This window comes from Corylus avellana, chromosome 11 (genome assembly GCF_965113065.1).
Source record: "Corylus avellana chromosome 11, dhCorAvel1.hap1.2, whole genome shotgun sequence".
Taxonomy (NCBI): domain Eukaryota; kingdom Viridiplantae; phylum Streptophyta; class Magnoliopsida; order Fagales; family Betulaceae; genus Corylus; species Corylus avellana.
Window position 1 is genome coordinate 5,591,742 of NC_142500.1, and position 72,089 is coordinate 5,663,830.

At 34.7% G+C, this 72,089-nt stretch overlaps 4 protein-coding genes across 4 annotated transcripts; 2 read left to right on the plus strand and 2 right to left on the minus strand.

Annotated features, from left to right (window-relative positions):
• The first annotated feature begins 18,729 nt into the window (after window positions 1-18,729).
• Window positions 18,730-19,722, plus strand: LOC148583031 (uncharacterized). Its single transcript, XM_088511744.1, has 2 exons — window positions 18,730-18,741; window positions 18,831-19,722. The coding sequence occupies exons 1-2, from the start codon at window positions 18,730-18,732 to the stop codon at window positions 19,497-19,499; spliced, it is 681 nt and encodes a 226-aa protein (XP_088367870.1). The 3' UTR covers window positions 19,500-19,722.
• Window positions 19,723-21,316: 1,594 nt separating this feature from the next.
• Window positions 21,317-24,332, minus strand: LOC148583032 (glutathione S-transferase T3-like). Its single transcript, XM_088511961.1, has 4 exons — window positions 24,134-24,332; window positions 22,089-22,505; window positions 21,587-22,000; window positions 21,317-21,460 (listed from the first exon to the last, which is right to left on the minus strand). The coding sequence occupies exons 2-4, from the start codon at window positions 22,491-22,493 to the stop codon at window positions 21,317-21,319; spliced, it is 963 nt and encodes a 320-aa protein (XP_088368087.1). The 5' UTR covers window positions 22,494-22,505; window positions 24,134-24,332.
• A 717-nt stretch (window positions 24,333-25,049) lies between these two features.
• Window positions 25,050-34,373, plus strand: LOC132165581 (Ubiquitin system component Cue protein). The gene is made up of 5 exons (XM_059576207.2): window positions 25,050-25,640; window positions 27,756-27,906; window positions 33,257-33,477; window positions 33,673-33,846; window positions 34,049-34,373. Exons 1-5 carry the CDS (start codon window positions 25,428-25,430, stop codon window positions 34,133-34,135), a joined length of 846 nt encoding a protein of 281 aa, XP_059432190.1. The 5' UTR covers window positions 25,050-25,427; the 3' UTR covers window positions 34,136-34,373.
• Window positions 34,374-36,534: 2,161 nt separating this feature from the next.
• On the minus strand, window positions 36,535-37,643 carry LOC132166228 (calmodulin-like protein 3). The gene has a single exon (XM_059577007.2). It carries the CDS (start codon window positions 37,465-37,467, stop codon window positions 36,790-36,792), a length of 678 nt encoding a protein of 225 aa, XP_059432990.2. The 5' UTR covers window positions 37,468-37,643; the 3' UTR covers window positions 36,535-36,789.
• Window positions 37,644-72,089: the final 34,446 nt, after the last annotated feature.

The following is a 72,089-nucleotide window of genomic DNA, read 5'->3' on the forward strand; positions in this document are numbered from 1 at the left end:
ACCAAGTGGAGAGGAGAGTCAAAGAATTTGGTTTCAACCCATTTGATTCTCATTTTTGCGTGCAATATATGGATATGAAACTAATGTTTTGTGTTACTTTGATAAGAATAGCACAACCATCTGCTTTGCATTTTGACATAAAGTCTCACAAAATTCTTTTAAATTTTGGTTTTGCAAAAATATACTCTAGAAAAGAGTGTCGTATTGAGTGCAAGAGAGACTATAGGATATATAGCTCTAGGAGCATTTTGAAGAAGTTTTGGGGGTCTCTCACAAGTCAAATATTTGTACCTACATAATGATGATTTTTTAAATGATTGGGGAAGGAGTATAGATCTCAAGATTAATCTCTTTTTTTTTTTTAATTTTTTTTTGTTGTTGGTAATATTGGTTCCTCAAGCAAGCGAGATTGCATGAATATACAAAAAAAAAAAAAAATGTTAACAATTTTTTGTGATGTTCTTTATGTGTTTTTTGCAATGTTGTATATGATTATATTACAATCATTTAGTTTTGCATATAAAAATTATTTTGCAATATGAATGCTGCTATTGGATTTTTAAACAATAGAAAATAAAATAAGCTAAAGGCCTTGAATTTACTATGGGAAGTTTCTATCTTTAGTCGATATGTTGTAGTAATTCTGAATTTTTGTTCACTTTTGTTGTTGAGAATAAATGGGAAATAGTAAAGCTAGAAATTCTTTATCTTGGAATTTTTTTTTTTTTTTAAAAAAAAAAAAAAAGAATAGAGAGAAATCCTTTGCGTTATTATTTTTCTTTTTTTTTATTATTATTATTTGTTAAGAAGATTTTTTTTAAAGTGTTTTCAAATTTAAAGTATAATGAAAAAATAATTGGCACTTTCTTTGCTTTGCTTCTTAGAATGAAAGCTAATGAATTTAAGCTCAATTGTATTTTATTAACTACTTATTCTTATTTCATTAAAAGAAAATCACTCATGCTTATGATATATTTTCATGTTCAACACTCCGGGCCTGTTTGAGATTGCGTCTGAGGGGCTTAAAAGTGCTTTTAACATTTAAAAAGTCCGTTTGAAGAAAAAAATACTAGTTTGGTAAAAAAAATTAAAAGCGCTTTTAAGGGTCCAAAAATAGCCAAAATGCACTTTTGGAAAAAGCTTAAAAATGAATCTTTTGTCCAAAAGCTCTTTTTGAGCTAAAAACTCTATTTTTCAAACGCAATTTCAAACAGGCTATCAGCCTATCAAACTTGATATTATTGTCGGAGAAATTTATTCTTTAAGGAGTTCTTTCAATGAGACTATAATATAACATATATAGTCTCACCAAGGTGGTAGTTGAGTTGGTAGAAGAACTCCTTTCATCCTAGTGGTCGCGTGTTCGAATTCGCTTGCGGTAGTAGATGCGTGAACCAGATGCTACTATAAAAGGGCTCTACCGGCTCACACTTTGGTGGGGTTGTGGTGACGGGCTCGCCTTCCTAGGCAGTAGCTATGGCTCAAATCGGACATTCCACAGCGGATGAGAACCCCGATGGTCACGCCCAAGGGGGGAAACTACACTGGTCGCCATTCCCATCATTTTAATTAGAAAAAAAAATAATAATAATAAAAAATAATAATAAATAATAATAATAATAATAATAATAATAATAATAATAATAATATAACATATTATGACACAACACATCCTATAAGCTAAAACTAATAGATTTAGGTTCAATTGTATTATATTAACTACTCATTTTCATCATATATCTTTAGACTAATGTTAGAAGTTGTATTTTTATCCTACAATTATCCCACAATGCCGACGTGACAATCCTAATCAACTGTTGGATCAGTCATTGTTAAAAAAAAAAAAAAAAAAAAAAAAAAAAATCTAAATGTTGGTTGAGACTACCACGTTAACATTATGAGAAGAAAATATAATTTTTAGCATTTCTCATATCTTTAATGAGTAATGGTACATACCACAGAAACATCTCATAAACCTATCGTGACAAGATTTAGTATGCACATAGTCATTGAATTTTTTTTTTAATTTTTTTTAATTTTTAAATAAGGGCTTATCTAGTGACTACTATACTTTATCATGTCAACTTTGTAAAATGCTTATATGGTACATTGTTCATCTTAAATATGAGACTTTATTTTTTTTCATTTATACTTGTATGCTCAACATTGCCTTAAATCTTTGTTAATTGGTGTTTGTTGCATGTTCTGTGTAGATTTGGTTTATTAATTTGTAGATTGTGTTTGGCATCTTTGCACCTAAGCTGAAAGATCTTCTGATACAAATGATTTTATATTTGGTTAGATTTAATCACCAAAAGCTTGGCTTTTATTGGTCAAATAAGTGAGATTAATTAAAAAAAATTAATGTTGGTTGGTCAAAACTAATAGAAAGATAGTCAAGAGCACATTTGAGTGCAATCCCATCAATCTCTCTAGACAATGAGAGTGTAGAAATATTCCTATGTGGTTGGAATTTGGTAGGTTTATATGATAGGTGGGTTCCTCTTGAAAGGCTAAATTAAAGGGGAAGGGGGGGAAGAGTAGGGAGTGGAAGGCTGGGCTTGGTGAGAGGTCATTTCATCAACCAACAAAATAAACAAAATTGTATTCCATGATGCTTCTGGTGAAGAAAAGCAATGTGGGATCCTATTCTTTTTTCTTCAATGTGGATGCAACTTGACAATCTCTTGTTGGAAAGGAGTGATACCCATTGCCCCCACTCAATGCATGGGTCCTACTCTCTCACCCACACAGAGAGAGAGAGAGAGAGAGAGAGATTTGGAAGACTAACCAGTGAAGCCCACTCAAGGTCATCATATGGGGGCAAACAAGATATCCTATTTTGGAGGGTATAAAGTTACCAAGCCATGTAATTGGTTCAGGAAAAAGGCAAAAGCTCAAGATCGAGGAATTTGATAATTTAGAGGGAGCATGCTATACACACACCAATCAGTTGTCCAGCCGGCCGTTAATTTGATCTGAAAGCTCATATTAAGACTCACTTGTTTAAATAAATTTTGAACAATCCAACCACCTACTCAGATAAGTAGGTCCCATATGAATTCTCTCACATCAATTGTCGAAATTACTATCAATTTAGACTTGCTAATTATTGTAAATCCTTATAAACCATACGAGGGTTGAATCGAATTACCAACTGCTACCCAGGGAGGGAAATAAGCACCCATATTTGTTCAACTCAATTTTCTTTGCCCTGCAAAATTTTCCTGTTCAGGTATCATCATCATGATGCTACATATGTATGATTTATGTCATGAGATGCATGCCTTTCGTGGCATTTTTTTTTTTTTTTTTGTGAGCAGATGCTTTTGGTGGCTTGGTAGATAGAATGATATTCTAAAGGAATATGTGATTGGTGGTGAAGATGCTTATTGACTAGTTTCCACCATAGCCTGAAAGCCAACAACTGGTGATTGCAGTTAACCCAATTATCAATTCAACTCAGTGGACAGTCGGCAGCATCTTTTGGATTAGTCCATAAAATGTTATTGCTTGTACTTTTGGCCTTTCAAGGAAAAAATATAAAATGAACCCTCTTAAACCTCAACCCATTTACAATTTTCTCAAACAAAAAATAAAATAAAATTCCAAACAGTTCTATGGATTCAAAGATTCGACTTCAGCTCGGTGAACTTAGCAGACTGTAAATGCATAAGTGTTACGGTGAAAAGGCGGGCAAATATTAATAACCGTCCACTAACCACTAACTGTTAACCGTGCTAATTAACATCTAACTACTTTTAAAGGTGGTTAGGAAAAACCACTAACCACTTGGGCGGTTATGATTAGCGATTTTTTCAAAACTTAAAACCGCTAACTGTTTCATATATACATATGAAACGACGTCGTTTTTGTGTTTAAATATATATATAAAAATTTAGAAATGATGTCGTATGTAGTAGGGTATTATCGTATTACCATAGAAACGACGTCGTTTTGTTTTGTTTCGTGAATTTTTTCAAAATGTTTTTTTTTTAAAAGCGGTTAGCAGTTATTAGGGTTATTAACTACTAACTACTGATTAACCTTCTAGGCGGTTAGCGGAGGGCCGGAGGCGGTTCATGGATTTTACTAACCGCCTAAGCGGTTACGGTTAGCAGTTTCAACCAATAATCACTAACTGTAACCGTCTTTTTACCTCTAATAAGTGTAACTGTTAAAGTCTCAAGTCAATCATAATATATATATATTTCAAAAAAAAAAAAAAAAAAACTATTTTGATTTCCAAGATAGTTTACACGTCTTTAAATTGATCAATCATCCTCTTATCTTATTTATTTATTTTTAATTAAAGGGGACTTATCCATAGATTTTACCGCTTCATAATATACTTATTATTGAAAGAAAATATAATGCAAAAATAATAAAATTGAAACAAAAAATTACATGATTCGGTCTATCGAATCACGTAATTTTGAAACTCAAGGAAAACTAAAGGAAATAAGAATAATACAAATATAGAGGTAGTATTAGATTTGAATCAATTATAATCAGACTTGAGTACAATCAAATATCTGAAATTGAATCTCCTAATGTATGCTAACATTCTTTCAAACTCAAGGTAAAAGATTTTGAAAGCTTGAGTTTAAATTCGGTGAACAGCGAAAACTCGCTGAAGTTTATGGTGGCCGGTGGCGATGACTACAGGTGGTCACAATTATGATTTAGATTGTCTATCATGAGTTTAGACAATCTAAATCGATATTTTCTCTAAAATTTTGTGAAAATAAAAGATTAGATTCACATGCTATAGCAATGGGTACCAAAATGTCCATATATTCTTTTCTCAAGATTTTCCATATGAAGACCTTTTTTGTTTTGTTTTAATTTTTATGAATCATTCAAGACCTTATTAGATCTAACGCATTCATTCCAATGATACCTAAAACAAACCTATATCGACAAGACTATGGATAGTAGACTGGTCAAATTCCCAACTCCTAACATAGAACTTTTCCTTGCCTTAAATGGGATCCTTTTCATTTTAAGTAAATTAAAAAATATATATTTCACAACTTAAATTTTGTTTTATTGCATCTAATGATATGTATAGGAGTAAAGCTATAAGTCTTATTAGAGTCTTCTTAGAGTCTTCCTAAAGTCATTCCAAATGTGATGTGGCTTTTAAAATCACTGTTGAATTTGAGATGTGATTTATTGACTTTTGATCTATTGGTGATTTTAAAGATTTTAAATGATGCAGTCCCTACCTTCATAGTTTATTTATTTCTTATTTTTTTAAAAAAAAAATTAAAAATTAAAAGCGCCTCTAGACCATTCGATCCAAAACTAAGTGAATCTGAATCTCAATGTTTGAGAAAGAAAATGCTACTAAGTCACATTTGATGATTGTTAGAACAGTTTCAAGACGGGATGATCTACAAGTTCTTCGAAGCGCTTTCACGATCATTGCAAAATAAAAAAGAATAGACAAAGGAGCTTGCCGGGTGTGCCAGACTGCCAGTGAGGTCTCACACTGATGCCTTAGTTTCTTGGAGAATGTGTATGCCTAAAGCACAAGATTTCAATTTGAATTTGATACCTAGTGTATGAGCCTATTTATAGGCAGAGAGGTTGAGTTAGACCTGGATTAGGTCATCTACTTCAATTTGAATTGGAGTGCAAGATGTTTAATTGGGCTCGGATTGTGTTTCCTACCGTAATTTGACTTGGAGTAGGGATCTAATCCAGATTATTTGGGATAGTAATTAATTCCAGAAAATCAGGATTGAGACCCAGTAACACTCTTCTTAGGATTTCAGGGTTAAGCTGATGGGCCGGTTGAGTGATATTATTCCCAACAGTTACCCCCCAATTCCCTTATCCGAAGCATGCTTGGATATTAGAAATTTAATCAGGGTCCCAGGATGACTCAATGCTTGGTTCTATCTAAGACTTGCATCTTCCTTGCAGTTCATCTTGAGTCGTTTTAGTATCTCAAGTTTGACAGCTAGAGTTTCTCATCATCACCGTTGTTAAGAGACGCTTTGGTTTTGAAAATTCTCATTATTGATCTGACTCTAGGTCCACATGTCACCATTCCCTTGGTGCGCTTTTCACTTTTCCTATGATCGTCTAACGCACAATCATGCTCGAGACATGTGTTGTCTTTCGTACAATGTGTCTTTTAAGGAGATGCCTCGGTTTCTACCAACTGCGCTACTTCATCTTTGCCACTATTCAATGAGCCGGGTTGATTCCTAAGAGGTATTTCTTCTTTAAATACCCCCTATAACCGGTGCTAGAACTTCATTTTAATCACTGTTGCCTTCTTTGACCGAGGGATAAATTCAACATTCCCTTCAAGACTTAGTTGAAAACCTAAGTATTTTGTTTCTTGCTTAGACCGAGAAATAAATCCAACCCTATTTTGCTTCTTGCTTATATCGAGAAATAAATCCAACCCTACCTTCAAGGCTTAGTTGAAAAACTAAGTTTTTCGCTTCTTTCTTGGACCGAGGGATAAATCCAAGTCTCCCTTAAGGACTTAGTTGAAAAACTAAGTATTCTGCTTCTTTCTTAGACTGAGAGATAAATCCGACCCTCCCTTCAGGACTTAGTTGAAAAATTAAGTCTTCTACTTCTTTGTTAGACTGAGGGATAAATACAACCCTTCCTGCAGGACTTAGGCCTCGTTTGGTTCCCGAAATAGACTCATAGAAATGAATAACTAATCCTACTATATAGTATTCCTTTGTTTGCTTACATACTATTTTAGGGAATAGTTTCTTCTCATGGGACTACTAATCACATACACACCGAATTAAGAATTATCTAAGCCACTTTAAGGAATGAAATACATTTTTCAAAGATACCCATATAATTTTTTTTTTTTTTTTTAATTTTAATATTAAAACAAAATAAAAATATGAAAGATAAAGTGGGTGGCTTGACCACCCATTGGGGTGGTCGGCCACCAATAAAAGAGGCCAGGGGTGGTCGCACCACTCCTAGACGCCTCGGGGGACCACCCCCATTGTATTTTTGGGTGGCCCCATATTTGCTTCAAGAGGTGGCCGTGGCAACCCCCCCTCCCCCTTTTTTTTAATATGAGTTTGAAAAAAAATAATATATGGTTTTTTTTTTGTTATTGAAAAATTCTAAACAGATAAATATTACAATTTTATGCGGAATTAACAGATATATATCAAAACAAACATTCACCAAAATATGAACAATCACACACAAAGATTTTGGTGACGAAGAGGAAACCTTTTAGAAAACGTTCTAAAAGTAAAACCTCTCCGGGGCAGCCAAACCCAGGAAATCACTATCAAAAGATTATCCAGAGATTACAGACACTAGGAACACTTACAACCCTTTGCAAGACCTTGACTCTGTAAGATCGACAAGCCTCCAACTTGTCTCCTCGCTCACAATCTTCTTCAACGTGATTCTCCTTTATCGGACCCTTCCGATAGACTTCAATTAAGCACACGATCAATACTAATAAAAATCCTCTAAGAGGAATCAATTTGGCTCACAACAAAATAATCACTCAAGCACAGCCTCACACGAACTCTCTGGGGGTGAAAATTCGTGCCTCTCTTCTATAATGATGTATATATACCCCCGACAAAACCCTAGACCTAACCCACTTAAAAACACGTTTTTGGGCCTAAAACTTACGGGGGGTCCGGACCCGTTAATGGGCGGTCCGGACACGGCTTTGCGGAGCAAGATTTTAGTTTCTGGAAATCAGGTCCGGACCCGGGGAATTGGGGTCCGGACCCGGCCTGTCCAGTCTTCATCAACAGCTCCGATCGATGGGCGTTTGTGGTCCGATTGAGCTGAAATTTTGCAGGGACGTTCATAACACATGAATCTAAATTATGAACGGTGGAGATTGGATTCTGAGCATTCTATATCAGTGTTTGAGCCATGAACAGTAGCATCTGCATTTTGAAACTGAATTAAGCCAACACAAGAATTAACAAACTCCCCCTTTGGCAATTCAGTGACAAAACCAAAATGTCGAGCCAATCCCATCATCTCCCCATATTTACTCCCCCTTTTTGTCACAGAATGACAAAAGGTCTTCATGTTTCCTGAAACACTTCACAAAATACATCAAGGCATATGTGGAACAAGAAGACATAAATAAAACTCATGATAAAAAAAATGACGTAGAATGCGTGATTATAAAGAAACATCAGCAAAACTCCCCCTCAATGTATGACTCAATTAACAACAGGAAACTGGAAATGCAAAGCATGTTTCTCTCCCTTAAAAGTTAAATGAACACACATGATAACACATCAATGACTCATGTATTGCACAATGAATATCCAAACATGCTCCAAATATGCAAAATATACATGAGACTAGAAATGGCTAGAAACTCATATTGCTTAACCCAAGCCAAGAAAATGTTCCATTCAACCTATGCTTGTGTGGTGTGTGGGTAAGCCATCCAAAGAGAAAAATTTTCAATTTACAAAATGAGGAGAAAGTTTCACCACCATGAGGTTTTGACAAGTATATCAAATCAAAAGTCAAACCTTATCATACTAGGGCCTAGCCACTCTCATCCTATACAATTCTCTTTGTAAAATATTTTGCACAAGTTTGACACAGTGAAATAAATTCCTTTTGGAATATGATCTTTTGATTTTATTTGTTTCACTATTTTGTTTATTTTTCTCTTTGAGAAAGTGTCCTTAAACTTTTGGTGCTTATCACAACAGAGAAAGCAGGAATTTTTAAGCCCTAGGTTCAACTAGCATATGGTCAATTTGAAAAATATGACTAGTCAAAAACCTCATATGGCTACCTAACAGACCTCACAAATAAAGTAAAACAAAACCTCAATTTAAGCTTAACTGTGCACAAGAAATAAAGCATAGGCAAAAAGTACCACATAAGCTCAGGCTTTAGGTAACCACAAAAACAAGTTCATTGACACAAATTTTCATCTCATGCATATTAAGAACATTCCAAGACGTAAGGAATTAAATTCATAAAAAGCAACATGAGAAATTAATGAACTATCTCGGTGCATAAGACAAAATAAAGAAAAGAAAGAAAAAAACAACCAAAGTAAAATATTTTTGTCTTTTTGTTATTTTTCACAAAAGAAATGCATACAAACAAAATACAATTTCAAAACAAAATAAAACAAAAATGCAATGAAAAACGAAAAACAACATGCTCTAGGATATGCAAAGATATGCATGAAAAACAATCCTAGACATGTGGGTGACTCACCTAACATAAGGTGAGATCATCACCACTCCCCCTCAAGGGGTGAATGGTATCATCCTTCCTAACCCAAACTTGAGAAATCTTAGGTCTAGACTTATGACTTTGCTTAAACTTATCTAGCCTAGATAGCACTTCTCTCATCATTATGACCAAACCCTCACTTTCTTTCCTAGAATAAGAATTTTTATTTATATGCACATGAAGTTTCAAATTAAAACAGTGAGGTCGAATGTGACCCACTTTGCCACAGTGATGACATGTAGGGACAAACCTTTGTGAAGGTAATTTCCTAGGAGGATGCATGACTCTAGGTGTAGGGCAAGATGCTTGAGGCTCAATGTAGATTTTCTTACCTTTATTACCTTGAGGAGTCGGAGCAACTACTTGCTTTTCTTCACTTGAAGATTCTTCTACTTTCACTAGTTTAACAAAAACAGTCTTTGAAGTAGAAGCACGGTTAGAAGACAAAGAAGCAGTTTTATCAAATCCTAAGCCAGATCTGTCGCTAGATTGCTTTTGAATATGCAACATTTTATCAAGCTTTTCACTAGAGAATTTACTCAAGTGATTTCTAGATGCAATCAGATCATTTTGAAGGGATTTATTTTTAGCAATTAACACATGATTTTCAGATTTGAGAGTATTGCAAACAACATGTGAATCACTCAAAGATTTCAACAAATTATTCCTTTCAAGCTCAAGATTCTTAAAATCCTTAACAATTTTCAAGTTAGTATTTCTAAGCATAGAAAACTTTTCCATTAAATTGTTAAAGGAGTTTTGAAGATCATTAACCCTATTTGATTCATTATCAGGGGCAAACTGAACATCTGATTGATTAGAATCATCAGAATCATAAGATGCACCAAAAGCCATATAATTAGGAGTCTCTTCCTCATCAGTGTCACTCAATGTAATATTGAAAGCTTTTTGACCTTTTGGCTTATTACTCTTGAGGTTAGCACAATCCTTTTGCACATGACCATAGCCAGAACACTCATAACATTTTGGACCACGTGGGTCTCTTTCATTTCTACCCTGAGTACTCTCTTTTTGTTTTCCAAATTTCTTGGAAATTCTATGTTCATTCTTAAAATACCTTCTAGCTATCAATGCAAGTTCCTCATCATCTAGTGAATCCTCATCAGATAACTCATCAGAGTTCTTCCTAAGAGTTCTAAGGGCAATATCCTTATTTTTCCTAGGTTGAGGCAAGGAAAACTCATAAGTTTGAAGAGCACCAACTAACTCTTCTATCCTCATGGTATTAAGATCAGTGCATGACTCAATAGCAGTTACCTTCATTCTGAATCTTTCAGGGAGGGATCTCATAACTTTTCTAATAAGCTTAGTGTCAGAAACTTTCTTTCCTAGATTTATCATGGAATTTCTAATTTCACTAAGTTTACCAAAAAATTCATTGAATGTCTCATCCTCTAACATTTTAATATCCTCAAACTGAGAAACTAACATTTGAAGTTTTGAAGCTTTAACAAGATTAGTTCCTTCATACGTAGTTTCTAGGATCTCCCATGCATCCTTGGCACTATCACAATTTGAAATTCTGGAGAACTCAGTTTGTGAAATTGCCAAGCATAGAGCATTCATAGCTTTGTCATTCGTCATACGAGTTTGTTTTTCAACATTAGACCATTCAGCCGTCGGCTTATCTGGAGCTTTAAATCCAGATTCAATGACATGCCAAACGTCTATAGATTTTAAGAAAAATCTCATACGGGATTTTCAATAGCCATAATTTGATCCATCAAAATTAGGCACAGTGTTAAGGGTTTGAGACATCTTAAACAAGAAACAAAGATCACACTCAGGAATTTAATCCTTCACGGAGTGAACCCGCTCTGATACCAATTGAAAAATTCTAAATAGATAAATATTACAATTTTATGCGGAATTAACAGATATATATCAAAACAAACATTCACCAAAATATGAACAATCACACACAAAGATTTTGGTGACGAAGAGGAAACCTTTTAGAAAACGTTCTAAAAGTAAAACCTCTCCGGGGCAGCCAAACCCAGGAAATCACTATCAAAAGATTATCCAGAGATTACAGACACTAGGAACACTTACAACCCTTTGCAAGACCTTGACTCTGTAAGATCGACAAGCCTCCAACTTGTCTCCTCGCTCACAATCTTCTTCAACGTGATTCTCCTTTATCGGACCCTTCCGATAGACTTCAATTAAGCATACGATCAATACTAATAAAAATCCTCTAAGAGGAATCAATTTGGCTCACAACAAAATAATCACTCAAGCACAGCCTCACACGAACTCTCTGGGGGTGAAAATTCGTGCCTCTCTCTTCTATAATGATGTATATATACCCCCGATAAAACCCTAGACCTAACCCACTTAAAAACACGTTTTTGGGCCTAAAACTTACGGGGGGTCCGGCCCCGTTAATGGGCGGTCCGGACACGGCTTTGCGGAGCAAGATTTTAGTTTCTGGAAATGAGGTCCGGACCCGGGGAATTGGGGTCCGGACCCGGCCTGTCCAGTCTTCATCAACAGCTCCGATCGATGGGCGTTTGTGGTCCGATTGAGCTGAAATTTTGCAGGGACGTTCATAACACATGAATCTAAATTATGAACGGTGGAGATTGGATTCTGAGCATTCTATATCAGTGTTTGAGCCATGAACAGTAGCATCTACATTTTGGAACTGAATTAAGCCAACACAAGAACTAACAGTTGTAATTTTGACTCAATTCCAATTTTTACATGTGTGTTATTACCAAACTAAGAAATATGAATAGTTATTCTATTTACAATAGTAGCTATTCATTTTCCAATAGACTAGACATTTTGCCAACCAAATGAGACCTTAGTTGAAAAACTAAGTATTTGCTTCTTGTTAGAGTGTGGGATAAATTTGGCCCTCCTTCTAGGAATAGTTGAAAAAATAAGTATTTGGCTTTTTTCTTAGACCGAGGGATAAATCCAACCCTACTTTCCGAACTTAGTTGAAAAACTAAGTATTTGTCTTTTTTCTTAGATTAAAGGATAAATCCGACCCTCCCTTCAGGACTTAGTTGAAAAACTAAGAATTCCGCTTCTTTTTTAGATTGAGGGATAAATCTGACCCACCATTCAGGACTTAGTTGAAAAACTAAGCATTCCGCTTCTTTCTTAGAACGAGGGATAAATCTGACCCTCCCTTCAAGACTTAGTTGAAAAACTAAGTATTCTGCTTTTTTCTTAAACCGAAGGATAATTTCATCCCTCCCTTCAGGACTTAATTGAAAAACTAAGTACTTTGCTTCTTTCTTTAATTGAGATCACTTTCTTGCATTGTTTTTCCCTAGAGTTGTCTCCCTGTTCTTTTTTTTTTTTAATAGGGTTGCCTTCCTATTTTTGTTTTTGACTAGGGTTGTCTGCCTATTTTTGCTTTTGTCCAAGGTTGTCTTCATGTCTTTAATTTTGCCTAGGGTTGTCTCCTTGTTTCTGGGGTTGGCTCCTTTCTTTCTTGTTTAAATCAAGGTTTTCTCCCTATCTCCGGCTGCTTCTTTCTTTGACCGAGATCATTTTACTACATTGTTTTTGCTTAAGATTGTCTCACTGTTTATCTTTTTTACTAAGGTTGTTTCCCTGCTATTATTATTATTATTATTATTTTACTAGGGTTGTCTCATTGTCTTTGTTTTTGCCTAGGGTTGTCTCCCTGTTTTCGGGGTTGGCTCCTTATCTTCTTGTTTTTGCCAAGAGTTTTCTTCTTGTCTTCGGGATTGGCTCCATGTCTTCTTGTTTTTGCCCAGGATTGTCCCCCTGTTTTCGGGGTTATCTCTATGCTTTCATGTTTAAATCAGGGTTTTCTCCCTATCCTTGTTTATTCAAGGTTGGCTCACTTTCCTTGTTTATTCAGGGTTGTCCCCCTTTCCTTGTTTATTCAAGATTGTCTCCCTTTCCTTGTTTTTGTCCTATTTCCGGGGACAACTCCTTGCCTTCTTGTTTAGGGGTTTTCTCTCTATCTCTGGGGTTGACTCCATGCCTTCATGTTTAAATCAAGTTTTTTTTCCTTATCCTTGTTTATTAAGGGTTGTCTCTATTTTCTTGTTTTTGCCCAGGGTTTTCTCCCTGTACTTAGGGATGACTCATTACCTTCTTATTTAAATCAGGGTTTTCTCCTTACCTTCGGGCTTCGGTTGCTTCTTTCTTTTTATTAAGAGTATTCATATTCCCAAATGCTAGTGAATGTTTAGTCTTTATTGAAATAAATATGATGAAAAAAAAAAAAAAAGAGTAAAGTCCACTTAACCCCTCAAACTACCACCCCAATGACAATCTACCCCCAAAACTATCAATTGCGACAATTTGCCCCCAAAACTACCAAAACAGTGACAATATACTCCCAATTTTTTTAAAATGACAAAATTATATTTACTAAAATAAAAAAAAAATACTAAAATTTAATTTTTTTTTTCAAAATTTTAAGGGCATTTTTGTCTTATTGAAAATTTTATAGGGATAATTTCATCATTTTGCTAGCATTGGGGGGTACTTTGTCATTGTGTTGGTAATTTGGAGGGTAAATTGTCGTAATTGATAATTTGTGGGGTAGATTGTCATTAGGGTGATAGTTTGAGGGGGTTAAGTGGACTTTATCCAAAAAAATAACATAATTGATGAAAATATAAATTAAGAAAAGAAAATACATGGAGATACTACAAATAGTATTTCTTAAGATGTTCTGCATTCCATGGCCTTGGCAATAATTTGTCATATGTTGTTTGTAGGTGATAAGTGCCTTGCATATTGCACTTGACGATTATGTAAGTTCCTTACCATGCAAGAACCACCTTTCCTTCTATGGGGTCTCGAGTAGCTAGAGTCACCTTCCTTAAAACCTAATCTGTAAGCTTAAAGTCTCAATGCCTGACCTTCTTGTTGAAATATTAAGCAACTTTCCGCTGGTAAGCTGCCATTGTGACCTGGGCTTCATCCCTCGTTTCTTGCAAGATGTCAAGATGTAGTTGAATTCCTTCATTATTGAGTCTCGGATGGTAGTTCTCCACCAAATACTATATATATAATCGAAAATTACAAAATTAATCCATGTAGTTTACTTTATTAGCAAGTAGCTTACTGTGGTATTAAAATGAACTTAAAAGTCCATGAAATATGCCAAAAAGACAATTTACTCCCTATAGTTAAACTCCGTCCATTGATTTAACAGATTTCAATTGTGTGATACGTCATAGTCAATAAAATTATGACATGTATCTTATTTAAGTCCATGTCATACTTTTTTTTGAACAAATTATCTCTTCATTGATATAACAATAAAATAGGGCAAAATGCTCCAAATAGTGCCAAAGATACAATTTGGAATCTTCACAACTCCAACATTATCTATGACATACACAATAGCCTCTCGGGCTATTATATGACAATATCTATGAAAAGTCACCGTCCCATCAGTTTCAGATCTACAGCAAATTTCGATGAATCACATCTTTATCCACTACCAGGTCGTTGATTCCCTCTTTTCTTTTTCTTTTTCTTTTTTATTTTTTATTTTATTTTATTTTTTATCTTTGCTACTAGTGCTTTATCAATTGCAATCCCCTTCGCTGCCTCTACCATAGTGACAATTCTTCTTTATGTCTGATAACTCCTCCGTCATTGGTGTATGGTTTGTTTCCAGAAAATGAACCATAAAAAAACAAAAGACCGACTAGAAACCAATTCCGTTATTCTTAAGGATTCGTGAAAACAAAATCTAAGAAAATGAATAAAACTTCACCCAATAGATCACTACTAAAAGCAGATCTAAAGAGAATACATTTTTATTTTAAAACAATGAAAATACAATAACAAAAATCCAACACACCCTCATATGTTCCACGCACCACCATTGGCCAGCCACGCGCCGCTAGAATGCACCACGAGGACTGTTGACACATTCGCCTTGGTCGATTTACGGTGGAGGCCAAAAAAATGAGGGGAGAGGAGGCGGGGAGGAGGGAGTCGTAACTCTTTGCGTTGCTCTCTTTGTAGGGTTTGACGGCTTGAACCTAACAATTCTAACAATTTAAGTCGATGTCATACTAACATAATCTGTTAAGTCAGTGAATATAATTTGACTATAATGAGTAACTTATTTTTTTTTTTTGCATACTTTAGAGATATCTGACTTCATTTTGATACCACATGAAACTAATTACAAATCAAGTAAATTAGATAAACTAATTTTATATTTTTTTCTATTAAAATATTTATATTAATTACCCGGGGGCATCACTGATTACACCACATGTCAAGCTGAGTCAACATATAAGAGCATTCCCAGCAGCTTCCCTGTCATATTCCCTAAGTTTAGGGAACCAAACTACTTTTTGCTTCCCTATCTACATACACTCCACAATAGCTTCCCTTTATCGTTCCCTATATTAATTAAATATTATTTTTTACTTTTCTTCATTTTTTTTATTCTTTATTTTTATACTTTTTTAATGATTCTCTTTTAACTAAACCAACCAACAACTATTTTGTCAATTTCATTCTATGATTGTCTTTTTGTTTTCCTTTTTTTTTTTTTACTTTTTTTTTTTTTTTTTTGTAATGAACCAACGGCCATTTTTTTTAATGAACCAACAGCTATCTTTTTTTTTTTTTTTTTTTTTTTTTTTAGCACAGCAGTGTTTCACTATTTTGTACCTGATTTTGGACCGTTGGCTGGCAGGTTTTTATAGCCAACGGTCCAAAATAGCCAGGTTTTTATAGCCAACCGTTGGCTGGCAGTGATACAAGTTGCTGTTTTTTGGCAGAATTTCACATGGCAGTGATACAAGTTGCTGTTTTTTGGCAGAATTTCACATGGCAGTGATACAAGTTGCTGTTTTTTGGCAGAATTTCGCAGGTTTCACAGGCTTTTCTTTTTGCTGGCAGTTTAATTTTTTTTTTTTTTTTTTTTTGTTGTTCAACGGCTACCTCAAATGTGTATATATATATATATCTTATTGTTGGTAGTTTAACATATAGCCATTATTTCTAGTTTTCATATATTTGAACCCAAATATCTCTTTCATTCATTCTTTCCCTTTTTTTTTTCTTTTTTTTTTTTTTTTCTATGAATCATATTTTTAAACTTGATGATCTTTTATATGACTCTTCTTCAGATGATGAGTTAGAAATAATTTCAGCAATTGCTATGGCAAAAGAACGATTTGATAGCGAAAGAGGATCAATATCACGTCGTGATTCTGGTCAACGCCGCAATACTATTTGCCGTAATTCTTTGCAAGGTCAAGAAAACCTTTTCCGCGACTATTTTGCTGCATCGCCAGTTTATCCAGCCAAAAAATTTCGGAGGAGGTTTCGTATGCGTCGTGAACTTTTTATCTACATTCATGATGCAATAGTAGATCATGAGCCATATTTTCTCCAAAAAAGAAATGCTGCTGGCAAGCTTGGGCACTCTTCCCTACAAAAGATGACTGCCGCACTTAGAATGCTCGCTTATGGAGTAACGGCAGATCTTATGGATGAATACTTACGAATTGGAGAATCTACTGCAATGGAGTGTTTTAAACTATTTGTTCAAGCGGTGAATTCAAAATTTTCCACCGAGTACTTGAGGTCGCCAACCCAAGATGATGTTGCTAGATTGCTAGCAATTGGCGCAAGTCGTGGATTTCCAGGTATGTTGGGAAGCATTGATTGCATGCATTGGAAGTGGAAGAACTGTCCAAATGCTTGGAAAGGTATGTATTCTGGTCATATCCATGAACCAACTATTATTTTGGAAGCCGTGGCATCTTATGATCTTTGGATATGGCATGCATTTTTTGGGTTACCAGGGTCTCACAATGACATCAATGTGTTAGAACGGTCTTCTGTATTTACCAATCTAGCTGAAGGGCGTGCACCTCTAGTAAACTACTCACTCAATGGTCACAACTACACAATGGGATACTATCTTGCCGATGGTATATATCCTCAATGGGCAACATTCGTAAAAACAATTCATGCTCCACAAGGAAATAAAAGAAAGAATTTTGCTGCATCTCAAGAGTCAGCAAGGAAGGATGTAGAGCGGGCATTTGGAGTACTTCAAGCGCGATTTGGTATTGTGCGTGGACCTGCACGTTTACACAAACCTGAAATGCTTAAAGAGATTATGATGGCGTGCATAATATTGCATAATATGATCGTTGAAGACGAGCGAGATTTATACCTTGGAGCAGATGACTTCGATTATGAACAAATCAATGAGATTCCACTCGAACCACCATCACATGAGCATACAGTTGAGTTTTTGGAATTCATACAAAATCATCATCGTATTAGAGATCGAGTAACTCATTCTCAACTCCAGTCGGACCTTGTCGAGCATTTATGGCAACTACATGGCCAATAAGAACTTTTGATTTTAAATTTTGTATGATTGCACTATGGGTAATTGTATTTTTTTTTTTTTAATACCTAGTCTATTAACAAATATATTAAAAACTACATGGCCTATAAGGAAGTTGGCGGTAGTGCACGTGACCAAATCCAGGCCTCCATTATAATTATGTCTATTGTCCAGTGTGTGCCATGTGAGTCATCTGCAAAAGTTTTTGTTAATGTTAAGAATCCAACCTTGTTGGATCCCACCAGACACCAAATCAGCCATGCCATTAAAAAAAAAAAAAGAATGGTAATTGAAGAGTTTCCTTAAAACATAACAATTTCTTTTAGTTTAGGAGTGTTCTGTACAGCACATATGTAAGGTAGATAAAAAGGCTACCAAGATTACAGATAAAAAGGCTACCAAGATAAATTACATAAATCTAGGCTTAATCCCTAGAGATGAAAAGACAAAGAAAAAATCTTTGAAAATCTGCAACAACTCAAAATTTTCAACCAAAAATTATGGATCCTTTCTAGTTAACTCCTAGACTTCTTTCTTGACGACTTGGATGAAGGCTTGGGTTGCTCTGCAACTGCATTTTGTGAGGCTCCTTTGGAGGTAATAATCTCACCTGCTGAACATAGGCCAACTGGACGGCTATAGGAGCCAATTCAATCTCTATTTCGTCATCAGGCAAGTTCTCGTCCAATAGTGTTTCCTGACCAATTCTGATAGCAACAAGCACATTAGCGTCCATTATATCATCACTGTTCTACAGAAGTTTTTCCCCTTTTCCAATTTCACGTATGTGCACATAGTTCAGTTAATATCAATTCATTCCACACTTCAATATTTGTTTCCTTCATATTCAGAGGAAACAAAAAGACAAAAAAAGAAAAGAAAAAAGAAAGTGCATATAAAACTATCAGCGTTGATCCCTCCATCATCACTTCCTTCACAACATTTAAGATTAAAAGTGATGATGTTACAATGCAGGATATGATTTCCAGACTCCAAACATAACTTATTCAAACTGAATGTAAACTCCTCCCGAATCAGAGTTATTTCCTTAAGAATGTCAACTTCCCAAAGTACTATTTGTAGTTACAACCAAAAGTAAAAGAGAAAATAGTTAAAACTACATGCTGCAAATGGCAAAGAAAGAACTTTTCATAAGTTAAGGAGCAACCATGATTCAAAAACAGAATACCAGGTTCTAAGAAGAAGCATTATAGAATCCTAGAATGGAGATGAGCATCATCGGTGTAAGGTGGAGCTCAAGCCATGGTATTTTTGGAGGAAACAAGGCTCCAAGCACTTTATGGTTGACGGTAAGACAGTCTATGTGGTTTGGGACCTTAAAGCTGCAAAGTTTAATGGCGAGACAGAGCCACAAACAGATTACTATGTTGCCATTGTTTGTGAAGAAGAGGTGGTTTTAGCTGTTGGTGATCTAAAGAAAGATGCCTTTCGGAAAACTGGGTGTAGGCCGGCTCTTATCTATCATGAGCTCTCAATTGAGTGCAAAAATGCTGCTATCAACAGCGACAACTCCTTAGGTGGGTTTGATCCACAAATGGAGATTAGGATAGATGGGAATCTAGCTATTCATATCAAGCATCTTCAATGGAAGTTTAGAGGCAACGAGTCCATCAGTGTAAGCAAAATCAAAGTAGAAGTCTATTGGGATGTCCATGACTGGCTCTTCAGCTCTGGTACTAGGCATGGACTATTCATATTTAGACCAATTTCATCATCTGTATCTCCATCTCCATCATCAACTCCATCATCATCATTGACATCAATGCAACATCTGTCAACTCAGGAAGCGAATCCAGCTACAAGAGAGGAAGATAAGGCATGTGGGTCGTCCAGGTTTTCCTTGTTTTTCTATGCTTGGAGGGTAGAATGATCAATTTGGCTGACTGGGTCCCGATCTGGTGATTACCATGGTGATCATCAACATCATAAAAACCATAGCCATTGCACAGGAGTTGAACAAGGAGAGATGCGTGTGCTTGATGTTCATACAGAATTTGGGTGCTAGTGTTTAGATTGAGTACAAGAGAAAGAGATTGGAAGCTAGGTGAATGGTGAGCGACACAAGGGCCCGAAGTGAGTTGGTGCTTGGCTACAGCTGGGATTGAATAATATGGACATGATTAGACAGGCCAGATTGGATCACATATATCTTGCCTAAGGAACTGCAATATACAACATCAAGTAGAAGCTTCTTTGCATTGAAGATTACAGATGGCTCCTAGTCCGAACCCTTAACTTCCTTCTACAAGCAGGAATCTCTCTCTTTCAATGTGGTCTGTCTTGCCACAAAAAATGAAAAAAGAAAAAAGAAAGGGGACTTCTATGTACTTGGGTCATATACAAGAGGAAAAGCCAAAACAATGATCCAAATAGACCAAATCGGATCTCAAAAACTCAGTTCAGGTGTGAGGTGTGGAAAACTTTAATGCACTGTCACAACACAGAGTAGCGGGTTTGCAATGCACAATATAATCACACAACAAAATAGAGAAGACCAATGAATTGAACACTTAAAGAACAAAACTGAGTTCCCTTATTAGTCAAAATAATTTTAAGAGCAAATGGTTTGCTTGACTAGATGCTGCTTAACAAAGTTTCTGTCCTTCAAATCTAAGCTCTGCATGTATATGGTCTTATAAGATTTCTCTAAAGGTACTGTTTACAACATACTAACAGTCACATTCAAGAAAGCTGCAGATATAACAACTTAAGCTTGAAAAATAATGCAGTAAAGAGAGTACTAAGCTTCAAAAAATAACACGAAAGTTATTTTTAAAATTATGATACTATTCAATAAAGTTCAAAAAAGCAAAATAGTACATTACCTTCGGGCTGACAGCAATAGTTGTTCTGCATCTGTGTACTTGTTACTTTCAATTAAAGAACAAGCAGTGTTGAATGCCAACTCAAAACTGCTAGTTGCTTTGACCCTAAGTGTATCCATCATTCTTTGCACTTCAGAAGCCCTCCCAGAGGCGACCAAACTAGCAACAGAGTTTATTTCTAATGATTCAATCTTGGATTTTTGAAGCTTGTGATAAATATCCATGCAAGCGTCCATTTTTCCCAGACGATACAGAATCTGAGACTCTAACAACATGGCTGTAGAATTCCCCTCTAGGCTTTTCAAGGACTCCAAAGCTTCATCTAGTTTGTTTTGTCTGTATAAGCAGTATGCCTATTTAGAGATAGCAAAAGCAAAATAAGAACATCATTGACGCATTATATGAATGCTCTTGGAGCATTATATACAACCAAATGTAAGCTCGAAAACCTCAGATATATTTGTGGAAAAAAATCCTTAATGAAGTAATATGTAATGATCCACATGGCCGTTTTCGTTTGATTGAGCTCAACATCGATCTAGATGAAATACGATGCATTGGTAAATAAAATGATCGATTGCTTTCACTGCCTTTGCACACAAAGAAAAGGAACTTGATACATTGATTTACAAAATTACACAAATGCTACACCTTCAGTTAGAACCTCATCAAAGAAGATCTTCATACATGTAAACAACACAAGCATTCTTAGCTTTAATCAATGTGCAACAAAGAGGTCTGTGCTATTCTTACTTTCAATAGCAAAATAGTCACTGAACAAAAAGATGACAAAATCAATGACTATTTACAAAATTACATGATTAGTTCACTTAAATACAAAATAATACCCAAAGACCGATGACTATTTACTACTACGCTTCTCAATGATTTCCATTTGGAGAGATTGAATATAGTCAAGCTGCATTTTAGACAAGTGGCTTGTATCCATCATCATAATTTCAAATTCTTCTTTCTTTTGTTCCCTTGCCTCTTTCCTAAGTTCAACCTCAAGCTTTTGTTTTTCAAATTCTGCTTTCTTTTGCTCCCTTTCCTCTTTCCTAAGTTCAACCTCAAGCTTTTGTTTCTCAAATTCTTCTTTCTTTTGCTCCCTTTCCTCTTTCCTAAGTTCAACCTCAAGCTTTTGTTTCTCAATACGAATGATCTCCTCCTTTGTCGTATCGATCTCTTTCTTTCTCTCCTCATGTAATCTCTTCTTCGCTTCCGCTAATCCACTCAAAACCTCCATCACAATCTCTTTCTCTCCACAATTGTTGCTCTTTCTTTTTCTCTCTCTCTCTTTCGCAGCCTTCTTGCCTATAGGTCTCTCCAAGGCTACATGTACATCTTGATCATTGTTATCTTCCCCTAAATGTATAACATCTAGCGGATAAGAAGTACTTGTATCAAGGCATTTCCTTTTCAAATCTGATTGAGTCAACATATATTTCTTCCATTTCGGTACTGTCTTCAACATATTCCACAAATGTTCAAATTGAAATATGGCATTGTTATTCAACTCCTGGTACATAGCCTTTGCCATATTGATCTAAAAGAAAATTCAGAAAATGAAAATGATTAAAATCTTGAATCAAATAAATGACTAATTTACACTACTAGTAAGAAATCATTTATACCTTATCTTGCTCACCAATACCACTTTGATTCCTATGTTCAACTTGTTCTAAGTACCCACAGAATTTGTTGATGACTTTTTGGATGAAAGACCATCGATTTGATAAAGAATGTGCAGTCCGTTCTACAGTGGTTTCTTTCTTGTTCTCATTATAGTTCTCCAAAATCCTATCCCAAAATTTGGTGCTTTTTTGAGAATTCCCTTGAATTGGATCAAGGCCAGTATTGAGCCAAGCCTTTACTAGTAAAACGTCTTCTTCTATTGAGAAGTTTGTTTTTTTAGTAGTAGACTTCTTTTTAGGTTGGGGTGGATTTTCATTGTTGTATTGACGCCCCTCTTGTAAGAGCATGGTGAAGCTTTGGGAAGGAGTTTCATTGAACTCTTGCAACCCCTCTTGTGAGTCCATGAGTGCAAGTAGCTGAATGAAAAAAAAGGAACTAAAAATATCATAAATTTGGTTCCATTCATGGATCCATGTAACATTAAAGATGTACACATAACATCCTAATTTGCCTTGAACCAGTCCCTTAACAATAAGGAGAATAAACTCTAAATTATATTCAAAGATGCACTTTTGGCTTGGGAAATCAAAGGGTACAAAAGCACTCAAAGACTAAGCTGTAAATTTAAATTGAAGCAACACATTATTCAATCTATGGTGCTAGCTACAATGTGGGATCTACTACCCTAATTTATTGGGTTCGATTAACAATGTAAATACACATTTAAGATGGGAGGTGTGTGGCACTTTACATATCACTGCAAATTGCAGAAAATGTAGGCTCTACAAAACTTGAGGAAGAAGAGGATATCTACCCCAACTACCCCAACAAATCCACAATGACAACAAATCTGATCTCACACCCATCTAACCTCCCCAACAATCTGACCCAAGTATATACCAATTTCCTCAAGAGACGCTTCCAATGAACACCAAGAACCAAATATAGAAAAATAATTCATGCAGCTCTAAAGTGACAATTTCTAAAACCAGTAATTGTGGGAAGTCCATCTAATTGATTCTAGTTTTACTGAAGATCTAGGTTTTACTGAAACCAGTAAGTCGAACACAGTAAGTCAAACACAGTCTAGGTTTTACTGAAGATCTCCTTATGATGCCTTTCCTCCCTTCGTTCTTTTTCCTTTTTCATGAAATCCATCTAATTGATTCTTGAAACCACAAAAAACATGTCATTCAATATTTCAAAACGGAGAAGAATAAAAAAAGCCATTGAAGCTCCCCCAGAGTCTATTAGCAATAAACAAATAACCAGTAACTTGGAGTTTAACATACATAACTTGGAGTTTAACATGCACCGATGAAATTTAACTAGAAAACCCATCATTTAATCAAGAAAATCCACAGCCCCACAAAGAAAGTGTCATACAGCAAGGACGGAAATCAATAACCCTAACTTGTAGAATAATTCAGTCTAAAATCAGGGCTTTAATCGCCACCCAGATGAATATAAGGAATTGGCTAAGCACAAAGCAATAATAGCAAAATGCCCTGTGAATATCAAAGCCAACTCCTAGCCATAAAGAACAACAAGAACACCAAAATTAGGCTGGGATTTGAAAGCGTTCTACTTCTCTTCCTCTCCAAGGTTTCTCAAACCTTCTCAATAAATATAAGAATTCTATATACAAAATAATTTCAAAACATTTGATTTTTTTTTTGATAAGTAAAAGAAAACACATGAAATTTGCCCAAATCTGCAAGAAAGATTGAGCCACTAGACTCTCTCTCTCGAAGATTCGCAGAGACGGAGCAACTATGGGCGTCAGCTCATACGCAAGCGCTCACTGCCATCTGAGCGCCGGTAATCAGTAAATGACGCCGCGTGATATTCATTCATTCAAAGGAAAAGAAGTGAAACCCTAACGCTAAAGCTATAGCTGTGTACATCGCTCACCGATGTGGCGGAGGCTTCTTACAATACATTTGATTACAGAGCAATGAACATTTAGGAGAAGACAAACCCAAATTTAGGAGAAATCGAACAAAAGGGAAGAATGAACCTTTCTTCCAATCGAAGAACGAACCTTTCTGAGCTGGACACTACGCTCGCCGGAAAAGGACTGGTTCAGCTTTGCCCAGGCGCTGCCCACTCCACGACGACGGTGGCTCAACCACCGTTCTTCAGTCTCTCTCTCTCGGCTTGAACAGAACGCTCACCATTCTCTCTCAATCTCGAATTTTCTCTCTTTTCGGTCTCCTCTCTACCTTGTGTAGAACAGATGAAACTTGAGAGGTTGAAGAAGACGGAATTTTCGCAGAGAGAGCTTGTATTGAGCGGAGAGAGCTTGTATTGAGCGAGAAGGGTGGCGTGTTGGACAGGAAAGAGAGAGCTTGCGTTGCGTTGAGGCTTGTGCTGACAGGAGAGAGAAAGATTTATTTTTCAATTTAATAAGCCTTAGGATTGCTACAGTGGAGCCCAATATATTGGGTTCCACTGTAGCATATGATGGTTTAAGGAACCATTTAGGGAATCTGCTGTGGGACGTTTTTTGTGATTTTTTGGACATATTCCCTAAACATAGGGAACAGACCCCCTTATAGGGAAGCTGCTGTGAATGCTCTAACATCATATGTGGCAAGATGATATTGGTGATGACTGGGTTGGGCCGGAGGCCCGGATACACTTCGGTTCCATCATTCCATGCCTGATCTCTGCCACATAAAAATTGCTGTTTTTCCTGCAAAAAGTTTGTTTTTTTATTTTATTTTATTTTATTTTATTAAAGGAAAAAAAGAAAAATGCTTAGCAATCTAGTAGAAGCATAGATCTCCACGAGACACTATGATCGGACGGCTATCTCGTAGAGACTCAAAGCTCTCTCTTGCCTTCCCCACGCGGCAAAGAACCCCTTCGTTCAACGACTGACCAATTCCAACACGACAAAGATAAAAAAAGAAGCTCAATGACACCCACCGAACCATTCCACTTTCCCTTAATAAATTCCCACAACCACAAAAAACCAATGGCACACGGCCACGTTTGCTAGAAACCAATAACTCTAACAAACGTCCGCTTGCATGTCTCCTCTTGATTGGTCCTTCCCCGGCCCTCGCCGTCACCCGATCACCCCTCCTTCAACGGTGCTGTGAACAAGAACAATCAATCCCTCAACGCCCTTAATTTGTTCGCTCTCTGAACCTGCCTGAGGGGTTAAATTCGATTGATAAATTTCATTTTCCGGTGGGATTTGTGATCGTTTTTCTGGAGAATCTGGGAAGGAAAACGGTGCATGAAAGAGAAGGTGTGGGGGAGAAAGAAGAGAGAGTAGAGGAGGGAGGGGTTGGAGAGAGACGCATAGAGCGGAGGAGCAGCGAAACATGTCTGCCATAGTGTGCGGGAAGAGATCGTCCATATTCGAAGACAATCTGAGCCTGGCAGCAAACCCTCCCGTGTCCAAGAGAATCCGCTGCTCCTCTTCCTCGCCCGTTCGCTTCTCTCCGCCCAGGCCCAACCACTCTTCCTTTCCCTCCCCTTCTTCCGTTCACTCGATCCAACACCTCAGGGCCTTTTTTCCTCACATGGACCAAAAGGTTCGCTCTCTTCTTCTTTTTACTATTTCTTGTTTCTTAATAATAGGGTTCTTAGATCGATATTTGATATTCGATATTTGATTTGTTATTTCTTTTCAAATTGTGATTTTGATTTTGGGGAAATGAAGAAAATGTCACATCCCAAATCCAAACGGGCCTGGTAACGACTGAAAATGCAACATTTCTCAAAACCCTGCAAATAATTTTTTTAGCAAGAAAGACCAGAGAAATTGATTTCCACAAATTTCATAAATATATAAACAAATTCAATATCATCAATATATAACCAAATTCAAATCATTATACGCCACATTTCAATATGCCAAAATAAATTTCTTTACCCATTTCTCAAATGGCCATTGCAGAATCAACACATGCATTTATAGAAGTGGCAAAATAAATACATAAATTTATAATGGCATGTTCACCAAGTAAAATAGCTTTATGACATAATGGCATGTTCACTGAGTAAGATTTTATTATGTACCATGTTATAGCTTGACTTACGCAACTTTAGCATGTATTCATAAACGTACTTTTCACACTTTGCTAAGTACATGGGGTATACTTATCAAAAAAAAAAAAAAAAAAACAATAATAATAATGAGAATATAAAGTATACAAATACACTTGCCCTCAAATCTGCTACTAAACTGCCTTCCCCTTGAGGTCATCGTACAACCAAATAGAACCTAAACAAATTTAAATAACAATCCTATCAATAAACATGTAAAAAAATCTAATGTTTTATCTATTCTAAATGATAATAAAACAACAATATCGACACAAATAAAACTAAATACGGTAACAAATGGCCGTAATTTAGTAAAAGATGTAATAATAACGGTTAAACTAACCCAATGCTATGCCCTTTGTGACCGATAATCATGGCACCTCCCAAGTTGGTTTCAAAGCTGAAAATTTTCCCAAAAGATCTTGCTTCGTGGATCTACTTCAAATCCCTTCAATTTTTAGTGAGAATGGAGAGGTGGGGGTTGAGGGCTTTTCTGAGTTTGTGCTTAGTGCAATGGGAGCCGCTCCCATTATGGGGTTGTCTTTTGGGGTCGACGAGAAAAGACTTATGGATCTTTTTTCTGACATTTAAGAGGGTTAGTATCTTGAAGATGGGGTGTCCGCTTCTAAACCTAAGGGGAAGAGGGAGCTTAAAAATTTGGAATGCTCCTTTAATTTGATGCTAGAGGCAGCGGCTCTAGTCGGCGTAAAGGTAGGATTGTTTTGCGGGTTTAGGGCTTCTTTGGGGTTTAGGGGTATGTTCTGCAGGTTTAGGGCTTCTTTGGGTTTTAGGGTTCTTTTATGGGGGTCTTATTTATTCTTATTCTTATTCTTATTTTATTCTTTTTTTTTTCCCAGCATTCTCTTGTATACTAGGGTTGCATCCCTTTGCGCTTTTGATATGTAACATTACTTATCAAAAAAAAATTTAGTACAACCTAATTTTTCAAGTTTTCTACCTCAAGAGAAACAAGTGAGCTCCATTGGCCAACCCCATGATCTTTGCTGCTCCATTGGCCATTATTATCAAGCTTTTGTTTTGAGAAGTAATGCCCTTGTTGCTCTTTCCATGATTTCTTGTAAACTTAACTTCCTGTGTCTATGGGTGGGTTTGCACTGTCTGCACATGCCTTTTTGTGCATGCGTGAGAGAGGCTTTTCAAATGTAAGGGGGAGAGAGAGAGAGAGGAGAAAGAGATGTTTTACCTTGGGGTTCCATAATACTTTTACCAAGATATCCTCTTGGGCCCTTGGATTAAAATATCACCCAATTTCAATCGAAGTATCACAACAGCCCATTCTAATTCTCTCATGGTAATTTATTGGTAAAATTAAAGTTTAATATCCTCATGATAAATTCTTGGAAATGAACACAGGGGTATTACAGAGTTTTTTTTTTTTTGGGTACAAATCTCATTGAGAGAAGAGAGTGTAATAGGAAATGACAAGCTGTAACCCTTAAAAGCAAAGGCAGCTCAATTGTCAAGCCCCATAACTTTTTTGTTTTGACAAAAGGAGATGTGAAGTTGGAGGGTGTAGATCACATCTGGTTGGGGTAGCATTAATAGTCACTAACCATTTGTGAGAGCTGTTATTGTTGTAGCTTCTCGAAAGAGCACTTGAAGAATGTGGTGGTGATTTGGATTCAGCTATCAGAAGTTTGAATGAGCTTCGTTTAGGATCCACTGATGATAACTTGGGCTCTGCTGCACCCAAACTTGACGTAACAGTGGAACCAAATGTTCAATCACAAGGTGCGTGTACATTTAATTTCTGGCTGTTACTAACTTGCATTGGATTGACGGATATACTTGTTTGTGTGGTTATTGTATTTTTGGATTTTTAAAGTTTCAATTTTTTGCACGTTAAGGTACATTCTCATTATCTACAATAGTGGAAGTTCTAATTATATTCCTTTTTTACTTGTCAAAAAAAAATTCATATTTCTTTTATGTAACTTCTATTAAGTTGGAAAAACATATATTGATATTGATACTATACTAAACTGAATCATAAAGTGTTTGGACCGTTCTTTTAAAGATACATATTTATTACCTATTAGAAAAAAAGACACATACCCTCTCTCTCAAACAACACTGCTGTTACCTAAGACTATGAGAGGTTTATCCTCTATTAGATTTTCTGATCTTTACCTGGCTTTGAGTCACTTCTATTTTGCCTTTTTCTTTTCTTTTCTACTCTTATGTGGCAATAATTTGCTTAATATCTTATTTTTTGATACTTGATTTGATGATCCCTTTAAAAAGTCTCAATGCCACCTTCATTTTTCTCATTATGAAGAAAAATGGGGTTATTGATCTTAAGGACTTTCGGCCTATTAGTCTTGTGAGTGGAGTTTATTAGATTTTGCCAAAGTTCTTGCCAATATATTGAGAAAGGTTGTGGAGAAGATTATTTCAAAGCCCTATAATGCGTTGTAATGAGGATACTCTTTTCTCTTGTATATGGCGGACTAAGGATTCGTTGAGGCGACCTTTTTTGCTTGGTTGGCAGTCCTAGGGAAGATCCTTGCTGGACAATCTTAGGAGGCGGGATGTCATTATGGTTGATAGGTGTTATATGTGCAAGAAGAATGGGGAGTTTGTAGACCATCTTCTACTCTAGTATGAGGTCGCTTGCGTCTTATGGAATGTCTTTTTTTGTCATTGTGGGCTGTCTTGGGTGATGTCTAGTAGTGCAGCTGATTTATTTGCTTGTTGGTAGCACTCGGAGTGCTGCCGTATGGAAGATGGTGTTTTCTTGCCTCTGGTGGTGTCTTTAGAAGAAAAGAAATGACAGAAATTTTGAAAACCGTGAGAGGACATTGGCGGACTTTGAGTCCTTTTTTTTTTTACCCTTTTTACTTGTACAACTGCATTTGTAGCTCCATGGGATCTTAGTTTTAATAATTCCTTTGTTCTTTTTTTCTCCTCCTAACTAGATGTTTATTCTATATAGTCCCTATGTACCTAAGTAGCGCTTTTTGTTTTTAATGATATTTCAATTATTTATAAAAAAAAAAGAAAAAAAAAAAAAGATTTGATGATCCCTTTTAGAGTTTTTATTCAATCCTTGGCTGCATGTTGTACTAGTTATATGTTCTCTTTATGTTGCCAAATATCGTACAAAACACATTGGCACATCGGCTTTTCACGGGCCTTTCATTCAATCATGTAATGACAGATAGCAACTTAAACTTGAGTATAGCTCTGATAAATCTTTTCGAGAGATTGGCAAACCTGTACCTCTGGTTGGTCTATGTAAAGACATTGTTTACCTCATTATACTGATGAGACACTTTCTTCAATCAAATTTACAAATTGTAAAGCAGTCCTTTAGGCATTAAACTACATTCAACTACTTCATATTATAATTATGATATACTATATGCCTTGGACCTTGAATGCTTTTTGGAGGAAATGGTTATCTTTGTTATTTGTTATTAAACAGAGGGCAATTGAGACATTGCAGAGATTTATCAAAAGAGTAAATGATAGTGTTAGAGATGACGAAGTGACATAGTGGAACGGATAGAAAAGAGAAAAATAACATGTTCCTCTCTTGAATCCTTCAATACCACAAGGAAGAAGAACAAAAAGGAAGCTCTCTCCTTTTATTAAAACAACTCAATAATAAATTCAAGGATTTAGTGATCAAATAAGGTTCAATACAAGCCTTTGATAATCTACAAATCCTAACCTAGAGAAAAGTTATAAAATTTTTAGAATACACTAAAAGAAATAAAACAAATTCTAATTTGAAAAATTCAAAAGTGGTAAAGTTATTAAGAAAAGCTTAAAACGAAAATAAAACAAAGAAAGCCAAAGGAAAATATACAGAGATAACCCCTAAAGTGTAGAGAAAGAAGAACAAAATTCAAAAAACTCCAAAAAACTATAAACATGCAAACTATTCCATGCTACTCTCCAAGTATAAAAGTATTGGAACATCATCTTCTTCAACATCATCTTCTTCAACTCTAACATCCCAGTCTCATGATCTTTAATGCTCCTTGCATTTTGCTCTCTCCAAATATGTGACGAGTCAGGGAAAAGCGCTAGTCACATCTGTACTATCATCCTAAAAGGATTAGTCAATTTGAAGCTTTCCAAAAATCACTTATAAAGCTTAGTTCCACATAGTAAGTAAACAATGTGGGACTTAGCACTCATGATCATCTCTTATAAACGACACACTCTATGTGGACTACTCATCTCTTCCCAATATGAGATCAGAGTGTTACAAACTCCTCCTTTTATCAGGGCCACGTCATACGGTTATGACAGTACCACATGGCATTACTAGATGGCTATGATACTATTTGTAACGATTCAAGAAAGTGCATTAGCAACATCTGTGCAATCACCTCAAAATAACTAGTCAATTTAGGGTTTCCCTAAAATCACTTATAAAGTCCAATTTTATCTAATAAGTAAGCAATGTGGGGCTTAGCACCCATAAACATCTCTTATAAACCCCCAACTCTCTTTGTGGGCTACTCATTTCCTTCCAATATGAGTTTGGGATGTTACAAAATAGACCACAATTAACACAAAGGTGCCAATGTCTACATTTGCAAAGCAGTATAGTGTCCCCAATGTCCCCTCCCAATTCTTTATAACTCGCTCGCCCTATGAGATATGACCCATGCAACACCAATCAATCTCCCATGAAGATGTTGTGTCATTGAGGAGGTTCTCTTTGCTTAGATACAATTAATAGCCTGTTACAATCAGCGATCCCCCAAAATTTTTTCCTTCATCCTCTTGATAAGCGAGTGTTGTATTGTCAATGCCTTCATCAAACTCCTCATTATTGTTATCCTTCAATAGATTTGTTGTTTCTCTTTTAGGGCATTGATTAAACGAATGTCCGGTTGTCTGCATCTGTAATACCTATCTGGACCTGGTTTGTATAAGGATTTCAAGGAGCATCTTTACTTGTGTTGTAGTTCTTGTGGTGTTCACTGACCCAATGATCTTTCTCGAGTCTTTATTGGAGGAATTCAATAATTGTGATGTTGAAGGCTAATTCATTTGCTCATCTCAGAGCATGAGGGATCAAAAGAGGGGTTTCTAGATGATTGAGCCCTCATCTTATCCAATTAGGACTCCGTTCTTGTGGCTAAATTAATAGCCTTTGTCAATGTGTACATGGTATGTATGAAAACTCTAGGATCATCAATTGCAGTCCTCCAATGAATTTAGCCACCTGTTGTGCCTTTGTTAACATGAGAACATACAACCTATAGAATTCTTTGGTATGTGCTTGAATTGCTCTACTCTACCGCATGCAATCTTACTACTGTTGAAACCAGATCTATTCATAATCTGGAGGTAAACATCTTGCTTTTAACTAGCTTCATCTTTGTCCATGATCATACTGGCTCCTTCCTCTGCATCTGTGGAATCTGCATCTGCACCAAGCGGAATCTCCTCCTTTCAAGTTGTTGGCAAAAGCTCACCTTCATTTTTTAGGAATCTCTATATATTTGAAGAATCTCTTAACCTCGTTCAGCCAACTTAAGAAATTTTCGACGTGAAGTTGGTAGATTTATCTTCATATGAAAATCTCTTGAATCTCCATCATTAGCCTAGCAAGGCTGCCTGAACATCAAACCAAGCTTGCTGCATCTCATGTTAGAGATCCTTAAATTTGGCTCTTCTAGGAGCCTCTCTCTCTTGATCGTTGTCACTAGGGACATTGCCATCGTTGTATGGGTTTAGCTGTATTAAGTTGCTTTGATACCAATTGGCATAGCAGAAGCAATAAAGGAAAGAAAATAACATTTCTCTTTTGAACCCTATAACACTACAAGGAAGAAGAAATAAGAAAAAGCTCTACCTCAAGGAAGAAGACATAAGAAAAGTTCTTATTAAAAAAAATCGATAATAAACTCTAGGATTCAATGATCAAGTGAGGTTCAATACAAGCATTTTTATAGGCTACAAATCCTAGCCTAGACTTGTTATCTTTTTTATTTTTTCTTTCTTTTTTTTTTTAATTTTTTCTTTCCTTTTTTATGTTTGGGAACCTCTCCAAGGTAAGGCCCTTCGGATTCACCCCTGCAGAGTAAACCCCGGTCTCATGCACTGCACCCTTGGAAGTTTTCCTACACAGAATTGGTTAGATCGTTGGCTTTTCACCAGGGGAGTGTGGCCCCAAAGGATTGTTTGTACCCATGAGGTGTTGAACCTTAGACCTTGAAGGGATGATACCTCAAAACCAAGGCCTCCACCACTTGGGCTAAAACCCCTTGTTATCTACTCCAATAAATGATACTATTTTTTCATCTCTAAAGCTGTGAAGCTATTTAATTTTATTATTATTATTTTAATTTTTTGTACCCTGATTTGATCCATCAACATGTGGAAAAGAATCATATGTAGGGAATTCACTGCCATTGAGAGTTGGTGTCAAGAAGGAAGCAAAGGGAATTGGTCTGTTAGATGTTAATGGATCAAGCAATTATATTTATTTATTGCGCAAAAGCTGTTCTGACCCAAAATCAATTCTTCTTACATGAAGAAATCAATGTACCACCATTTGGTGCACAGAGTAAAATCACCAAAATTGATTGCTTGAAAGGGATAACCTCACTAATAATTCTTGGCACTTGGCATCGATTTGTAGTTTTGAACTAAATCTCTGCAAAAATGGATATTGCTTTTATGAAGTGCCAGATGTTGTAGGAAAGGAGAATAATCAATGATATTGTTTCAGATGTATCTGATATTTTGCAAACCTACACAGAATGTGTTCAACCAATTTATGGCTCTAAAAGGGGAATATAAAGTTATAGAAAATTACTTACGGATGCTACATACCACCAAAGAAGGAAGAAGAAAGAACAAAGAGTTGCAACCTTATGGAAGTGCTGTCTCTCCTTTCTGCTTTGCATCTGCTACTTTATTATAATTTTTTTTTTTAAAAAAAAATTAATACAAGTCATTTGATGTGCTTCATTACCGAGTAATTCTCTTTTAAGAATATAGTGCTGTTATCATGGTTATGGTTGTCTTCCATTTGCAAGCCACCTTTCCTTTTCCAAGTTTGGGGCCCTTGTGACCAGTTCCAGGGCTGAGTACAATATTTTTGTTTCAGGTATAGTGACAGCTAATGGAGAGGTTGCAGCTGGTGAGGAGCTATCAGCTCCACAGGACCCTCCCATGGATGGTTCTGACTGGGTGGAGCTCTTTGTTAGAGAAATGATGAGTGCCTCCAATGTAGATGATGCTAAAGCTCGTACTTCAAGAGTGCTTGAGGTTTTGGAGAGATCTATCGCTGCACGTGCAAGTGCAGAGGCATCCCAAAGCTTTCACCAGGTTGCTTATGATTGTGATTGTACTACAATAATGTTGAATGTGTTACAATTTCCCTTATTGTTCTTTCCTCTATTTCTTCTTTGGTGGGTGAATAAAGAGGGAGAGAAGTGCAGGTGCAGTGGGGGTAGTGCACGGAGATTTAAATGGTTTCTTTTCTCTAATGCTTTCTTGTACTGATCGCATGCCCTATTGTAGGAAAATATGATGCTGAAGGAACAAGTAGAAGCACTTATTCAGGAAAATACAATCCTCAAGCGAGCAGTGTCTATTCAACACGAACGTCAAAAAGAGTACGAAGAAAGGAATCAGGAGTTGCAACATCTGAAGCAACTGGTGTCCCAGTACCAGGAGCAGTTGAGAACACTAGAGGTTTAGCTCTCAAATCCCGTAGTTTCCCATAGTTTTTCGTGTCGGCAGTGTGGTCTGTGGACTATGCTGTTTGGCATGAAAATGCTTATAAGAATTGGTGCATTTACTTTTACTTCATTAGTAATTTCGATCAATCCTTGCTCCTTTACAGTCATTGCATCAAGTGTAATGATTGTTGTATGATTTTATGACATATTATCAGGTGAACAACTATGCATTGACAATGCACCTGAAACAGGCTCAGCAAAGCAATTCCATCCCCGGACATTTCCACCCTGATGTCTTCTAGTGAACATTGGCTTAATTAATTTGGCCTTCAGGATGTTTAGTATGTGAGTGTGCTTTCGACAGTTGCTTAAAAGCTAGTGCGAATTATATCTGTAGGCACTCCAAATCGTGGCCTCCTGTGCCGGTTGGGAGTGACGGACTATGCAGGTTCAACACCATTCCCCCCCCCCCCCTTCTTTTCTTTAAGGCCAAATGGGTATGCAAGGATGAATACCCATTCAGTTTCATTTGAATACACTCATCTTTTCCATTTGCCTCCTCAATTGACTAAAAATTTGATACGCAGGTGTTTGTGGGTTTATGTTAAGAGACATCAAATAAATTAATTATATCATAATAAGATATTAGTGGTGCTTAAATCTCTCTCTATCACACACACATTTGCTTTGGCTAAATACTTGTCATACCTTCACACTTGTCTAATGCATCCTCCAAAATCTTCCACGAGTTTTGGCTGTCAATTTTTATCAGTATCTCGCTTGTCTCTTTTTATGGTTCTTTAGTAATGCTACTTTTACAAACGTCTTCGCACAATCCATTATTACATTAATATCACTGAGCATCTATTTCGATTTAATCATCGAGAGGGAATTGTCATTCTAATGGCATTTATTTTTATGTGCTCTTAGTATATCCAATTTAGAGTAATATTAGAGATTATATTTTTATCATATAATGCTGATTTGTCAGTTTTAATTAATCCTTGGATTAGTCTTTTTTTTTAAAATAAAAATAAAAAAATAAAGAATCAATGGTTTTCTGAAAGATTGTCATGTCAGCATTGGGAAGTCCTCTCGTGATAAAAATGTGGTTTATAGCATTTTTTCTCAATTATATTGATATGATGCCTTACTATCCAAAAACTGCTAGTCAACATTTATTTTGAATTGTATAAAAACCTATTGTAATTGTAGCTTCATTATCCAAGTCAATAATAAAAATGTAGCCACTTGAACTTTATATATGTTGGACTTCTTAGTCTTGAAGGCCAAACCGCTTTAATTCTTTTTGCTCTCTCTCTTCATTTTGATTTCTATCGCAAATTCCAACCCTATAAACGCTAACAAAGGTTGGTTTTATTTACATTGCTTGGATTTCTTTTAACTGATGTGTAACTCATTTGTTCACAAATTGGAGCATACAGAAGTAAACAATTCGTGTTCGCGTGTCAAATTCGGGTTATAGCAATATATGAATACAAGACTTTATGAGTTAATCCTAAGCTTATCGATTTAATTAAACGAGTCAGACATTTCAATCCTTACTGATTGAGTGTTAAGTTTACAAGTTCTGTCAAAAATTGTTATTCTCAAATGTTACGCAGCGAGTTTATGTCGTGTCGAGGCATGTGTTTAAGAATATAAAGGTTAATCTTAATTCAATCAATTTAATTAAACGGGTTTGAAACCTGAACCCTAACTCACTAATTTATTGTTGAGTTCGCTAATCGTGTTAAAAATTTATTAGTCTTACACTGTCTTTGCCTTGAGAGCTATTCATAATGATTGTCATGGGGGGAGTCTTAAACAACACGACTCAATTGGACTAGAAAGTCGGTTGTGTTGGCGTTGGGATGGAGTTGATGCCCCTAAATACACGCCAAGAAACAATGTGATTGGCATGTGGGGGACATAGGAATGAGGAATTTACTTTCAGCACATGCAAGCTTATCATCTCCACCTTTCTCTATTTTACTTCCTCAAGAGGAATGCTCAAACATGGATGCCATAATTTGGACGAGGGATGATTCTCTTCGGTGCAATGAATCAAATGGTTCATGGATATCATGTTTTTTTTTTTTTTAGGCCAAATTTTCCAAAAACAGAAAGGTTATCTTTACCTAAAAAGACAAAAAACACAAGTTTTTCTTCAAATTAAATTAAAAGAACTCAGTTTATAAAATTGTTATATATAATGACATATTTTTTTAATAACATGAGAGAAACACATGCTTTGTTTTTTTTTATTTTTTTTTTTCAGGTTTTTGCGTATAGTGAAACTTTTATTTATTTATTTATTGAGATTAGCAATTATTACTATATATATACACGTATTTGCACGTGCATACACTTCGATATTCGGCTTTTTCAGTTTTGGAGACACCCTTTGACTACTTTATATTATTATCATAATGAGAAAGCCTAAACGCCACCGTACTCCTGTACTTCTTCATTCTTTTTTTTTTTTTTAAAAAAAAAAAAATCATTAAATCACCATATGTTTTTCTTTTTAATCTAATGACTGATTTGTTAAAAAGTTACACATAATATAAGAAATACAGAAATATCCTAAATATCAGTTCTCTTATACCCATTTCGTAGTTTGACTGCATCATCATGCACAGGCATCATCATGCACAGCCGATGAAATCTCCAATATATAAGAAAAAAATGAAAAAAAGGATATGTATATAGTGGGATTTGTAATTAATATATTGGAAGAGAAAAGAGACAAAAAGAAAGAAAGATTAATTACATACTTTTTTTTTTTTTTTTTTTTTTTTGGAGTAAATGAAAATAATTACATACTTGAAGCTAGCTAGCTCTAAGAAGACGGGTTTCTTAATTCTTCTCCATGTGAGGTGGAAATTAATGACCACCTTATCAAGAGATTGTGTGGAGAAAGAAAGACAAGCATTCGTCGTCGTTTTGAGAATTAGTGGGCTAAAAGAAGGCTTCCACCTTTCATCATCCTCTTGAACTCATCAAAATTAACCATTCCATCTCCATCCATATCAACCTTCGTAATCATCTCCTTGCAATCCTCAGCTTTCTTCCCTTCCTTCATCCCCAAGGCACACAAAACCACACCCAGCTCCTCAACCGTAATCAACCCATCCCTATCTTTATCAAACACATCAAAAGCCTCCTTCAACTCCTCCTCCCCGCCACCGCCGCCGCCGCCGCCTTCTTCTTCTTCTTCTTCTTCCTTCCCGCCGCCGGCCATGGACTCGCACAGCATGCAGAACTCATCAAACTCAATCAACCCATCTCCATTAGCATCCACTTTGGCGACTATTTCTTCAACCTCCTTCTCTGTCAGGAAGATTCTGATGTTCCTCAGCGACTCCCTCAGCTCCTGCTTTGTTATGAATCCGTCGCCGTTTTTGTCGAAGGTGGCAAACACCCTCTTGAGCTCAGCCTTGTTTTGGGGACTCAGAGTCGGAGACCGTTCTTTGCGGGGGGAAGAAACAGGTGAAGATTTTGTGTCGGGTGGTGGAGTGTATTTCAACCATGCATGAAAAAACTTGTTGGTGGGAAAATGAAAGAATATATTAAGGAAGCCGGCAAGAAAGAGAAGAGACAATAAGAGTAGGCTAATTATGATCATCATTTTTGTGTTGCCTAATACAACCAAAATTAAGAATAGGAAGATAAGGAAGAGAGAAGAAGAAGAAGAAGAAGAAGAAGAGAACGGAGAAGTTTTGGTTTGTTTGTGATGGGATTTTTGGTCTTCGCAGCAGCATTGAAGTGGAGACGCGGTGTTTGGTGGTACTTCTGATCCCACAAACCGCGTGAAAGTGTAATAAACTTAATAATAATAAAGTAAATGGAAATATTTTGGTGACGCCAATGGTGGCCTTCGAATATTATGCTGTTCGATCTGTCAATGGCACTTGTCAATGATCTACTTCCGAAACTTTATTTTGGCCCCCTGAATTTTTACTTGATTTTATAAATTTTTCTTGAACTTTTAAATCTCTCATTTTGGACCCTTGAGCTTTTAATTACTCTCAATGTAGATCCATCTGTCAGATTTTAAACGTTACATGACGTTTATACTCCTTACTTTTGTATAAAATTTCAACTTTCAAAACATTTTTTTATTTTTAAAAAAATTGAAAATCAAGGACATTTTGGTCTTTTTTTGTATTTTTGACAGCTAAAATTAACAGAAGAGTTTTAATTGAGAGTAATTGAAAGTTTACGGGTCCAAAATGAGATATTTGAAAGTTCATGATGATTTGTAAAATCGAGTGAAAGTTCAGGGGCCAAAGCGAAGTTTTCCCTAACATTTACTTGTATATAATACTTGTTCTACACTCCACTTGATGGGACGGAACTAAAAATTCAATTTTAAAAAGACCCAACTCAATAAAAGAAATTTCTAAGGTTGAAATAAGAAAAAAAAAAAAAATTAAAGACCTAAATCGTTATTGATTGTTTTATATAACAAATTTAGAGATTGAAAAATGTTTTTTAGAGGTGGGGACTAGCCTCCCCTTAGTTACATATTTGCTCCACTTTATTTTTCTCGAATAATAAAAGAAAAAGAAAGGTTCATGATAAAGTTTATAATCATTGTTTCCAAAAGCATTGTGTTGGTGGAGTTTGAGAAATTAATTCTATCAATTGATGTTGTAGCCCATACTTTTGGATATATTTTTCAATATTTATTAGTTGTCACTTGTCATTACATAAAAGTATGCCTATTCTCTTTGATTTATTAATTTCGTTATCTCATATGATCAAATAAATTGACAAAAATGATATTGCCCATGCCAATTTATACTCAAATTTTTCGGAAACTTTTTTAGTTTATATTTTTATTCATATCAACAAAAAATAACCTAAAGGCTCTTTAAGGCTTTACCTTTATGGAGAGACAAAGAGGGTATATATATATATATATATATATATATATATATCATTTGGGAAGGTGATGTGATAGTTCATCCAAGAGAATTTCTAGCTGATGAAAAATATTTTTCTTGGTGATTTACCTTAAGAACTCTAGCCTTATTATTGAAATTTAATCTACCCTATATCATTTAAATTAAATGACATGAAATTTAATCTGAAGTCTGGAATAGAGTCAGGCTTTTCCTTGAGGTATCTCCTCTATTGCAGTGAATAAGCACGAGATTGCACACTCTTCCCGCTCAATACACTACAAAAAAATAACGACACTAAAAGGGGTTGTGTTAATGATGTTTGGGATTATGTTAGTTGGAAAAAAAACAACACTAAAAGGCATCTTTATTTTTTTTTTTAAAAAAAAAAAAAATTTACCATTCAAACAGCACCACTTTTTAAATAGTGTAACGGCACCACTCACGCCAGAAGGTATTTGCACCGTTCAAATAACACTAACAAAATTTTGAAAGTTTGGTAATCGAAATTGGCGCTTATAAGCTGAATAATTCCAAACACTCTAAAATGGAAGTATGACTCTCTATCTCTTTCTCTTTATTAATTTGGCCAAAAAAAATTATTTTTAAATTTTTTAGTTTTATATATTTGTTTTTTGTTCCCTTTCTATTGAATAAAATAATTTAATTAGTAATTGGGAATATCAAACAATAAAAAGAAAAACCATTTAAATTAAAAAATAAATGAAAAAGATCCGATTTTAAAGGTGTCAATGTAAAGAGAGGCGGGCCTTGTCCGAAACGGAGAATCTTGGTTGTACGATAAACTTATGCACTCGGTGGGAAGATAGCAGAAGACTGACTCGAGATGATAGTGGTTGATACTTTGTGCCCTCGTGGAAGGAACAAAATCATCCCTCTGCTATTCCAACTGAACAAGCTAGAGTGAACCAATCATAGCCCTCCACGAATCTTTCTCTCTCTCTCTTTTTTTTTCCTATTCAGATCTTTCTCTTCAAATATGTGGGCCGGGGCAGAGAGAGGTTAAGGACTTTGGGTGGACTTAGGTGGGCTTCTTGCCTTCCAATCCATATTTACTTGCTTCACAAGTAAAATAAAAATAAAAAAATTGAGAAAATGCCTAGGAAATTAAGCTTCATAAGTTGTTGCTTTATTGGAATTGAGCAATTCCCTGGTTAAAAAACATCAATTAATTAATTGTTATTTGTTAGTGTCCTGAAAACAAAGACCAAACATATGTATAATTTCATTTGTTGACGTGACAGTTTCACTGAACATCTAAGTTTCTTTATAAAGGTAACATTGATATTTTTCGTCTCTCAAACTCTTCATTCGGTTTCTCTTTCTCGGGTAAAAGACTAACTTAATCGTTAAAATGTTAACAGTCTATCTCCCAAGAAACCGAGAAACTCCGGTGACTATTTTTACTCGTTTTGATAAGCTTCCTCCCCAATCCAACCTATGAAAATTGTTATGGGGTTTTCCTATAAACTATTGACTTTTAACATATTCTATGTATAATGGCGTGTTTTTCAGAGCATCGGATGCCTTGCTTTTGGTGTATAAATTAAATAATCGCTGAGGTTTCAAGGAAAAGCTGCTAAGAATCTGAATCTCACTTGCGTCTTCTTCACAGCTCACTATAAGCCTATATATGAGAAATGAAATGATTTAGTGCGCCATCTCTTTTGTTAATTGATAGGCCCATAAGAATAACATGTGTTTGGAAAAGAGATTATGTGAAGAGTGATGCCTTTTCATGTCTTTTAATTTAACAAAACGGGAAGGATTGAGTAAAGTATCTGACTCTGCTTGATGCAACACGGGAAGGATTTTTCACAAAACAAGAGAAATCTCATCTTAAACAATAGTTTTTCACTCGATGAGGTTAGTAGCTACAACATGTGTAATTCTTTATGATTTCTAATCTGCTTTCATTGGAGAATAAAATAAAAAGAACATTTAAATATAGACACTGACAAAATAGATAACCCTAATTTAATTGATTTTGGGCCAAACCCTATTATTAAAATTTCAAAATAACACTAACTCTTGAAAATATATATATATATATATATATATATATATATATATATATATATATATACTAATAACTTAAATAAAATTAATATTCTAAATAAAACAAAAAAACCCGATTATTGATTTTTTTTATTATGGATCACTTTTGCTCGTTTTCATACTGTTATCTCAGAATAACTTCAATCAGATTGTGGTGTAAACTACGTATTTTGCACACTCTAATATAATGCAGACATCTCAGTTTGAAACACCAAAAAAATAATATAACCATTCACACCAAATAATTTTCATTATCTTGACAAATGAATACCCGTAAATAAAACCATCGAATCCACCGTTTTTGAAGACTCCGGTTTTGAGAGCTCGGAAGTAGGTGACAGTTCGGTGGTGAGTGTTAAGTGTTGGGTTAAAATTAATAAAAAAGTTCATGAAATTGATTTGAATTAAAAATACCGTTTTTTCATCTCTCTTGTATTTAGTATTTTTACCTAACCCAAAGAAAAATCCAGTGTAGGGGAGCTCAATTCTGGGTCAGGGCTCCTATTGTTTGTTCAAGGTTCCACAATGAATTTAGGGCTGCACAATGGTTCCAAACAAGAGGGTCCAAAAGGTCCAAGTAGCACAATTTATGGGCTGGATTGGGCTTGAATTAACTCATATTACCTATGCATGAAGACCATCCAGCAAAACTCTTGGGATTCTGATTGGGCCAAAGTAGATTAGATTGGATCCACTTTGTTTCAAATGAAAATGGAAATAAATTCATGATGATCTAATTTTGTTTTGTTATATTTTAACAATGTATATGAAGCTATAAATAATGTGGTAATACATATATTATTACATTTCCTGCATTTGTCCAAATGACTCGTATGAAGGAATCATTAGATCAATCAAAGCAAAATATTCTAGATCAATGCTACATGCTATACCCATATTTTATTGGACTCATATGACAGCATTGCCCACCAACCCTTTCTTTTTTGTCTATAACTCAAGTAGTAGCACGTCAATTAGGGCGAACAAACATGTTTCCATGTTGGATTCGTGTCAACTCAATTAACCTGTCAACCCATTTATGTCAATCCGAACATGGTGCGTTTATTAAATACGTCATAAACATTTGTTTATGACTTGAATTCGTTTAACCTAAACTCTAACCTTAAAACTATGTATCGTGTTCGTGTAGGGTTTGCAAGTTAAATTGCCAGCCTAACGTCAACAAGCAATTCAACATCTTTTTAAATGGGCAGTAGGGATGGTAATGGTGCTGTTGGATAGGCCACATCTCCTTTGTAAAAGCATTAATTCTTCCGGTCAGATAAACATTTATTAAAAATGAAAAAATATTCAATGATTGATAGACACTGCTATATCAGCATGTTCCCGCATGACTCCATTGTTTTCATTTAAATTAAGGATAAATGCAAAATTGGTCCTTGTGGTTGGCCTATATTACAAATCACTCAATGTGGTATTACAAATAATTTATAGATCCTTATAGTTGGCCTAAATTATAAATAATTCATTATGGTATAAAAAATAATTTATAGGTCCTCAGGGTAGGCCAAAATAATAGTTTACTCTCTAAAATCAATTTCCGTTAAGTAACTTAACAGAATCAATTACTTTGTCACGTCATACTGTTATAATAAATTAACCTAATTTCTTTTATCCCAAAATTTTACTCTGTGTGTAACCCTCCCTCATTTTCATCTTTCTCGCCACGATTTGTGAGCATTTTGCAAAAATTTAACTGTTGCATTTTGTGAAGCGGCTGATGAAGATGAAGATAAGGTAGGGTTACGCACATGGTAGAATTTCAAACATATAAGAGATTAGGTTAATTTATTGCAGTAGTATGACGTGGAGTGAGGACTGATGTGTAATCTTAGGGTTTAGGGAAAAATTGATGTGAAAAATTTTAATTGTCATTTTTGAAAGTCAGAAATTAATAATAACACGTGTTGCGTTTTTATTGGGTATGATGTGGCAAAGTGATAGATTTTGTTAAGTTATTTAACAGAAATTGATTTCAGGGAGTAAATTATTATTTTGGCATACCTTGAAGACTTATAAATTATTTTTTATACCACAGGGAGTGATTTGTAATTTACGCCAATTGAACCTATATAATATTTTTTATACCACATAGAGTGGTTTGTAATTTAGGCCAACCACAGTAACTAATTTTACATTTATGCCTTTAAATTAATTTGCTTGTCTACTTTAATGAGCTCTTTTTATCACAGTAGACGTGGCTGCAGTTAAAAAATCCTCTCTGTGGTTATTTGTAATCTTTTACAACCCTTTGGCAACTTGGTTTCACACCGCAAATCTCATCAGCGTTATATCTCTATTTCGAAAACAACACAAACAAAAACAGAAACAGAAAAATATGGGCGAAAAGAACAGGAAATAACATTTACAGCCTTTAACGTACTAAAATTTAAACCCACCAATGGGCTTTTTAGAACCCGAATGCACTTTTCAGCTGGTACCCACAACCATTTCAAACCGTTGGTTCCTAATAAAAATTTAAACAATAATTCAATTAGAAAAAAAAAAAATAATATCCTCAGCAGAATTTTCGATTTCTTTAGCAAGAGTTGAACGACTTGCATGCATGTGAATCGTGATGAATCATTATTGAGGTTCGGGCCAAGGGCGGCTCAAGGCTAAATCGACTAGAGCCCTCAATTAAATTAAATAAGCTCATAACTAATAATTATATAATAAATATTTTAAGTTTTTATTTAAAATGGTAAAAAGGGATTCGGATCCCCTCTAATTAGAGAGAAATGGGAGATTCTTCAATTGTTAATTGTAGCTCTTCATTTTAAATCCAATGGTATTGAAACTTCGGTAAAACAAAAGTCAGCGTTTAATGCCTCGGTTATACAAAAGCAACTGGCATTTTATAAACCATTGGATTTAAATAGAAGGTTTACGATTAATAATTGAAGAATCTCTAATTTCTCCTCAATTGGAGGGGATCTCAATTCGGTAAAAAGTTAGTAAATAATATTTAATTAAAGCCCCAACTAATAATAGTATAATAAAAATTATTTCTCAAAAAAAAAAAAAAATTTAAAGCTCTAATATGGTAAAACTTAATAAATATTAGCTAATTAAGAATTCATATTCATGGAAAGTCTCAACGTCCATAAGTTTTTGGAAAGTTCATCATATTTTTTTTTTTTTGAATGTCCAAAGTGCATAAATGCTTCCAACATGCATAATTTTTTTCTCCAACTTCCATTTGAATTAGAAAATTATGAAGAGTTTCAACGTCCATTTGAATAATTAAGAAGTTTTAAACGAAATTTTACAAATAGAAAAAACTGTTGTGGTTGACATATTAAACTATATTGAAACAAGTCTTTTTTGGTGGGCCCGTTTGCGCTGGCTAATCAAAACCCACTTTACCTAGTTTAGTTATCATATATCCGATTATCTTTTTTTTTTTAATTTTTTTTTATCTATATCATTTAAATTATATATTTTTTATTTTTTATTTTTATAAGGATTGTATTTTTCCTAAAGATCATATTTTCAACTTTTGGGAAAAAAGAGATGTGGAGAGAAAATAATAGGAGAAAATTTTGGAAAAAGAGAGATGTGGAAGAGAAATAGTAGCAAATTTTGGGAAAAAATAGATGTAGAGAGCGAAATAATATATTAATGAGATGAATATGTGAACAATGCCCGCTACATGTAGCGGTGAATTGTTCACAAATGCATAAAAAATGTATTTTGCTTTTATGATGCATAATTCAATATATAGGGTTTTTTAGTAAGAAATGACTAAGCTATTGTGAGTGTTCTAAGAAGAAAGACACTAAGAAGAGGATATGGTTTTTTATGTGACAACTGTACTTATCTCTTAGAATTGGCATCAAATTTGCAATTACCCCACCAAACTTTAAAAAGTAACAATCAACCCCCTCAAATTATGAGACATTTTCAATTTGTCCCCTTTGCTGGAATTTTGTATTAATTTGGACATAATATGCATCACATAACTCAGATTATCCATTATACCCTTGCATCATATCAAACTTAAAAAATAAACTAAAAACATATACACACAGCTGTTGGGAATTGTGCCTTGAATCCCAATGATTTTATATTTGAGTTGACATTTAAATGTTTGTAATGAATATATGTTATATTCACTCATTAAATGATTTGAGCATATGACATATAAAATATTTTTTTATATGCTTAGTACCAAAGTTCATCATATTTGTTATGTAAGTGAAAGGTCCTAGAATTACATTGAATATGACTTTGGGTGTGAGTAACTTAATTATCACACAAGTTCTTAGTTCATAATCCTTGTATCATTAAATATATATAAAGCCTGCAGTCGTTAAATAGAATCAGGGCATTTCATTTTGAGAAAAACTGTTACACATTGAATATTCATGATCTACCTTGATCAAGTGAAGCGGTGACTTCAGATTGATGTGTAGGTGCTGAGACCCTAAAGCACTGAATGGACCAAGGATATGTCTTTCCACAAAGATACTGTGTATAAGGAAAAACAATAACTCCTTAAAGATTACTTACGACTTTGATTTTAAATCCTGAGGGGATTGTGGACTCAGATACCGTATATAGGTTACTTTGATGTATTAAAGAGATAGACCTATTGGTCGAGTAACCTTGGTATATTGGGTAACCGCCTATAACATTGTGGGAAGGCTTTTTCCAAGAGGGAACCCAAATCCATTGCCGCTGAACAAAGAGAAAAGAAATTTCTCCTTGTTTTAGATTTTATGGATATTATTCTTAAAGTTTTCGGCTGAAGCTTTTTGGTTGGCATACCAAAATATATACATGTGGCTTATACAAGTATGAGAATAACGTAAAATCAGTGACTCAAGGATAAAGAGGTTGAGAATTAAGTGACAGTATCCTTATCCTTTATTCTGCTATGGAATATTTCATAGAGAGATCATAAGTCAACATTAAGTAAGTTAAAAGGGATTAATTGTTTAATTAAAAATATTTATTGGAGTGCAACCACAATTATTTAGTATAATTAAATATGGGTAAATATATTATAAGTCACTGAATCAACCCGTCAAAACTAAAAAATCCCTAAGTTTTTGTCGATTTTTTTTTTTTTTTCTCGAATTTTTACTCTCTAGGTCAATTGAAATGCCAATAAAATCCCTACCGTAAGATTTTTTTCAAAATGGCTAACAGCCGTTAGTCTTATTGAAATGGTGCATTTCACCTCACTTTAAAATATTAATTTTTATTAATTTAATTTTAAAATTTAAATCTAAAAATTAAAATTAAAATTAAAAAAAAAAAAAAAAAAAAAAAAAAAAAGAAAGAAGAAAAAGCTTGTGCTACAGAGTTGCTTCCCATCGTAGATTTTGGAGGCATGGGAAGAAGCATCTTTTTCTTCTACAAGCAGGTTGAAGAATTACTCAGCAGGGCCTTCTGCATGCCGTGGTGACAACTATATATGTCACAGGTTTCTCAATCGGTTCTTGGGATGACACGGCAATGATTTTAGATAGTATCACTGGTCTTAAATCACTTGTAGATGATGAAAAGCCATTTTCCAATATAAATATGTCAGGAACTCGGATAGCATATATGTGATTCATGGGGTTTTGCTTTCTATAATCTTATTATCTGATCAGAGTTTTTGTTAGATTCGACTTTCAAGGACCAAAGACAAGTATGAGATCAAACATAAAAGACTAGCAAATTCCTGAAAGTGTTGGATCATATATGGATCTAATTGAAAATTGGAAAATATTAGCAAAACTATAGTCTATGGCTCAAACACAATATACGCAAATTTGTGTACATTTAGTACAGATCTGTCGTGATCTATCTGATCAGATTGGGATAAAAGGAAAAAATTAACAATTTTCTAAAATTTTCAGCACAAATCTGTCGTGATCCATCTGATCAGACACTGCTCAGACGCAATATTAACAACTTTATGTTATTTTGGTACCATGTATATCGTGATATACCGGCTAATATAGGGCTCAAACACGAACTTAACAAACTTCCGAAAATTTTAGAACAGATCTCTTGTGGTGTGTCAGTTCCAATATGACTCAAACACAAAATCGGTAAATTCGTAGAAACTTCCATACTCATTCCTGGGCAACAAACCAGCTCGAATTCTTCAACCTGCTTGCAAAAGAAAAGATGCTTCTTCCCATACCTCCAAAATCTACGATGGGAAGCAACTCTGCAGAACAGGCATTTTTTTTTTTTTAAAAAAAAAATTAGATTTAAATTTTAAAATTAAATTAATAAAAAATTAATATTTTAAAGTGAGGTGAAACGCATTGTTTCAATGTGACTAACGGCTATTAACCAGTTTGAAAAAAAAAATCTAATGGTAGGGATTTTATTGGCATTTTAATTGACTAGAGAGTAGAAATTAGAAATTAGAAAATCGAAAAAAAAAAAAAAAAAAAAAAAAAAAAAAAAAACCTTAGGGTATTATTTAGTTTTGGTGGCTTGACTCATGGACTTAAAATGTTGTTGCGTAATAAATGTCATGTAGACATGATTACGAACATATTTAAGCCAATAACATTTTTCTCTTTAGGTCCCTCACTAAGTTGATGTAATTAACCATAATAAGGTTTTTCTTATTTATTGGACTACCTGTTTTATTTATTGAAAACATGGGCTAGAGAAATACAATGCAGAAATGCATGTATTGAGAATTGGGCTTGGGATAAAATCCAAAGGTCCAAGGATCAAGTGGAACACATAAGGCCAGGGGGTATTCCCTGACCCTATGTGTTGGGTACAAAGGAAAAGGGCATGTCCACAAAGGTGGATGCATGGACCAGGGAGGAAACTCCTTGTCACATGCATTGGATGCATGGAGGAAGAGGCTAGGGCTTTTTCCTAGCCCTAGCCGTCCCCCTACTCCTAGTATGACTAGGATTAATTTTCTATAGTTCTAACTTTGTTAGAACTAACACTTGTCTGACATTAGTTATTTCTCAAGCTATGCTAGCTTGCTAAGCTTATAAATTGAGAAGAGCCTGAGCTCTCAAATCATCTCATCAAGTTCTCTTGATAATTAATTTTCAGAAACTCTATGAGAATTAATAGTTCTTTGTATTAACTCACGAAGAACAAAAGTTTCAGATTTGAAGAGCCAAGTAAGAGCTCACACTCTCTTGGTTATTATAAGTCATTGGTGAGAAGATCTAGAGGTCTCATCATCCCTAAGATATGCCGTGTTCTTGAAGAAAGAAGAACTTGATCTTCATGTTCTTGAAAAAAGAAAAATTTGTTCTTCGTGTTCTTCAACAAGACGAACATGTTCTTGGAAAAGTAAAAACAATTTTGCCCAAAACCAGGAGTGGCCGTTTATATCCACGTAAGTTTTCTTTGCTTTTAAATTTTAATTTTAAATAGCAACTGTTCTTCACATATTCTCCATAAAGAATTCTTTAGCATGGGAATTTGATTATTCTGTTGGACAAATATCTAATTTGCAATCCTATTCTCAGCAACAACGAGAGGAGACCTACAACTAAACGGTGGGTTTTAATACCCAGATGATGCCAAACATAATTAGGATTGTTCTAACAATGTATGCTAGTAATCTAAAATTGAGGATTGAAGTTGTAAGGTAATTAATGAAGAGAGAAATAACTAATAGAGTAGAGAAAACCTCAATCGCCCAAGGAGAAACATAGGATTACGAAATAACTAATAGAGTAGAGAAAACCTCAATCGCCCAAGGAGAAACATAGGATTACTATAAAATATGAAATATTGTTATCAAATCAAGGGTGTTGAAGTAAGCTCACAAATATGACTTGAGTAGCTAATGAACACCCAATTTTTCCAAAGAAAAAAAAAAAAAAAAAATATTCTGCGAATCAAAATAAATATTCTACAATAAATCTAACAAAACCCAGTAATAAAATCCCTACTCAAATGAGAAAAGAAAAATTTCCTAAAATGTTAAAAATGAACTTAAAACAGTTATTCATATGGGAAAAAAATGGATTTTGAGTCTAAAAATGATGTTTATCAAGCTTAGTTGGGTACCCACAATGTGTGCATTGAAAAGAACTTTCTGGATTGGGATTATAGCTAACGTTATGCCTAATTTATTGCACATTGGGCTATATTGCCCCATTTACACATGATTCTGCCAATTTTTGTTAACAACTATGCTCCACGTGCATAGTGGAATGACTAGGCATAGTGGAACAACCATGCTGCCTTTGCTCAGTGGGAATATTGACAGCCAGCTGGGCTACTCCACTAAGTTGCTTACATTTTCCACTTCCATTTTCTTATTGGTTTCTATATTGGTTTTCTTCCTATTTAAGCCTATAACCTGATGTACCTTGACAAAAATGAAACAAGAACTCTTCTCTTCTATCTCTCTCATTCTTTTCTACTTGGTATCAGAGCACTCTTTTTCTTTTCTCTTCGGTTCACTTTCGCTTGAGGTCGTGCGACAATTGCACTCACATCGTCGTGATTGTGCAATAAAATGTTGTTCAACATCATCTAGGTCGCACAACCCACAGAAGTTACCACCGGCATCCACTGGGAGTTCCTCCGAGGAACGGTGATAATTTTGTAACAAATCAATCCATCACGAACACAAATTAGTATGCGTTCTGTGCATCGATCTGGAACAAGGTAGTCTTCCTCGGAGTATCTGGCGATTTTCTGGTCTGATCTGGAGTTTTTCAGGCTTATTGGAGAACATAGGCGGTGACGCGTGAACCTCCGGCAGTTGCAAAGGGCTGCTCTGTTTTGTGCGTCTAAACGACATGTCGTTTACTAATGGATGGAAAACGGCATGTCGTTTAGAACTGGTTTGTCGTTCAGCTCCTGTCCTACAAACGACATGTCGTTCAGCAGTGTACCAAATGGCAGGTTAGTCATAAACGACCTGTAGTTTACATAAAAAGTAAAATAAAATAAAATAAAATAAAATAAAAGATTACAGATTAATCAGTGTTGATGAGTTTCTATTTTGATTAATTTTTTTTTAGTAATTTTTCCTGTATTTGCAAATTTTCTTTGAGCCCACTAGTTGTGTTAGAGAAATTTATTTGGTTGGATGTCTAATTTGAAAATGCTATAAACAAATCAGACGAAAAGGGTTAAGAGTCAGGTGACCTCCCAGTATGAAAATCCAACTCTCTAAATCACAATAGTCAAATTAGATGAGCTTAACTATCTTATTTGGTCACAGTCTGCTCTCTTGTCTATTAAGAGCAAAGGTAAAATGGGATACTTGAATGGAAAAATTCAAGAACCAAAGCTTGATGATCCTACTTATGATAAATGGGAAGTCGATAATTCTACCATTATGTCATGGTTGTTGCATTCAATGCAATCGGATATTAGTCAGGGATACCTGTTTCTTCGTATGGCAAAAGATGTTTGGGATGCAGCTGCTCAGACCTATTCCAAAATGGGGAACACCGCACTGAAGTATGACTTGAAGTGACGAATACATGGACTAACTCAAGGTGACTGGTTAATGGCTACTTATTTTCATAAGCTTAGAGTTTATGGTAGGAGTTAGATCATTATCAGAACTTGCAACCTGAGTGTGTCAGTGATGCTGTGAAAAACAAGCAGATGATTGAAGAAGAACACATTTATGAATTATTTGGTGGATTAAATTCAGAGTATGATCCTGTACAAGTTCAGATTTTTGGCAAGGAACCTCTTCCATCCCTTCAAGAGGTATTTTCATATGTCCAAAATGAGGAGAGTCGCACACCAATTCACAGGCTCAAACTACCCTACTAAGTGCCTCTCTATGTCCTTTGAAAGGTGATGTTCGAGCCAGAGATACTACCTTTGATGACAAAGATATACTATTTTGTGACTACTATAATCAGTCGTGACATACTCGAGAAACTTACTGGAGACTTTATGGCCAGCCCACCCTAGGTCGTAGGGGCCGCACGAGTAGAAGAGCTAGGTCTCGAGCCAATCATACTTCCTTAGTCGAGATGGCCATTCCCACACCAGATACCCATTCCCTTTCTATTGATACAAGGTGCCTCAACAAAGACTAATAAGAGACACTCCATGAACTTATATTTCAATTGGACACACCTGCTATTGCATCTCTCTCTCATACAGGTAATTTAGTTATTGCCTTAAATGCATCTGCTACTGACACTAATGATCCCTAGGTCATTGACTCTGGTGCCTTTGATCACATGACTGGTATGTACCCTATATTTTCATCATATAATCCTTCTTCAGGCAGAGAAAAAGTTAGAATAACTGATGGCTATTTCTCCCTAGTGTTGGGTAAATGATCTATCTCTGTCATGCCTTCTATGACCCTTTCCTTTGTTCTTCATGTCTTTAGTTTTGCTAGTAATCTCTTATCCATTGCTCGTATTACCCTTAAGTTGAATTGTCAAGTCATTTTTTACTCACATTATTGCTTCTTTTAGGACCTAGTTACAGGGTGGATGATTGGTAGAGGTAGCTTGAGGGATGGATTGTACTACCTAGACTCTCAACCAAGCACACAAGGATGGCTCATACATGTTTATCATACAAGTCAAGCAGATGACTTTGTAGTGAAAATTTGGCTCTGGCATCAGTGATTAGGACATCCTTCCTTTTTAATTTTGCAACACATATTTCCTACTTTATTTAAGGATAATAACATTTCTAAGTTACAGTGTGAAACTTGTGAACTTTCTAAACACCATCATGTGTCTTTTTCTCCTAGTACTAATAAAATTGTTGAGTCTTTTGCTCTTGTCCATATTGGTGTATGGCGCCCTTCTCGGATGGTCTCTTCATCTGGTTATCGGCAGTTTGTTTCTTTTATTGATGATTTTTCTAGGACTACATGGGTTTATTTGTTAAAAGAAAAAAGTGATGCATGTATCCTCTGTGTTTCAAATGTTTCATAAGATGGTGCAGACCCAGTTTAACACAAAAATCCAAATTGTCCGTTCTAATAATGGAGGTGAGTATGTCTAGTGATCTCAACTTGTATTTTCATGAGCAAGGCATTATTCATTAAACTACTTGTGGGGATACTCCACCGTAGAATGGTGCTATTGAACAAAAAAATCGACATCTTTTAGAGGTAACTCGTTCCTTAATGCTTGATATGCATGTTCCCAAATCATATTGGGGAGATGCCCTACTCACAGCTGCTTATTCCATTAATAAGATTGTCTTCACAGGTCCTAGAGTTTAAAACACCCCTTATGGTATTGTCCCCACCTTTCTATTCTTCGAAATGTGTCTCTCCAAAGGTCTTTGGTTGTGTTTGCTTTGTCCATATCCATGGTCTTGCTTGGGGTAAGTTAGACACTGAGCCCTTAAATGTGTCTTTGTGGGCAAATGGTACAAGTGTTATCACCCCCCCTCTCGACTCAATGGATGTCACTTTCTTTGAAACACGATCATATTTCTTTACACCCCAAACTCCTATTCAGGGGGAGAGTTAGAATGAAGAGGAGGATTTCTTGACTCCATTACCAGTTCATACGTCTATGCCTGAGCAGGAGAAACAACTTACTAACAAGTCTCCTACTGAACATATTGATAAGTCATCTGAGGCACCTGTGGATGAGTTGAGAGTTTACTCCAAATGCCAAATAGATAACATCATTCCTGATGCTACATGCCAAACATCTGATCTGACTCAGGTAATACTACTATTTTTTATATGAATTATGCAATACCTGTCATTGATGATATGAGTCTACCCATTGCACAACGCAAATGAGTCAGGTCATACACACACAATCCCATCTCAAATTTTGTTTTCTATCAACATCTTTCATCATCATATCGTTCCTTTGTGTCCAAAATGCGAGAAAAGAAGAAAGCTCTTCATAAAAATAAGACTAGAGATCTTATTAAATTGCCTAATGGGAAGAAGGTAGTTGGATGCAAGTGGGTGTTCACGATCATGTAAGAAATTCCATTTAAAGTATGTCCCTTACGTCACATATATTATTGTAATTATAATATATATATAATTTCGGTGTTCAGTAATTTATTCCAATTAAAGCTTATTGTGTAAATCAAATATTCTGAATTAAATTATTGATTTAATTCTTGTGGAACAAGTATTTGATTTCAATCAAATATTCTGAATTAAAGCACTGATTTAATTCTTGTGGAACAAGTATTTGATTTCATTAAAGATTTTATTTTTTATGGAATCAATTAGCTGTATTGATTTGATTTTTATTCCTTGATGGGAGGAATAATTAAGGTAACAGCTCTAATTGAAGGTCTCATGACCTACCTATAAATAAGGCCTGTGTATTCCATCAATTGGCACTCACTGGTAGGCATAGGTCAGAAGAACCTCTCAATATTTTTTATTTTTCCAGATTTTGTTTCTGTGAAGCTGTTCTTCAATTGGCTTGAGCAAAACATAGCTAGAGGTATTTATATAATTATTCATTCCGCTGCTAATTTTGTTGTTAATTAGCATTTAATATATATTCAATTTCTTACATGTGGTATCAGAGCCTTCTCTATACTATATTTGCTCAGTCTATATTTTTGATATGCCTGCTGTAAAATTTTATTTTTGTTTCAATAATATTTATTTTGTTTACTTGATTATTGAAACAAAATATGGTGACCAACATAAAGCATGAAACCCACGGCGTTTTGATATATATTTTTATTTCTTGTTTCTATATTGTTCAAACAAGCTAAACCCACGGCCATGAGTAAAAGAAACAAACTGAAACTCATGGACACCATGTCTAACCCAAAGGCTGTTGTGCTGATCCATCAGACTTGCTTAGACTAGAGAATCCACTTCTATGACCCACTTTTGAGAACCTTTGGAATCGTTGGTTTTGGTCTTTATTTTTGGGTATACTGTATGATGAGGACTTGCTCCCTTTTGCCTCAAACCACCATTAGAGATATCGAACCACCTGGTATATGGCAGACAGAACTTCGTGGGTGGCTTTGAGTTCTGGCCACCGATTGTGCACCGGTTTTTTCCCCACCTGGCAGCGGCGTTGGCCGCATGAAGCGCCGGTCTTCCCTCCACCTGCAGCGGCTTTGGCCGCATAAAGTGAGCAGCCCCCCCTTGCCGTTAACAGTGGTCGTTTGGCCATTTGAGCGTCGGCCCTTGATGGCCGGCACATGAGGAAGGCGACGGCAGCGAGCCATGAGGAAGAAGAAGAAAGGGGCGGCGGCTAGTTTTTGGGGTAATTCCGGGTTGGGAGTTAATGATTCGGGTAGGGTTTCTAACCCATAAGGAACCGGGTCAAGTGCTCTTGGGCCACTAGGTATGGGTTCATTTTAACCCAAGCCCAATTCAATTAAAAAAAAAAAAAAACTTGGTTTATTAAGTGGGCTAACCCGATTGGGCCAACCCAATACAGAAACCAAAGGCTGACCCAATAAGGAAGCCCAACCCGATAGCCCATTCAGTTAAAAAAAAAAAAAAAAAAAAAAAAGAAAAAAAAGGGGGCTCATTTGGGTTTAGAACTTGGGCTCTTGAGGGATAAAGGCCTAAGGTCACTTCAAGACCATTAAGCTATTCAGTTTATGATGCTTTAATATTACGTTTCTATTTATTTTATCATTTAAATTGTTCAGTATTAAATTATTGTTTGTTTAATGCATGAACTTAAGGATATATTTATTCTTTTAATTGTTTAAATATAAATTGTTTGATGCCTGGACCTGAGAATAATTAACTAAGCCTCATGTGTTGATGAATGTTTATGGTACTATCCAAAATTGCAATCGGAAAGCTCTGGCAAGGTAAGTCTTGGGACTTAAGTGTGCCGTTGTGCGCCCCCTCACTTATCTGGGACACTATCCGGTTGTACTTTGGAAAAATACTGTTTACCCACTAACATGATGGTTTTGTCTTTTATTCTTGGGAACTTTATTTGTGGCATCTATACAGTTATTGGATGTTAATGAAGTAGTGATTATCATAATAATTTTGGGAGAGCCACAACATCCCGATTTTATAATGATAATTGTATCAAGATCATATATGTGAACTTCATAAGGGAAATTAATATCCTGTTGTAATTAATTCATAAATTTAATTACTAATCCCCACAGGGACGTTATTATTTTTATGATTTAATTAAAATAAGATAATAAATTTAACTTTAAAAATAAAATTTCTCTTAGGCCCACAGGTACGGAGAATTTTATTTATTAATGTTAAATTTATTAGTCCTATTAAAGAGTAAATTTCATGCGTGATGCAACTTTTGCCCACAGGTAGGTTGAAAATTACTATTAAATTAGCATTGGTTAATTTAAATAAATTCGATGTTAATGAAGTTGTAATTGTCATAATAATTTTTGGGAGAGCCACAGCATCCCGATTTTATAATGATAATTGCATCAAGATTATATATATGAACTTCATAAAGAAAATTAACATCATGTTGTAATTAATTCATAAATTTAATTTGCCAATCCCCACAGAGACGTTTTTATTTTTATGAGTTAATTAGAATAAGATAGTAAATTTAACATTGAAAATAAAATTTCTCTTAGGCCCACGGGTACGGAAAATTTTATTTATTAATGTTAAATTTATTAGTCTTATTAATAAAGAGTAAATTTCATGCGTGATGCACCTTTGCCCACAGGTAGGTTGAAATTTACTATTAAATTAACATTTGTTAATTTAAATAAGGTTATTTCATAGCATTAAAGTATATAATTTTTCTTGGTTACTGGATGTATTCCTACTGCTTTAATTATTAGTATTTTATGTTCTAATAACTCCTAGTGGTAATTTTTCTGACTGAAAAGAAAATTGTGTTTTTCACTTTGGGGTGTTTGGAGACTGAATTGGCGTTTTGTGTGGACGAATCACCTTCTCCCACGGAATCAAGTACGCCACATGAGATTATTAAACATGAACGATTGTAGTGATTTAAACCGCTTAAGTTTCAACGTTCATGAAATCTCATATCAAGGAAACTATTAGGGTTTTATTCCTTAGTGTTTTAGGGCCAAAGAAAGGTCATTGAGGAACATTTAGTGAGTTCCAATAAGGCTTTGGTCTGCACCCTAATAGAAAAGCGTTAAAGTAAAACCTTTTTCAAAATGTGCTTGAGCACATTATAGAAATGAAGGACATAACAGCTCATTATAAAGTCCCTAAAGGTGGAGTTTTTGAGTCATTATGGTCAATTTTATTCTCTCATCTAAATATGATATTTTTTCAAATATCTTGTGGCACACATAAGGATAACTGATTAATTAAGGAACTTCTGATCATGTATGTTCAAGAAGATGAGAGATTAAGACATGAGAATCCAGAAAGTTATTCATGTTAAGGGAAAGACCTTTATAGGCAATCATGTCCAATAGCTGATGAATGAAAACAAGGTGCCAACAAAGTGTTATGGCAATTAAGATACTTGTTTCTCTCACACTAGGAAAATTATGGGCATATAAAGAATGATTGCATAAAGTATCATAAATGACTTGAAATAAAGGTAATCTCATACACCTAGTGTGTCATGAATCTCTTTTATTGACTCTCCTAAGGACTATGTGGATTGAATTTGGTTTAGCGGTCCACGTTGTCAACATAATGCAGGGTTTTCTAAATAATACTTGTTTACAATTGGAGGTTGTTGGGATCTATAGATTAATTTTTTTAAAAAATAAAAATAAAAATTCAGTTATGTCATTTTGACCTTAATAATGTTTTTATATATTTCACAATTCTTTTAGAAATTTAATTTCTATTTTAGTTTGTTAAAATCAAGTTTGAATATTGTTAAAATTTTTGGGTGGAATATTAAATTAATGGTCTATTTAAAATTGATCTAGATCCCAAGTTTTTGGAAAATTAATCCCTGCATATAAATGTTGACATAAAGCAGAGTCTTATGAATGAGAAAATCCTCTATGTTATGACATTGAAGATTGGAATATATCTCTATAAAGAATAAAAGGTCGATAAATGATAGAATTTTTACGACTCTTAAAATTTACTACCTTTGGTATTTATATGGACTGCATTAAGGAAAAGCAGACCAACTATACCAATAAAGGTGCCAACAAAGGGATTTTTGAAATTCTTGAGATTATGTACAAGTGTAACATTTTCCATACTTCTTGCCTAAATGGTTAGAGATGTCCTATCTCTTTCGGTAATAATCATATAAGGTTTATGTATCTCTATCTTCTAAATCATAAGGTTGGGGCATTAAATGCTTTCAATACCTATAAGGTAGAAGTCGAGAAACAAAACAAAAGAAAATCAAGATCATAAGATCTGATAAAGGCAGATAGTATTATGGTAGGTACACGAAAAAGGGACATGAAAGGTAATGTTCTATTCTCCTAATGGAGTGAAGCCTTGAAAACCGCTGTGTATACATTTAACTCGATTCCATTTAGAGTTGTCCATAAGACACCTAAATTAAGGAATGAATGGAATCAAGTTCAAATTGTTTACACATATGGGGTTGTCTTGCTATAGTGAGGATTTATAATCCACACCTAAGGTAATTAGCTTCAAGGACAACTAGCAGAATTTTATAGGTTATACAGTAAACTCCAAGGGGTTTAGGCTTTACTATTCTTCATTTAGTCCTAGAATTGTTGAGTCTAATATTAAAAATTTCTAGAGAACGCTGAACTTAGTGGGAGTGCTTATCCTTAAGGGATTGAATTAGAGGAAGCACAAGAGTTGATTGAAGCCCCTTCACATGAAGGGTGTCTGATTGTGCTTAAGAAAAATCAAATTGATTATCTTCAAGCACAATGAGTTTCAGAACAGTCAACTCATAAGGAACAAGTTCAGAATGAACTTACTCAGACTTTGTCAAAAGTAAATGAAGTAGGATTAAGAAGATTCTCTAGAATAAGGCGACCAACAATCTCTAGTGATTATGTTGTATACTTCCAAGAGTCTGATCTTTATGTCGGACCTAAGGACAATCCAAAATTTGTTTTCACATCTTTTTGGGTGGAGATAACTTCACATTTTGTTTCAATGCCATGAAGGAGGAGATGAAATCTTTGGCTAAAATTCAAGTTTGCAATCTTGTTGACTTACCAAAGGGAGTTGTAGCCATAGGCTGCAAATGGGTTTATAAAACCTAAAAGGATGCTTCCGGGTAATGTTGAACGATATAAAGTTCGACTTGTAGCCAATGATCTTACTCAAAAGGAAGGCATTGATTATCATGGTATGAGTAACTCATTTTGTTTTAAAGCTATATCAAAAGGATGTGAAAAACAATTTTTCTGAATAAGGTTCTTAAGGAGGAGGTGTACATAAGACAACTTAAGGGGTTTTATTAATAACAGTCAGAAAGCTTGCAAATTAAGGATATCTATTAATGGACTAAGATAGGCCTCTCACTAGTGGTGTATAATACAAGGTTGTTACCTTACATGGGTTTATTGAGAATCTTGTTAATCATTGAATATACCTTAAGGTCAGTGGGAGTAAAGTTACATTTCTTTTAGTCCTGTATATAGATAATATTTTGCTTGCAAGCACTAATTTAGGTTTGCTACATAAAGTTCCTCTCACTAAAGTTTTTTGGGAGAGATTCAGAATGAAGAACTATGAATCTTCAGTAGCACCTATTATTAAAGGGGATAATGTCCCAAATGTATTGGAACAAAGGCAGAAGAAAAATATTCCATATGTATGCACAGGTCTACATTAGACCTGACATTGAAATAACCATTGGACTATTGGGTCAATATAGTATTATGGAATATGCAATGAACCAAGAACTACAGTTTAACCTAAAGATACACTTACCATTTGGTGGTGTTTATTCAGGTTTGATTTTTGCTAAATGTGTAGATAGTAGAGAATCAACTTCAGTATATATGTACTGAAGATGCAGTAAGCAGACTACAGTTGCTACATCTACCATGAAAGCAAAAGTCATTACATGCTGTGAATTAATTACACAGGCATCATGGTTGAGACATTTTTGTTAAATGTCTCAAGATTGTCGATTTTATAGTTAGACCTATAAAGATCTTCTGAGTTAATTCTACTACAGTTATTTTTCTAAGAATAAACTGAGTAGAAGTAGAAGTATGTATATCGACATAAGGTATCACTATGAAAGAGAACATTAAGTGACAATAAGTGTCTATTGAGCATATAAGTATTGAATTAATGATTGCGGATCCCATGACTAAAGGTTTACCGGTAAATAAAGTATAAAGTCATGTGGAATATATGGGATTCATTAATTCATTTGTGCTTAGTTTCTCTTTAATTGGTCTATAGACATAAAGGTTATGTTATAAAGATTTTTGTGCACACATATATTATTCTTATCCGTGGGGATAAAATTAAAGTTGGACCCGAATGACTTATAGGAAGTTCATTCATAAAGTACATTATCCATAAAGTACTCATTTAGGGAGGTATTACACATCGTGATACATGGAAGGGACGGTTTATCATATAAAAGCTTTACCGCCATGATTCGTGTATAGTATTCCTTGAGTGAGTGGGAGAATTCCATGAATGATTGGAATAAATAAAGTATTGGCCATATCATAGAACTGAACACCATAAGGAATTTATGTGTCATAAGGGCCAAGTGGGAGAATGTAAGAAATTCCATTTAAAGTATGTCCCTTACGTCACATATATTATTGTAATTATAATATATATATAATTACGGTGTTCAGTAATTTATTCCAATTAAAGCTTATTGTGTAAATCAAATATTCTGAATTAAATTACTGATTTAATTCTTGTGGAACAAGTATTTGATTTCAATCAAATATTCTGAATTAAAGCACTGATTTAATTCTTGTGGAACAAGTATTTGATTTCATTAAATATTTTATTTTTTATGGAATCAATTAGCTGTATTGATTTGATTTTTATTCCTTGATGAGAGGAATAATTAAGGTAACAGCTCTAATTGAAGGTCTCCTGACCTACCTATAAATAAGGTCTGTGTATTCCATCAATTGGCACTCACTGGTAGGCATAAGTCAGAAGAACCTCTCAATATTTTTTATTTTTCCAGATTTTGTTTCTGTGAAGCTGTTCTTCAATTGGCTTGAGCAAAACATAGCTAGAGGTATTTATATAATTATTCATTTCGCTGCTAATTTTGTTGTTAATTAGCATTTAATATATATTCAATTTCTTACAGATCAAACATAAAAACCGATGGTTATGTGGAACGATACAAGGCCAAACTTGTTGCAAAAGGTTTTAAACAAACCTATGAGATTGATTATAAGGAAACATTTGCTCCTGTAGCGAAAAGGAACTCAATTAGAGTGATACTGTTGATAGCTACAAATCTGGATTGGTCCATTCATCAATTCGATGTAAAAAATGCATTCCTTTATGGAGATGTAAAAAAAGAAGTATACATGGAAATTCTTCCTGGATTGGAGGATTCATCCACAGTGGGAAAAGTGTGCAAACTGAAAAAAGCTTTGTATGGTCTAAAACACTATCCAAGGGCATGGTTTGCAGCAGTTTTCTCGAGCTATAAAGAGATTTTGTTACAAGCAAAGTCAGGTTAATCATACACTTTCATTAAACATTCTACTCAAGGAAAGATAATGTAGATGACAGTTTTTCGATGAGTGACTTTGCACCGAATCCGAGGAGTCGTTGATCCGCAAGAGAAGAAAATTTAGGATAAGAGCTGCCAGGGTGTGCCAGCAGGAGATAGCTCCGATGCCTAAGTCAGTATTTGATTTGAGAGAGGGAGAGCAAGTAAGCAATAAGAGTTTGAGAGAGATTTGTGATTACCAAATAATTAACGGGAGCTTCCCTTTTATAGTCATCAGGTAGCGATTATCGTTCCCCAATTCTTGGCCTCACATTCCCGAGGATCCATTGTGCGCAATGCTGGCGAAGTGGATCGTGGGTTGTGGGTTACTCCATGATCTTGAGATTGTGGAGTGTGTTAATGGTGGTTTGGCCATGCTTGCCCTAGATGTGGGCTCCCGATTTGTTCTCAGGCACACGTGGCTCGGTTCGGTGCTGACAGATGGGACACGTTCTATTGAACGTGGGACTTTGCTTAGGCATTGGGCGTATCCCTTGTCCATTAGTGAACGTGGGTTTTCTTCACTTACTCAAGTACCATTGTACCCTCGGTGGAAGGACTATTATACCCTTGGTGGACTGGCCATGTCTCGGTCTAGGCCAACTATATCTCAGCCTGGACTTGTCTTTAGTGGGCTTGCATATTGGACCAGGCCAAGTGGTGTGTTGGGCTTAGAGTGGCCGATCCATTACCCAACAGATAACAACCTTGATTGTATATTTAGATGATATTGTCTTAACAAATAATGATGATGAAAATATACAAATCTTAAAACACTCTCTTGCCAATGAGTTTGAAATAAAATACTTTAGCAATCTTGATTATTTATTTGGAATTGAGGTAACAAGGAGAAAGCACGGGATATTTATTTCTCAAAGAAAATGTATTCTTGATCTGCTAAAAGAAACAAGATTGCTCGAATGCAAAGCCACTGATAATCTAGTAAAGATAAATGTCAAACTAGGATAAGCTAGTGAGAGTCCTTATGCATACAAAGGAAGGTATAAACGACTGGTGGGTCAATTGATCTATCTATCTTACACCCGTCCGGACATTGCATACGTTGGGAGTGTAGTAAGTCAATTCATGCATTCTCCACGATAGATTTATATGGAAACAGTTTACCGAATCCTTCTCTATTTAAAATCCTCACCAGGTAAAGGATTGTTATTTTCTCGACATGATCATTTGAAAATAGAAGCCTATACTGATGTAGATTGGGTTGGCTCGATTATGGATCGACAATCCACATCAAGGTATTGCACATTTGTGGGAGGTAATTTGGTTACATAGAGAAGCAAGAAACAATCGATGGTTGTTAGATCCAGTGTAGAGGCAGAATTCAAAGCATTATGGTTGAAAATACTTCTAAAAGAGCTTGGTTTTGAATCCATCGACTCCATACGATTATATTGTGATAACAAGGTAGCAATCAGTATTGCTCATAATCTAGTCCAACATGACCGAACCAAGCATGTTGAAATAGATCGACACTTCATTAAAGAAAAAATCTAAGAAGGTATCATCTACTCCATATGTGACAGCTTGCTGATATCTTGACAAATGGAGTATCAAGTAGGGTTCTTCATGAAGCCTTACGCAAGATAGGCATGCGAGACATCTATGCCCCATCTTGAGGGAAAGTGTTGACAACTATGCTCCACGTGTAGAGTGGAACAACAACTATACTCCATGTGCATAATGGAACAGCTAGGCATAGTGGAATAGCCATGCTGCCTCTTCTCAGTAGGAATATTGACAGCAAGCTGGGCTACTCCACTAAGCTGCTTACCTGTTCCACTTTCATTTTCTTATTGGTCTCTATATTGATTTTCTTCCTATTTAAGCGTGTAATATGATGTATCTTGACAATAATGAAATAAGAACTCTTCTCTTCTATCTATCTCATTCTTTGTTATGCCCAATTTCTTGCGTATTGGGCTATATTGCCCTATTTACATCTGATTCTATCGATTCTTTTCATTCTTGTGTTTTGATCTTCTCTGTCAAGATATTATATAACTATTAATTCAGTATCTAACAACTCAGCATCTGCCGATTCTCCTTCCTCAGCAAAGACCCACAATCTAGCTAGGGAATTTTTTTTTTTTTTTTTAATCTCAGGGCATAACTGTATTTTTACACATCTAATAAGGGGTGTAATGGACAATTTTAGTCATGTGATGTATTTTCCGTCTAAGTTAACAAAAAATGCTACCAGAAGGGGGCAAATTGAAAGTATTAAATAGATAATAACATTGCATTATAGCATGTTCATTTCTCTTTCTAATTTACTTGAAAAAGATACTCTATCCTCATGGACGGAGGAAGGGGGTGGCCCATATAGGTAATGGCCACCCCCCAACTCATAAGGAAAAAAAATTGAAGGTAAAAAAAAAAAAAAATTATAAGTTTTTTTTTTATTGCATATCGGCCCCTAACAACATAATTTATTGGCCCTTGACCCTGCCCATACTAAACTCTGCCTTGGTCCCTGCCTACCCTACTTTTTCTTCATATTTTCCCACCCTTTTTTCTTCTTTTTTTTTCCCCCTCATAATTCTAGCTAGTTTAATGAAATTTTAAACTAGAGTCGTTTACCGGCCCCCTCTCTCGACCCCTTCCTGCTGTCCCTAAGTTATCACTAGAATCATTTAGGAGACGGGATTGGACGTTTCAACCTTTGGCCAACCCACCCTCGTTGTTTTACACCAATTTCTCATCCGCAACAACTACTAACATAATAAGGTTTCAAAATCGATCAACTACCATTCTTGCGAGGTACATGTGCATTTTGACCTTTATTTCGTAGACTTAACTAAAATACAAATTCCTTTTCAAATTCTAAAAATTGATTGAAATCTTGCTTTATACAAATATTTATAAATGTATTATTAAAGCTGGCCAAAGACTCAGTCAAATGCATGCAAGGGTGTCAGCTCTTCTCTTCGTTTCTTTTCTCTTCTTTTCTTTTATGAACAACTAATAAAATAAAATAAAAAATAAAAATGAGCTTAATCAATTCAAAATATTGGGACCCAAGTAAATTTTCCATGATTAAACCCCAATGCATCAACCATCTAAAGGTTTTGTTTTTTTTTTTTTAAATAAAAAAAAAAAAAGAAAAAACTTCACAAAATTCTCCCTGAATTTTCACATGTTTTGAAATTATCTCTCAAATTAAAGTTTACAAACTTTCAATTTAGGATACCAAACTTTCAATTTTTTGCAATGTCCCCATCTGTCACGATTGTCTGTTAAATCTTGTCAAAATTTTCAAAATGCCTAACAAAACTACAAAGATTCAGCTATTTTTTTCAAGAGAAATGATACACATCCCAAATTTATTTCCCAAAAATTGGTTCCCAAATGATGTGTCACCATCTCATGAGTTGGTGATACACTTTCCAAAATAATAAATCTCATGAGATAGTGACACATCATTTGGAAACCAACTTTTGAGAAATAAATTTGGAATGTGTAGTACTCCTCTTTTTTCAAATCTCATTTAGGTATTCCCTAAGTGATATTTTTTGAACTTCCAGGGGTAGTTTTAAAACACGTTGAAATTCGAGGGTTTTGTGAAGTTTCTAGAGAACCTCCCAAAAAAAAATTAATTAATTAATTAAAAAAATAAAAATAAAAATAAAAATTCAGAACTAACAGAATGATACAGTTACAATGATCCGTACCACTACAGATGATCAAATGCTGCCTTACTCGTGCACCAGAGCTGTCATGTATCATATGACAAAATTAAATAAGAAATTCACTGCTGATTTGGAGGATAGCTGACGTGGGTCCCTACAATTATCAGAACAATACAATGATAGAAGAACATCTTATCATTCCCGCTGCCCTTCTTTGTAAGATGAGTTGTTCTACCGGATTGGCCGCTCATGACCGTTGATCTCTACCCGGACCTGATGAAAAAAATGGAATCACTTTTTATGGACTCGTAGTCTCTTTCTCTGTCCGCACTTCCCCATTGTCTCTTTGATATTATGCCTCATTATATATGTCTACATCATGAAAATGAGAAGGAAAGAAAACCATTGGAGAACACACCTTTAGCTGCAACTTCTGGAGAAACCATTAAAAAAAAATTAAAAAGAAGAAGAAGAAGAAAGAGAAAAAGAAGTTAACTATTATGTGATTGTTATTATTGTTGGTTCAGTGGCCTCAAAGTAATTTTTATATAGTTAATTAGGTAAATACTAAGGGGCATGAATTTGACTCTTACAATAAAAATTCTCATATTTAATTAGTATAAACTATCTTGAGTCTTACTCAAGATAGTTTATAACTTAATTGGACTTGAGGAAATGCATGCAATTTTCACATGTTGGGGAGATAAATAGTTTGTGAATTTTTACCGAGATTACATTAATATTCATATTTGAACATCACTCAGACTCAAAAGCCTAAAAATAATGAGCTTGGGTCCCCACTTAGGTATATTAAGCATTTTTTATATACGTCCTCAATAAGGAGTAGCTCAATCAGCTGGAGACCATGCCTCATGAAGCAGATATCACTAATTCGAATCATCTTTCCCCCTTATATATATATATATATATATTACAACGTAACAATCTTCTCCTCACTTGTGAGTTTCTTTTACATTGACCCAACTCCCTCTCTGGGACACATCCAGACACTCGTCACAAGAAGTTAATTATGACTCTGATACCACTTTTTGCGAATATAAATGGTTTGTGAGTTTTTACCAATTATACATTAATATACTTATTTGAACACCACTTTAACCCAAAAGTTTAATCTATTAGGCTTGGATCCCCACTTATTAGATATATAAAGTACCTTTTTTAAAATTTTTTTTTTTTTTTACTTTATTAATATGGGATTTAACACTCACAAGTGCACTCACGTATAACCATTTCTAGGCATCTTCTGTCATTAGTTACCATTTTAATTGCCCCTTCCTACCTTTTTTGACTTAATTAGATGAGTTCGGCCCATCCTGCATCACACATACAAATAAACAAATTACAGATGCTATTTTTTTTTTTTTTTCCCTTGTTTGTATAATTTGATTCTATTAACTAAAAAAGAGACTAATCACGTTTTTGAAAGGCTGAAGTTTCCAAATTATGGATCTTTAGAAAAGCTTCCTAAATGAGAGTATATGAAAATAAATAAATAAAAACGGTAACTAATTATTTCAAGTAACTTCAAGCACATATGAAAAAAGAAAAAAAAAAAAAAAAAGGACACCCTTTAATTAAACAACTGCAGGGATGAATAAAAAGAAAGACTTTCAAGCGGGCCTTTGATTTGTCATTAATTACGTACACAATTATCACAATATATATCAGACAATCTTATCTCTCTCTCTCTCTCTCTCTCTCTCTCTATATATATATATATATATATAAGAAAGAAAATGGTCTTTATTTCTCTCACTTAATTTTTAGAAAATAATATTCACTTAGGACGAAGAAGACATTTGGAAAACATTTTAACATTTTTCTTTATATATATTACAATAGATCGAAGCTCCCTAATTAATTGTAAAGTAGAAAGGAAAATTTGAAAATTTTATTATTATTATTATTTTCTTTAGCATTATCATCTTTCATAGGAAGGTTTAATTTCTACTTGCATTCCAAGGCCTACAAGAGAAAGTGACGTGGAAGAAATAAAAAATAAAATAAAATAAAAAAATTGAGAATAATTTCTTTAAGGTCTTGGCTCAAATCAAGACCTTTGTGCCCTCCAATAAGAGCATGACAAGTCAGCATGAAAAACCATAACAAAAGAGAGCGGTGGAATAAGCCTATCCTAATAATATACTTGCCTTAAATGCATGAAATGGGAACAAGATTTACTTAATTAATTGTGTGATTATTTATTAGTAAGGATTGCTTTTCAAATTTCCAAAATTGAATTTCTATATAGATCTAAAACGAGTTAAGGCTTTATTTGATTCGCAGAATGTCTAGTTAATTGGAAAAGAATTAGCTACTACTAAAAATAAAAGAGTGTGGAATTGATTAGCTATTCATCTTCATTTGTTTGGTTGTAAAGCTGGAATAAACTAGCTAATCATATTCCTTCGTTTGGTACAATCCAATATGTTGGTGAATGAAATCATATTGTGATCAAATTTCTTAAAATACCCATATAATACAAATACAATTTATATTATTAAGGACTTTCATTCTTTTTTTTTTTTTTTTGCAATTATGCTACAAAATTATTTATATAAAAAAAATATATATATAGTTGGAGAAAACATAATCAAACTCAATCTTGAAATCAAAAAAATATAGTAGGAGAATGTATAGAGAATCAAAAGAAATAAAAAAACAGATTATATATTTGTATTTTATAAAAACCTTGTAGATTATTTTTCTCCGTAAAAAAAAAAAAAAAAAGAAATGGTACAGAGAAGAGAGACGGAGAAACAGAATTTAAAAAAAAAAAAAAAAGGTATAGAAATAAAAAATAAATATAAAAAAAAAAAAAAAAAAAAAAAAAAGAACGACGTAAAGAAGAAAATCAGAGAGAAACGATATAGAGAATAAAAAAAATAAAAATAAATAAAAAATAAAAAAATAAAATAAAAAAAAAAACTGAGAAACGGTATAGAGAAGAGAGACGGTACAGAGAAGGGAGACGGCACAAAGAAAAAAAAATCGTTTGCACTTGTAGAAAAACTGTACCAGAAGAATCAGAGAGAAAAGAAAAAGAGAAATAGAGAAAGAAATATAGAGACGGAGAAAGGAGAAACAGAGAGATAGAGAGAGAGAGAGAGAGAGAACGAAATATGAAAGAATCAGAGAGAGAATGAAATTTAATCCCACAAGTGACGTTTTTTGTGGCAATTTATACGATTAATTTAATCCCACAGGAAATGATTAACTAAGCCACTCATTTTTTAGTGGCTTAACTAACCCTGTGTATATAAAATTAGTAGTCCCATGGGAATAGACTACTCCTACGAATAGAGTGTTACCAAACAAAGGACTAGCTATACCTAGTGTTAACTAGTCCAATTCAAGGGTCTATTCCGCAAACTAAACTGGTCCTAATGCTGAAATAAAGCACAAGAGAAAGTGGATTTGATCAAATCCCCTACAATTTCAAACGATTCTCAAATTATGTAATATAAGCTATTTTTAAGCATCAAAACGTTTGAAACATACTACCTATTAAAAATGTGGCATGTTATCGAGATCACCAAAAAGAATTTCTTTCTAAAAAGCTTCTGCTTCATTTTTGTAGACACGTTTATTCTTCATAAAATCAAAAAACAATTTTTGGCTCAAATCTTTTTTACAACATACAGAGCAAGAACTTGATGAAAATATACGATCAATTCTCAAAGGTAACATACCATATTTTTAATAAGTGGCATTTTTCAGGCGATGCCTAAAAACAACCAAAATTGTTTAATTTGATAATCTATTATTTCTTAAAAATTGTAGGGGATCCTAATCAGGATTGGATCCCTTCAAAACTAATGTAGCTTAAAATCACTATTGAATTTTATCTAATAATAATTTTAAAAGTTCTATCAGTTTTGAAGGGATATAAGAGAAACATGAGAAGGACTTCTAGCTAGCATTACTCAAACATATAACACAACTAATTATTATTTAAAAAAAAAAAGGATTTTGCATTTATTTGATACCAAAAAAATTATGTCAATGATAATTATAAGGATGTGAAACGAAAGTGATTTTGTGTTTTTGGGTGAAACAAAGGCGAATGAGCAGATTTTTCAAGCATTTCGAAAATATTATTTACAATTGTTTCAACTAGTTTCAACATTTTAGCAAATTTAGAATCCATGCTTTAGATTATATATATATATATATACACGTGATACACAGTCTCCCAACAGGCAAGTGACGGCCTAAAGCCATGAGGATATTGTTGTAATAGTTCTAGAATGACCTAAAGTGCATAAAATATCTACAAGCTGCACAAAAACAACATCATGATTGATGATCACACATATATTATATGGCTTATAATGTATGCAAGAAAACATAACGATTGGGGGACCATAAACAACCCATACCTTTAAATTCCAATATAATATGAGGAGATGATCTTCAACATGCACATGGTGGCATGTGAGCATGAGATGGGGTTGGTTTTGAAAATGCTTTCTCTTTTTCTTTTTTACTCTTAATTGTTTTTTTTTTTTTTTTTAATAATGTTATTTACTAGATTGATATATAACCGTCGACGTACAAATCTAAAAGAACTGATTAGTTTTTACTGTTGAATTATCTAATTGTATAGCGGTAATAATATTACGACAATTTACCAAATAAATAGCATCACTCTTGTTTTTTTGTTATTTGGCCGTGTGACGCATTGTTTGTACCCCACTGCGCACTCACCAGGAATGTAAGGCATTTGTTGGTAACTTGAGCTTTATGAGTGAAGTAAACCCTACTCACCCCTCCCCTTCCCCTCTCTATAAAGCTGGTAGACAGATTATATGGTAGAGTGGTCCATGAAGGGCTCTGTATGGGCAATGCTCAGTTCTCTCTCTCTCTCTCTTTCTCTCTCTCTCTCTCAAACACACACAAGTTAGTACATCTTCTTTAGAGGGAAGACATGTCAAAGAGAAAATTAAGAAAAAAAAAAGAGATCTGAGGATAATGTGGGTGAAAATTTGTGCAAGTCCTGGCCATGCTTTTCCACAGCTTTCTTGAACTTCTTTTGCTTTGTTAATCTGAAAGATTAAAGCCATGGAAGCTCAAGAAAGCTGTGGGACAACATGGCAATTCTGGATTTTGTTGGTGCTTTCTTTCAACAGACAAGATCCATCTCCCAGTCTCTCCATGCCACAATTCTGATAATCCTAGCTTTTATCTGCAAGGATCTGGCCGGGTAAACCATATGTAATTGTCATCATGTTATTTTTCTTTGATTTGTAAGGTAATTCACATGAATTCTAGCATTTTTCTTCAAGAAAATAGAGTTTTGATGGTGAACTACAATGTGGGTTTTTTTGTTTTTTGTTTTTTTTTTTTTTTTTTGGATCTTCCTCAAATTTTTTGTTGAAGCAATGTGAGAGAGGGTTGCGTCAATCAATATATCAGGAAGAGCTAGAACTCCATGGAGAGTATATTCTTTTATTCTTTTTGTTTTCTGGTTAAATCTGCTGCAACACGTTTGAGCCATGCATGAAGGGGCAGCAGATTATATATATTTCTCAAGTTGTCTGTGCAATTAGGTGAGATTTGCATTTAATTACTTTTATTTGTTCATATATATATATATATATATATATATATATATATATATACTGATTTATTATTCATTCGAAATGGTGAAAAAAAAAAAAAAAAAAATAGTTACGTTGCAGGGAAGATTCCCTACCTTTCCTTTTTATCATCAATGATGATAGTTCTTCCTGTTGGCCCTTTTGGTTTTGCCTCCACATCTTCTCCTACATTTCTGTGAAAAAGGTTAAAGTTTGTCACTTTGTGACATCATTTTTTTAACCACTCCCTCTCTTTCTGACTTCCAGTTTTTTACCCTCTCTCTCTCTCTCTCTCTCTCTCTCTCTCTCTCTCCAGGAACCAAACTGCAGACCCTAACCCAGGATCTGCTTCCCTTGATCTCTCTCTCTCTCTCTCTCTCTCCAGCAACCAAACTGCAGACCCTAACCCAGGATCTGCTTCCCTTGATCTATATATGCAGAGATATATGTGAATATATAATTTTCTAAGCCTTGCTGGTGCATTATTATTGGCTGGATTTCCACAGTATTAGTCTGCAAAACATGTTTTTTTTTTGTTTCTCCTATGATTGATGATGATGTTGTTGTTGTTTTCATCATTGTGACTATTTCAGATTCCGAATTATCTTCTTGCCCAAGCCAGTTGAAAAGGTAATAATAATATATATTTTCTAAAGTTTTTTTTTTTTTTTGGCCTTCTGACATAATACATGTACATAATTCTCTTTTGCTTTGTGTAATTAAGTACTTTTTTTTTTTTTGGCTTTGTAAAATCATTCGAATTATATATAAATATATATGCTATTTGTGAACATTTTGGCTTCTAAATTGGCCCTTGGATTTGGAAATATAACTTTTTACTGCCATTTTCTGCTACAACGATCTTCAACAAGAGTCATGATCGGCTGAGGACAGAAAAAGGCTCCCCTACATGAAAGAACCACATGGGGAATTTTCAAAAGAGCCAAAGAACTTTAAAGTTAGCTGCCTCTCACAAGCTTTCTTGTCTCAACTACCTTTTCTTTTCTTTGTTTCTTTTTGGGATTTCTCCAATTCCCTCCAATGGCCTTTTGGCAAGTACCACCAAACTCAATTGTGGGCAATAATAATATACATCGCCACCATCTTTTACACCAACCCTTTAGCATTGAATTGTACTGCAACCCTCCCCAAAAAAAAAAAAAAATGATATCTCTATAGTAAAATTATTTTCCAGTGTGGAGAAAAAGGGAGCTTAATTTGTAAGAAATAAGTGATGCTATATATTTAGCCTAGGTAATAAAAATAAGTCTTATTCTTATGAAGGTTGCCCCACCAAAATCAGATCAAAAATAGGCCAGACAAGAGAGGTGTGGCTCTTCCGTGGTCCGTGAAAGCAATAAAGCTATTGTGTACCCAACATAAAACCTAATACCTAGACCCTACTATCCACCTAATTTTGAAGCCTATGGGACCCTAATTAAACCCTCTTTTCCACTTAATTATAACGGCGGCTCAAAAGTTTTGAAACAAGTCATAAATTTGATCCAAATTTAATATAAAATTAATAAGTTAGAGTTAATGGGTCATCTTTCTCATTTAATTAAACGAGTCAGATTAGTTTTATAATCATACATGTGCAACATTTAGACTTGCATTTTCAATACGATCCACGAACCCAACACGAAATTAGTGGGTTAGTGTTGAGGAATCTGACCCGTTTAATAAAACGAGTTGTGTTAAAAATTGACCTATATAATCTTATATACGTGTCTCGATCGACACGCGAACATGAATAATATACATGGAATTAATTAAGCCGGGGCCAAAGCTATTTGATGGAGTAAGCTGCAATTATTTTCAAAATTTGAAATGAAATTATAAACTATTGCCCTACTTAATTAATTATAAGAGTAGGATGGCTTGTAGGATCTTGAGCTGCCTTATGGTCTACTGAGCTCAAGTAGTACCTTTTCAAAGCTAGACCTTAATTAGCTGATCAATCCCTGACCTTGCTCGTAGACTGAAAGAGTAGCCTAATTATATACCCGTAAATAATGTTTTTGAATTCAATTTGTTTCCATACTTAATCCAATTTAATCTGCTAATTAATATCTTCTTGTTAAAAAAAAAATAACTAATACGCAAAGTTTATGTAAGGACTAAGGAGGGTGATTAAAACAGCAAGTGAATGTATATAATTAACTCATCGGTCACTCAAAAATAAATAAATAAATAAAAGTAAAAAATAATATTTACGTAGAATCAGGAAAACACTAGGAAAACACCAATAAGAACAGTAACATTCTTCAATTAATATTTTGCATTCTTGAGATATGTTTCAAAGTAAATTCGTAACTATAATTAATATTAATGTTTGAATTCTAAATTAGATTCACTCAAAAAAAAAAAGACATTGTACATTATATATATATAATTGCTAAAATGCAAGGAAGCAAAGGACAAGTACTGTGATCCCAGCATATTTAGTGAACTCAAGAAAGTAATTTTTTGAGGACCCTAT

Coding starts and splice junctions, on each gene's coding strand:
- LOC148583032 (XM_088511961.1), bottom strand. CDS start 22,493: ATGGACTCACAAGAGGGGTTGCAAGAGTTCAATGAAACTCCTTCCCAA. Junction 22,001..22,088: donor GTATTGGTGAGCAAGATAAG/GTATAAATGATT, acceptor ATTTTCTTTTAG/ATCAATATGGCAAAGGCTAT. Junction 21,461..21,586: donor TTGAGAAACAAAAGCTTGAG/GTTGAACTTAGG, acceptor CAAAAGCTTGAG/GTTGAACTTAGGAAAGAGGC.
- LOC132166228 (XM_059577007.2), bottom strand. CDS start 37,467: ATGATGATCATAATTAGCCTACTCTTATTGTCTCTTCTCTTTCTTGCC.
- LOC132165581 (XM_059576207.2), top strand. CDS start 25,428: ATGTCTGCCATAGTGTGCGGGAAGAGATCGTCCATATTCGAAGACAAT. Junction 27,907..33,256: donor ACCAAATGTTCAATCACAAG/GTGCGTGTACAT, acceptor TTTTTGTTTCAG/GTATAGTGACAGCTAATGGA. Junction 33,478..33,672: donor CATCCCAAAGCTTTCACCAG/GTTGCTTATGAT, acceptor GCCCTATTGTAG/GAAAATATGATGCTGAAGGA.